The 60,495-nt window shown below is 35.5% G+C and overlaps 2 protein-coding genes across 2 annotated transcripts; one reads left to right on the plus strand and one right to left on the minus strand.

Annotated features, from left to right (window-relative positions):
• Positions 1-8,165: 8,165 nt before the first annotated feature.
• On the plus strand, positions 8,166-14,434 carry LOC121733308. Its single transcript, XM_042123524.1, has 6 exons — positions 8,166-8,569; positions 8,664-8,735; positions 8,817-8,900; positions 9,289-9,372; positions 9,465-10,640; positions 14,340-14,434. The coding sequence occupies exons 1-6, from the start codon at positions 8,479-8,481 to the stop codon at positions 14,432-14,434; spliced, it is 1,602 nt and encodes a 533-aa protein (XP_041979458.1). The 5' UTR covers positions 8,166-8,478.
• Positions 14,435-17,299: 2,865 nt separating this feature from the next.
• LOC121733309 (coiled-coil domain-containing protein 8-like) lies at positions 17,300-17,887 on the minus strand. Its single transcript, XM_042123525.1, has one exon. The coding sequence runs from the start codon at positions 17,885-17,887 to the stop codon at positions 17,300-17,302; it is 588 nt and encodes a 195-aa protein (XP_041979459.1).
• Between the last annotated feature and the right edge of the window lie 42,608 nt (positions 17,888-60,495).

Raw genomic sequence — 60,495 nt, forward strand, 5'->3', positions numbered from 1 at the left:
TTTGACCCCAACATCGGCGGTGCGTCTGTCCCCTTTTGTCCTTTGTTTTACGTATATCTGCGTCCCTTTCACTCGAGTCGCGACCCCCGCGGCTAGCCACTTGAATAGATTAGGTGTTTTCGTATGAGTTCGGGTTCAATATTCAATGATAGCTAGTTTGTTGGCATTTCGAATTTGTGTTAAATTATAGGCAATAGAACAGCAATTTTACTGTCCAGTCAAAATAACTGCTAAACTTGAATATTCAATTTCCTTATGCTAAAATATTACGAATTTCCATAATAGCACTACTGTTACTTCCGTTTGCACTCACTTTAAATTATACTACGACTACAATTTAGTTATAAAAAAATAATAATGTTACAGTCATAAAACTATGAGCAATCTGACTACTGAGTAGAGCAATTACTTTAATTAATCTTTAACAGGCTGTTAACAGTACAAACTCTAATAACTTTTCTACGCCACGGTACAGTGGTCGTCAGGTACAGGCGCGCACAGCGGGCGTATCGGCCTGACTTTTTCTAGCGCTGACCTGAGGCGATCGAGAGCGCGGAGAGAGCACTACGAGATACGAATTAAGGAGGCGGTATATTCCTTTAGCTTTTAAGAAAACCAACAATATTATAATGTAAATTGTGATACTCTTACTGACGTTGTTGAGTAAAAATAATTACCATTATTGACGTTGGTAAAAATATTTATCATGTTCTTTATATCTAGCGTATATTAAATAAGTCACTATGAAAAATAACACAGGTAAGTAACATATCTAAATCTTGTTGAAGTGACACTCCGTAGCTATTTTTTTTTTTGTAAGCAAATACCGTAATTTGAATAATTAATTTCAATTGAAAGCTTTTAAGAAATAGAGATCATAAACATTTGTATAATTATTATAATTATTATCTTAACCTCAAGCTTACCGCCGCAGAACGCGATAGAGACAACTCGACAAAAATTCTAATAAAAGAACGGAAAGTCAACAATTATTCTTTGTCCCCTGATTTCTTCTCCAAAACTTAACTGATTTAAGTACTTTTTTCATTAGAAATTTAAGCAAGGCTTGAGCTGTGTCCCTATGTTTTTTTTTTTAATCTAGCCAAATTTGTTGTTTGGATGATTGAACACACAGGAATATCTGGCCATTTTTTGGTTTTTTGAACGTTCATATCTTTATATTCAATTATGAAAAGAAAGAAAACATAGCGGCATACTTATAGTGGCCAAAGATATTCAGGAAAAAATATAACTCTACCAGCTTTATCCAGGGAGGAAACACAGAAATCCACGGAGGAGGACGACAGCGTTTGTATGGAAAAACGGCCCTAGTGTATGCTCTTAATGCTGTGAAGACTAAAGTGTCTTACTTGCGTGTAGCTATACTTTTTTTCAACCTACTCCAATCGAACTCTTTTAGTGGCTGAATGTAAAGAAAGCGCGATGTCTGGCGTCGGCGCGTGCGCACCGCATGTTTTTGCCGCGATGAATATTTATCGTCGGCTATGGCCATTAGCGGAGGCCGGCTATATACAGTCAGCGTCAAAACTAGTTAACACAATCCCTGGAATGCTTTCGACTCCTAATGCGACCAAAGGTCGGCGAATGATGGTCGAATTAAAAAGAAATTGGAGCTACGCTGCACGGAACGTAGAGGTGGCAAACATAGAAAATGGATGCGCTATTATTAAAAACTATTAGCTACTGCTATATTTAATCGCGCGTTTCATTTTTGATACTTCTGATTACAAAAAAAATATGTCAAATACAATCAAAATTATACATTTGGATCTGTGTTAAAGCCATGGCCCAACGTGAAGAAAAGTCTTCATGTTGATGGGTAACAAAGATAATGCCAGCCTAGAATATGCACAGTCGATCTCTATCGCCAGTATTTATACATCATCCGACAACATGGAGTCTATACACAAAAGCAGCTTTCATTAAACAGTTATAAGTTATAACCAACCAGATAACGCCCGCAACACTTTTGCGCCAAAATTTGTTCATCTCGTGGGAACCGGACATTTTTTTGAATAAAAAGTATCCTAGTATGTCCTTCCTGGGACTCAAAGTATCTCCATACCGAATATCAGCAAAATTAGTTTAGAGATTTGGGCGTGAAGAGGTAGCAGACAGACAGACACACTTTCGCATTTATAATATTAGTATTAGATATAGATCATAGCCCATATAAAGTTTTTGCTATCTGTACCCGGCGGCCGGCGGCAACGATCGCTTGAAATTGATTTAACTGGTCATCATATGTGGTGATTGTGATGATTAACATCTCACATGTTGTGACGGCTCACACATTCGTACACGATCACTACACTAATCATAATATTATTAACACATTACGTTGTAATATTAAGACATACTGATATTATAAATGCGAAAGTGTGTATGTCTGTCTCAATCTGCTAAACCGATTTTGCTGAAATTTGGTATGGAGATACTTTAAGTGCCGGGAAAGAATATAGCACTAACACTTTTTAACCCAGAAAATGTACGGTTCCCGCGCTATAAACGAATTTTGGCGCAATGGAATGGGGATTGTCCATTTTTTTTAATTTTGCTCATTACAAAAACTAATAAGGTCAGTGATCGTTTTTTTGTATATAAACGAAAAAAATACCCATTAGTTACTTATATTTTTGAACAAATATGTTTAACCTTTGTTTGACCTTTATTGGCGTTAAATTAGCAATAAATTCGACCAACATTACGTTTCGAACTTTTGGTAAGCTTCTCGTATCAGCTTTCACATAATAAGATTGAAAGGAAATTTAGAACATACTCAGAGGTCAATTGTCCGCTGATGATGACGTCAGAGCGAAACTTTAAAAATTTATTGAGAAAAAACTAGCCAATGAATTTCAAAATTATTTAATTTATATTCTTAAAATACATAGGGTATTTTAAGAATATAAATTCAATAATTTAACGAAAAAAAATATAAAAAGTACATGTGATTTTTTTTGGACAATGCCCATTGCAGGCAGCATCTGATTAAGTGATTACATAATATCTATTATTATATATTTCATTTTTTTCTTTAGTTTTTCCTTTTTTTGCACAAAGTTGCCGCCAAGATTTAAACAATATTAAAATTTAAAGTTGTAGAGCGTGAGGACTATGTTTCTTCATATTTCATTTTGATTTTTTTAATTTTCAGTTTTTTTTTTGCGTCAGCAAGGACGTTAAAAAAACGTCCTTACGTCCAAACGCCCAAACTTCCAAACGTTACGTTCTTTCCCAGTACCGTACCTACTTAAAGATAATCAAAATCCATTCAAGAGTTTAGATGTAGACGGAAAGACTTTGTATTAGTATGGAAGCATGAATTCTTGTTAATAAATCTTAGTTCGTACTGCTTAGATAAAACATCAGTTTTCTAATCAACGATTCTAACTAATTGATAGTAATTAACAATTCTCTTGTAATTGCAGTAATAACAAGAACGATTGCACTATCTTTTATATCGCATATTTAATAAGCCAACCGATTAGACAATAATAAATAATCATAAGATTCTAATAGTAGCTCTTGACAAGTTGTTAAAATAAGGCTAGTTGTACACGTAAAATGCGTCCCCGCGCGTTTAGAACTTTTTAGGAGCGCGCGGTTCACTCACATTCTAGGGTTCTGTTACAACTAAAAGGGTACATCTTATAATTTACCTTTCTCCGCTAACCGTTCATTCTGGATAACTTCGGTAATTGTTATGTACCTCATATAAATCGTCAAAATTTCATAGAGGTAAGGATTACTATTAGATTTTATTAGATCGACATTCCTTATGGTGCGTTCGGCGTAAAGGAGGCTAGACAGAACGATATTTGACCTCGACACTTTTTTATTAGTAAATGCATGGTAGGGCCAGAGGGCGGTGATAGTATTCCTGTGCGTCAACTAGATGGTATTTTTGAGAATAAACAACGAAGAGTTGTTAGTATTCCTAGGCGTCAATTGATGTCCTTTTTTATAATTTTTTTGAGTGTATAATATGCATACAGGTTTTTTGAACATAATGAATAACTTCGTTCCATTCGGGTGTCCCTTGACACCTCTCAAGTAGCCAGTAAATTGTTTTCCTTTTTCATTATACTTAAAAATACAGATTTGGTTAACGCACTCGGTCTGGATACTGTACGATTCATATAAAAACGACATTGTGGTTTGCTTTACCACGCAATATGCAAAGCAGATAATATTATACCGTGCGTAAAATAAACTTCAAAAACCGATTTAATAGAGCGACATAGAAAAGAAGAATAAAATTAAGACGATACATTTTAAATTGAATCCAAAATTATTTCATGTGTAATTCTACTTCCTAGTAACTAACAATCTAGGTAAAATACGAAAATTCACGTTTTGATTCGCGCCTCTGTCACTGAGCGTGCTATCCACCTGTGTGACAACAGCCTAATAGTTAAAATATTAGATTAATAACCCCACAACATAAGGAAGTATGGAATTAAAAATAAAATATACTTCTCATAAGCTTTAAGCTAATAAAACGTTATGGTTACAAACTACTACTTTCAGCCTGCTTTATTGGGTTTGATGCGCTTGTTATATTTATAATTATTATAACATTAAATGTATTGCAATAACATTAAAATAATTATTATTATAATGCAACGCAATTGCATACGGCAGATGTAGAGGCAGAATACATGACTTAGATTAGAGCATTTTAGAGGACGTATCTCTAATCGAAATATATTATGATGTATTTACATATTCTATCTAAGGTTAGGTGGACCTTTAGAACTGGATACCTCCTAAGCTAAAGTATCAGCTGTGACTGAAATTCTATAGTTGTGGGTCATTCTTACCTCTATATGGGTCGTATACAGAAAAACTTTCATCTTTTAAAAAAATATGAAAGTCTGGCTGTCGCTGGTTCTTGGGTTATTATAAAGTTTCAAGTTTCCCATACAATAATTAAATAAAAATCGGCCAAGTGCGAGTTGGACTCGCCCATGAAGGGTTCCGCAGCAACTGCAATAAGGTTTATTTTTATGAAATTAAAAGGTTATTGATTCATTTTTATATTTCAGTTGATTTAATGAAAGTTAAATAATATTAAGGTTTACCATATTTATGACGTTTAAAAAAAACTACTTGCTAGATCTCGTTCAAACCAATTTTCGTTGGTAGTTTTTATAATAATGAACATCATATATTTTTTTAGAACTATCATGAGTATGAGTGAGTATCATGATACTTTAGAAGTTAGAGGAGGGGGGGGGGGGGGGGGGGGGGGGACACATGATTTTTAAAGACCTAATGAAAACTTTTTTTTATTGTTTTAGTTGTACCTATGGGGACCCCTAAAATTTTTAATATTTTTTCCATTTTTCCTAATGCAGTTCATAGACTACATCTACTTACGAAGTTTCAATAGTATAGCTCTTATAGTTTCGGAGAAAAGTGGCTGTGACATACGGACGGACAGACAGACAGACAGACAGAATGACAGACAGAAGGACAGACATGACGAATCTATAAGGCTTCCGTTTTTGCCATTTGGCTACGGAACCCTAAAAAGCAAGTATTTCAGCTCTGCTACTTTCATACTGATCTCTGGAGTCTGGAGTCTCGTAGCCCGTTACAGTTCGCGCTAAAACCGATAGATTTCCCTCGGAGCACGTTCGAACTTTCTTGAGCAGTATCAATTATTAGCCTCTCACTATCACGACCAGGAGTAATTATTATATTATTATACATAATCAAAGGTTATTAATTCATTTTTTTCTAACTTTCTCCCTAATGACATAGCAGTTTCTCTAGAGTAGTCTAGAGCTATGCTAATATTGTTTTAAGCATTATAGGAAAATGCCGTATTAGAGTCTAAAGGAAACGATGTTCATTTCCTAAAGGAAATAGAGATTATGGAAATTTTATGACAAACACCACGCACGAAAACAAGTATTATTATAATGTACTTCTATAATGTTAAAAATATTTCCATATTATTATAAACTCATTGAACTGGAAAGCGTTGAATGAATCTATAGATCTATACATCTATACATACATATAAATAAAATTGAAGTGTCTGTTTGTAATATTGAAAGAACCGTTTTTTACTAAATGCATATGAATGTATATAGGGTGCAGACACCAAAACAACTTTTTTTAAATTTTTTGTCTGTATGTCTGTCTATCTGTCTGTTTGTTCCGGCTAATCTCTGAAATGGCTGGAGCGATTTTGACGGGACTTTTTAGGCACATAGCTGATGTAGTAAGGAATAACTTAGGCTACTTTTTAACCGACTTCCGAAAAGGAGGAGGATATATTTCACTTTTTTATAAAGGAACCTTAAAAAGGGGATTTTTTTTCTCTTTTTTATTATCTTTGTTATCACATTTTGCTGACGCGGACGAAGTCGCGGGCAACAGCTAGTATAATAATAAGTATAAAAATATTATGTGTGCTTGCTCTTAATAATAATTATTATTACTTTAATATTATTACTTTTAAAAACATTGGTTGGTTTCAGTCCAGCCAATTAACTCTATCCAAGCATAATTTCGCATTCCTCTGTATACACGGAATAAATAACAAATGAAATCACTTCTGTATGTGAATTGTGAAGGGACACAACAAAAACTTTTTACACCTCACCAGGCATCACATTATTAATGCTATTTTGCATTTAATTGTCTATCCGTCCGTGATTTGAATAAGCGCGTTTTTACCTTCCTGGTCTTTACTGTTAGGATTAATACAGTTTTAAAGACCGTTCTTCACGTTAGGGGAATAATGCATATACAGAGTGTAACAAAACTAAGTGATAATACTTACGTTTTGTTACACCCTGTATACTCGTAGCTATGATTGCCACCATGTTTGCGCAGCAGTGTCTGTATCATAATACTAGAATATGATGCCCGAACTCCGGTGCGCCAAAACTTGTTTATCGCGCGAGAACCGTTTTGGGTGTGACGAGGTGACAGACAGACACACTTTCGCATTTATAATATTAGTATGGATACATTACAAATTACATCTATTGACGTACGACATGGGTATTCTCGACGAATATACTCAAGAGTCTATCTAAAACGCGTCGCCTGCTTTTGCCCATCATTGGCCAATGTGGATGCCGCATTTTTCTAAAATATTCTATAAGCTGAATTGACATAATTATTGTCCACCCAATTTTATGATACTCCATATTGCACCAATTGCAAACTTAAAAAACTGACATAGATTTTAAGTTTCTGGCAAGTAACACGATGAAATCATATTATGATGGTTTTAAAATACAGGGTTTTACTCTATAATAAATTAAGAAATTTAAAAAAACCCCCGCCAAACAACTTTAAAAAGTAATGAAATAATATTTACTGCCTTTAAGTTCAAATAATTCCTAACTTGTGTAAAGTAATATTTTAGTCCATAATTGTTGTCACGGTGTGTCGGGGGACCGCCAAGTAAACACCGACCTACAACCGCCAAGTCGCTGATTATCTCCATTCGGTTCGCTGTGAACTGATCCTTAAACTATAAATTATAATGTTATGTAAAATCTCAAATCAAACATCTACATTAGCGGTCCCCCGACACACCTTGACAACAATTATGGACTAAAATATTACTTTACACAAGTTAGGAATTATTTGAACTTAAAGGCAGTAAATATTATTTCATTACTTTTTAAAGTTGTTTGGCGGGGGTGTTTTTAAATTTCTTAATTTAATTTTATTTCATACTTTTTAAACTTGTGTTGGTTATAGTGCAGAATAATTCCTATCAACGTAATTGAAGGGGTGAGTGGACAAAGGTGTTATCTGACAAAATTTAAAAAATATACTTTTTCGAATGAACATAGGTTTTATGTGATGATAAACCGAATGATGAACTAAAAAAGCGCAAATTTTCATTCTTTTCAGAAATACAGATCTTGACAAAGGTGATATCTGACAAACACGTAACATTACCGAACTGCAAATGTGGTATGAGCTGATACATTTTCGAAAGATCAATAACATAAATACATTTTGAATAATATAAGGTCATATCTACCAATGTGCCTATTGCATATTCGCACGCATAACACGATTTTAAGTTTAAAAAATAAACAAAGGTGTTATATGTTCTTTATTATCTTTGTTCATACTAAATTAAATAATATTTTTTTAAAAATCCTTATACCAATGGTGATTTTGTCTTTAAATTCCATTGTTGGAATTTGTCTAATTAAAAAATTTTTTTTATTGTTTATGGTTGAAGCATTTTACAACCTTTGTCACATTTCCGATCACACTTTTTTTGACAATGACATTTCGTTCGATATCCCGCCTTGGTTTGATCCCATCCCGCCAAACGGAACGAATTAACGAATGACAGTTTGATATTGTCAAAAAGTTTCATAACTTCGTGAGACGTGAGATTGTTTTTTATAGTTATAGTTCTGTTATTATTTGATTGTGTAGATAAAGTGTAGATAAACCACTATGTCATTAAATTCACGTTCACGGCAAATATTGAGTTTAGTGTTGAGCAATGAAAATACAAGGAATACAGAAAATGTGAGCTGCGAGACAGGTTTGTACTACTTCAAAAAACTAATTTAGTTTATATAAAAAGGCATTAGTGTTGTATTTTACATATTTCTGTCCTAAAATATTATTGCTTTCAGCTTCCGTCGATCAGAGAATTAGTCATTCAAGTGATTTACCAAATACGTCCAGTACAAACGACGTTGCAAACAGTAAGTATGGAAACTTAATTAATTGTAGTATTCTGTGGCAAAAAGACATATTTTTTCACTACCTTTGTTGCTTACTTTCAGATACTGAAAATATTCAGAATGATTGCTATGTCCCAACGAAGTGCCATTCTCCATCTATTTTAGTTGTCGATCACATTGAGCAAGGTTAGTAAAAATGTAGTGAATTTGACACATAATATGTGTAGTAGTATATTAGTAGTTAGTATATTATACTAATTATTAGCCATTGTCTGTGACTTTGTCGCGCAGGATATACCTATATAAAAATGTATTTGCTATTCTGAAGTATAAGCTACCACTGAAAATTAATGAAACTACAATATTATTGAACTTTCATTAATTTTTAGTAGTTTTGTGTGAAAACATAATAAACATCCACACATTCTATACTTATAGGGGTAGGTATAACTATATTCAGGTATTTGGGATTATATTGTATTAAGTATCTAATTTATTATTACTAAGAAAATTAATTCTAAATGACTTTGTTTAAACTATTTAGTGATTATAAAATTGTTAACTTTTTTTATAGGTAATGAAGACATTTGTAATAACCAGGATACACCACAGGAATATGGTTCCCAAGATAGTGATGATAATAATAATTCACCTATTTGTAAGTATTCGTTCCATTTACCATACTAAAAGTATACTTTATTGGTATGATTTGTTGAGCAGGATTTAATTTGTACATCAATTTCATTTTAGCACCAGAAGAACCCTACAGTCCTGCTAGTACCGATCATGAATATATACCATCATCTTCATCAAACGATATTTCTGCAACTGAAATTCAGGAGGAATCTCCAATGACCAACAATATATTGCAACCGAGGAAGAGAAAAATTTTTCAGTTAAAAGAAAAGTTATCTAAGAAGAGATCAAGAAATGAAGCTGAGTGGAAACAAAATAGGAATAGTATTTTAAGACAGGAAGGCAAAGCTTATGTTACAAGGAAGGGTAAAACAATGGAAAGTAAAAAACCAAGGTTTGGTATATTATGCAAGGAAACATGCAAATATAAGTGTTATGAAAAATTTTGTGATATTGATTGTGCATCTCTCTTTTCCCAATATTATAGTTTAAAAAATAATAATGAAAAGAATATGTATCTTTCAAAATTTATAACAGTTGAAAAAGTCAAAAGAGCATTAACTAACCCAAAAAGGCAGAGATGCACAACTTATACCTATGTTCTACCAAAAGGAAGTACTAATATAAAAGTTTGTAAGACTGCATTTTCTAATATGTTTCAAATCGGTTATAGAAAGTTAGCAGTTATTCAATCAAAAATTAAATTAAATAATGTTGAAGCACTAAGAGATCAGAGAGGAAAAACTCATTCTTACAGGCACAAGGTAGATGTTGATGTAGAAAATTATATAAGCAGTCATATTAGAAGTTTTCCATCTGAAAGTTCTCATTATTCTAGAAATCAAAATATCCACAAACAGTACTTAAATCCATTACTTACAATTAAAACTATGTATTCAATGTACACAAAAAAATGTGAGGATGAAAATAAACCTACCAAATATTATATAAAGGAATGCACATATAGAAAAATATTTAACACCAAATTCAATCTTTCTTTTAGGCAGCCAAGAACAGATGTTTGTTGTAAATGTGATTCAAATACTCAAACTGAAGAACATATTGAGAACTATAAAAGAGCATTTGAGCTACAAAAACTGGAAAGGGAGATGGCGGTGTCTGGACAAAACATGACATATATTAGTTTTGATATGCAGCAGACACAGCCGCTTCCTAAAATTCCAGTATCAAAAGCTTTTTATTTAAGACAAATTTGGTTCTACAATGAAGGTATACATATAGTTGATAAAAATGGACATAGGTCCTATTTCTGCACTTTGACTGAAGACTGTGGAGGAAAGGGCAGTGTAGAAGTTCTTAGTTCGCTTTTTTACTGTTTAAGCAAGTTAGCTAATGTAGATAGTTCCCAAAACTTGTTGCTATGGTCAGATTCTGCCAGTGGCCAAAATAAGAATCAATACTTAATTGTTTTGTATCAGTACATGATTGCACAGAAATTATTTGTATCCATTGAACATAAATTTCCAGAGGTAGGTCATACATTTCTTGATTGTGACAGAGATTTTGGCCGTATAGAAAAATTATTGAGAAAGCATGAGAAAATATTTACTCCTAATCAGTATAGAAATATAATTAAAAGGGCATCTAAGAATAACTCTATCATAGAAGATATGAATCATCATTTTTATGATTTTACCAAATTAAAAAATGATTTGGGCATAGTTATACCCAATACAAATACATTAAAACAAAAAATTAACTTTAAAGGGAATGTAAAATGGATTCGCCATGAAGATTATGGTAGATATTTTTATAAGACCAACTATGACCCCTACACACCATATTTAGAAGTTTCTCTGGTAAAAAATCCTAATATTATCCCGGAAGTTGCCTTGACATGTAATAACCAAAAGGGTAAAATCTCTAAAGAAAAAATAGCTGATATAAAAACACAGCTTGAGTACATTGAAAAAGAGTCTCAATGGTATTATATAAACATTTTGAATAATGATTAATTTTTATTATTGATAGTGTTACTTGCCAACAAGTTGTAACTTCACATTTTTGACCTAGACCTTCTAAGTTGTAACGTTTTATTTATTTAAATAAAGCTTTTTCAAGTAATAATCGTTAAATTCTTTTATTTCTAACATAAGACCTTTTTAAGTTCATATAATTTAAATATGATTTATATTAAATTAAACAAAGGTGTTATGTTCCTAATTTATCAATATTTATAAAACTAAAATAATAAATACCTTTTTATGTATATTATCTAATAAATAATGATATATTCAAGGCAAATAAATACTTTGGTTTTGTTTAAAACTTAAACCATATTAGTTACATCGATTAAATATTTTACAATTTTCAAACACCCATAATCCTATTTGAACTTTTTGTTAATTAACACCTTTGTCCACTCACCCCTTCAATTACAATCTATTGTAATAAAACTCTAGATCACAGTAATTATAATATTATATTTTCGTAACATAACTATTAATTATTATTAAATTATCACCAATTTACAGTATTAGGAGTAATTAACAATATTAACAATAGGTCTAATAAAATGTGAGCACGTTAAATCAAAAGAGTATAATAATTAATTAATGACTTACCAATAGAACCTGCCGAGATCAACGTTGATACCAGAATAGGCCAAATAGGGCTGAAACCTTCTATTTTATACCCAGGTATTCCCGCCAACCCCCGCCAACTGCTATCAACGTCGAACTCTGAGGAAGTCAAATGCAACTTCCTTTAATACATTGTTTTATTTTAACAACACAAAAATCCTAACATACTCTCAATAAATATTAAATAAATATGTATTTTTAATAAAATAACTTCCTAATTTTTACATACCCTTGATTACAATTTATAGAAATTGCAATACAAATTCCAATATTACTTCCTTCCAAATTAACAGTTTTACAAAAATCCAAAAACAACCTTAATAAATAAAGCATAATTATTCATCATTTTGTAATGATATTTCTTGATTTTAGCAGTCTTATTTTAATTTGTTATTGTTTACTTAACATTACATCCTTTTAGTTAATTCAAGTTAAAGAATATTGTTTGTAATTTTCAAATTAAAGCATACATTTCTAAAATAAAATTGACCTAACACTCGGCCATTCTGATGAGGTGTATGTCCTCATACACAAAATTGACCTAACACTCGGTTCATATTGCTAGAATTTTATCTTACAAAATATTATAACTGGTTAAATCTTATTCTTTTACGAGGTCTTCTCGATTACGCTGATCGTCCTTCAACCTCAATTACATACTTTACTTTTAAATCTCAATTTTTAAATCTCATACTCATTACAAGGTCTTCTCGATTACGCTGATCGTCCTTGAACCTCAATTACTATAATTTAAATCTCAATTACAAGGTCTTCTCGATTACGCTGATCGTCCTTGAACCTCAATTACTATAATTTAAATCTCAATTACAAGGTCTTCTCGATTACGCTGATCGTCCTTGAACCTCAATTACTATAATTTAAATCTCAATTACAAGGTCTTCTCGATTACGCTGATCGTCCTTCGACCTCAATCACTATACTCTGAAAACTTATTCTTAAAAATGTTAAATCAAAAATATTACTAAAAATAATTAACTCAATTATCATCAATGCTGTTATTTTCATCAGTACTATTAAAATCATCAACATCATTATGTACATCAAGGGCAGCAATATTAACCCAAGGTAACATGCGACTTGCGGATACGACTGTTTTACGTTTGTTTTTGCTATCAGTTAAGCCTGGAATTGCTGTTATCTCATACCGATCATTTCCTAGCACAGATACCACTCGAAATGGCCCTATATAAGGAGGCACCAGCTTTTTACTTTGACCGTCGTTCTTAAAAGAGGTTTTTGTTATTTTTACCAAGTCACCCTCATTGTACATTCGTGCTGGGCGCTTATGTTTATCATAATACTGTTTTTGTTTGATCTGTTCACTATCTATTCTATCCTTAACTTCATGCCTTATATCGGTAACGGTAGTATTATCTCGAGTTTCAGATCGCACTTCGTTAAGAATAGGTTCTATCTCACTGTTCATACGGGTTCCAAACATTATTTCTGCAGGAGTTCTACCAGTAGTTTTTTGAATACTATTATTAAGGCCCCATTGAATTCTACCCACCTTCTCATCCCAACATTTTTCATCGCAATTTAAGTTTTGAGCTGTAAGAGCGTTAAGAACAGTCCTATTGTAGCGCTCTACCTGGCCATTCGATTGAGGGCTTGCCACAGCATTTAACACGTGTTTGATTTTCCTATCTGTACAAAACTCTTTGAATAATCGCGAAGTAAAACAGGTTCCCCTGTCACTTATTATGCGGTCAGGAGTTCTAAAAACATTAAAAATTTCATCCAAAATTGCAATAGCTGTTTTAGACTTGGTATTTCTCACTGGCTTAATAAAAGCAAATTTAGTAAAGGCGTCTATGATTAATAATATATAAGAGTTTTGTTTTTTCGACTTCACAAAGGGGCCGAGATGGTCAATATGCAAGGTATGAAATGGATCTTCAATTTTAGTGATAGGGTGTAGTAATCCTTCAGAATTTGTAGATTGTTTTTTAGCATAAGCACATTGGAGACAGGCAGCCACATATTTTTTAATAAATTTTGTCATTTTGGGAAACCAATATGTCCCCTTTATTCGTTCCATTGTTTTATCTACTCCAAAATGACCAATATCATCATGGTTTAGCTTGCATATTTGCCATCTCGCTCCCTTTGGTACAGCCCATCTTAAATTATTCTTATCACCATCTATTATTTTGTAAATCCTATTATCTTTAATAATGTAATTATCACTTATGTGTTTCACTTGTTCTGCATCTATTTTAGAAGTTAATATATCCCTAACTCTTTGTAGCTCTGAATCACCGAGCTGTAAAGTTAATAGCCAATCCTCGTTATTTATTAACATGACAGTAGGGTATTGTTCTAGTTCATCCGGAATTACTAAATCCGTTGGGTTACGTGACAGGGCATCAACATGTGACATACGAGTACCAGGTCGATATTCTACAGTGCATTGATATTCCTGTAATAACAACCACCAACGCGCTATTCTTGGAATAAGATCTCGTTTAGAGAAAGTAGTTCGTAGAGCACTACAATCGGTAATTATTTTGAATTCCTTACCAATTAAATAAACCCTAAACTTTCTAAGACAACAGATTAAAGCCAGGGTCTCTAACTCGTAAGAGTGAAAATTCTTTTCCTCAGGAGAGGTTTGGCGACTGTAAAAAGCTACTGGTTTAAATGTGTCATTTTCTTTAAGCCGTTGCATTAATATACCACCTACACCAATTTTGCTAGCATCAGTATGAAGTTGAGTTTCAGCTGATGGGTCATAAATAGCTAAAATGGGTCTAGTAATAAGTCTACGCTTGAGTTCGTTAAAGCAATTGTTTTGTTCATCAGTCCAGACAAAAGTGGCATCCTTTTTTAATAATTGACTCAAGGGATAAGATAACTGTGCGAAATTTTGAATAAACTTGCGGAAGTAACTAACCAATCCGAGAAACTGACGTATACCGTGTTGATTTGCAGGCTGAGGAAAATTTTGAACACTTTCTATTTTTTTATTACCGGGCCGCACTCCTTCAGAGCTAATTTCATACCCTAAATAATCGATTCGGTCACATAAAAATTCGCATTTTTCTAAATTAAGCGTCAATTTTGCGTTTTCTAGTAAATAAAGAACGTGTTTTAATTTATCCAAACAATCCTAATCATTGATGCCATAAATTAGAACGTCATCTATGTAGGCAGTAGCTTTAGTAAATCTAGAAGAGCCTAACACCTTATTCATCATTCGTTGGAAAACTGCTGGTGCATTGGCAAGACCAAAAGGCATGCGGTTGAATTCATATTGCCCATCAGGTGTGACAAATGATGTAAGGTATTTAGAATTTTCTGATATTGGTATTTGGTAATATCCTGAAGCCAAATCAAGAGTAATAAAACAAGAATGTCCGGATAATCGCGCAATTTCATCTTCAATTATAGGCATCGGGTAACGTTCTTTAACGGTTATTGAATTAAGCATTCTATAATCTACACAAAGTCTTTGCTTCCCGTTTTTCTTTTTAACCAAAACAATAGGGCTTGCGTATTCTGACGTTGAGTCTCTAATAATACCGGCCTCTAACATTTCGTCAATCATTTCCCTAACCTTTTCACGTTCTGCATGGGACAGTCTATATGGTCTATACACTACTGGTGTTTTACTATTTAATTCTATATTCATTTCAGTTGCATTTGTGCATCCTAAATCCTGAAGAGACTTTGCAAAACAATGTTTGTACTCGTTTAAAATCTGCAAGAGTTTAAGTTTGTCCGACTCACATATAGAATCTCCTATGTGAAGATCGTGGATGTCTATATTTGTAATATTGTTGGCACAAAATTTGGAAGAAGAAGTAGAAGTAATACAGTTAATCATTTCAACTGGAAAAGCTCGAGCGATAACTGTATTCTGAACAATTTGACATGATGACGATTCTGGTGTAATAACAATGTGCAATTTATTATTGACACAACGGTACAAGCCACCATTAACAATATACTGCTGAACTGGTTTACCTATTATTTTATTATCCAGCAAAATATAACCATCGTAATCACCCTGAACCACAGCCTTAACAGATGAAATTCCAAAAAGTGTAACGGTTTTATTTGCAACTACTTTTATGAGTCTCGCTTCCGAGTCAAAAATATCCGGGAAAGGCATCTCATTTTTAGAACTAAGGAATTCCAGCTTATTACTACACTTTCTTACTAAAATATGGGGCTGCTCTGTAAACGACTGACCTATTAATAATGGTGTGTCTAAAAGTTCATCTGAAACTACCTTACTGTCAACCTTAGCAGAAACGCCATCTACCACAAGATCTACCTTCACACTACCAAGGGCTAACACAATCTCATTTCCAAATCCTTTCATAGGGTAGGAAATGCAATCGTGTTTTAAGCCTAAACGAGTTAATAACGATTGTTTAATAACCGTAACTTCACTGCCAAAATCTATAAAAGCATTGACTTGTAAATTATTAATTTTTACATTCTTATAAAACTTTGCATTGGGAGAAGAAGATGAAATGCACATAGTTTTAGGAGTGGTATTGTTTTCTTTATTATTTGTAAGTTTGAGAACACACTTTTCAGAAGTATGACCTATTCTTGAACATCGCGAACACTTAATTAACGGTTTAGTGCAGCGAATGTAACTATGGCCCTGTTCTTTGCAATTAAAACAAGTAAGAGTTTGAACTTGATTGGTACCCGTACGTGTAAATGATTTTTCATTCCCTACTCTAGGCTTCATAATTGACCGGTCTAAGGGAACTGAGTTATCCTTATTACTCATCAAAAACTGTAGCAACTGATCGGGATGAGAACAACGCAATGCCAAAGCACTAGATTTCATAGTTCTATCACTTATTCCGTGAATAATACAGTCAACCGCACGTTTCCCTGTTATGTCACATTGATTTACAAGTGCTAATTTTTCATAAAAATAATTTTGGATTGATTCGTTAAACCTACTCTTACGTCTAAGCATTTCTTCCAAGGATTGACCATAGTTATATTCATGTGGGAATGCGCTAGTTAATTTGACTTGCCATTCGTCCCAAGTAAATAATATAGTACTAAGGCTTTCGTACCAACGCTTGGCCAATCCTTGTAATTTTTGCATAGCGTAATGGATAGTAGTCTTTTCATCCCAGCCATAGACAGCAGCGCATTCGTTGACCTTTTTTAGCCATATATCTATTCTTTGATTGTTAGATGACGGATCAAATTCTGGTAAAATATTTTTGTAATCATTGCTTCTATTGTTATTAGCTGGTGTCTGTGGCTGCGAGGTAATCGATTGAATTAGCTTCAAAACATCGTCTGTGGACATACGAGAGCTCACTGACCTTCTGTTCAACTCGTTTACGTCTTGTTCCCGGCGCTCTTGACCGCTGCGATGCGTGGATTCGTGGTCGACGCGCTCCCGGCTGCTGGGGCGCGAGTGCTCGTGGTTGTCATACTCGCGGCGTGTTCTGCTTCTGCAGCGAGAGGACTCGCGGCGCGGCCTGTTGCTGCGTCGTGATGACTCGCGGCTGTCACGCTCACGGCGTGGCCTGCTGCTGCGTCGCGAGGACTCGCGGCTGTCACGCTCACGGCGTGGCCTGCTGCTGCGTCGCGAGGACTCGCGGCTGTCACGCTCACGGCGTGGCCTGCTGCTGCGTCGCGAGGACTCGCGGCTGTCACGCTCACGGCGTGGCCTGCTGCTGCGTCGCGAGGACTCGCGGCTGTCACGCTCACGGCGTGGCCTGCTGCTGCGTCGCACGAATCTGCCGCACTCTCGGCGCGGTGTTTGCAGTCTGCGTGGCCGTTTCTTGTCCTGACTACAGCTGCGACTTCTGTGTCTGTCGAGTCGGGACCTCCTCCCTTGTCGTGGCACACGCTGATGACCACGACGTCGGGGATGGTCGCTATCAACACTTGAAGTTGATTGGCTTCTCCTGTGGTCTTCATCGTGTCGTCTCTTTCGCGATTCGTGTTCCATTGCGTCTCAAACACACAAAAAGTGTAATGCTTTATTATATGATATCACTAAAAGAAAAATACGGTTGAAGTTTTCAAATTTTGTAGGCGTGTACGTGTCACTTCTGATATGTAATAAAACTCTAGATCACAGTAATTATAATATTATATTTTCGTAACATAACTATTAATTATTATTAAATTATCACCAATTTACAGTATTAGGAGTAATTAACAATATTAACAATAGGTCTAATAAAATGTGAGCACGTTAAATCAAAAGAGTATAATAATTAATTAATGACTTACCAATAGAACCTGCCGAGATCAACGTTGATACCAGAATAGGCCAAATAGGGCTGAAACCTTCTATTTTATACCCAGGTATTCCCGCCAACCCCCGCCAACTGCTATCAACGTCGAACTCTGAGGAAGTCAAATGCAACTTCCTTTAATACATTGTTTTATTTTAACAACACAAAAATCCTAACATACTCTCAATAAATATTAAATAAATATGTATTTTTAATAAAATAACTTCCTAATTTTTACATACCCTTGATTACAATTTATAGAAATTGCAATACAAATTCCAATATTACTTCCTTCCAAATTAACAGTTTTACAAAAATCCAAAAACAACCTTAATAAATAAAGCATAATTATTCATCATTTTGTAATGATATTTCTTGATTTTAGCAGTCTTATTTTAATTTGTTATTGTTTACTTAACATTACATCCTTTTAGTTAATTCAAGTTAAAGAATATTGTTTGTAATTTTCAAATTAAAGCATACATTTCTAAAATAAAATTGACCTAACACTATCAATGTCCTTTTCGATGAGGCCGTTAATATGAGCCCAAACATGAAACCTCCACTTTGGGCTCATACGAAGCTCGGTTCCTATAGAATCCAGGTGATGCTGCAGCAGCAGCATGTAAATATTTACTGTCTATCTACTTCTTACTGGTTGTCGCAATTAAAATGAGCCCAAACACGAAACCTCTGCTCTAAGTTGGCGAGGAGTTGGATCCTATTGATTACCAGGTGATGCTGCAGCACCAGGTCAACTTTCCATTAATATGTGTATACGTATATTGCATATTCACAAATGCCACGAACTAGAATGAAATATAAAACCCATCAAACGAATACAAGTTGCTAACGGCCTTACATGAACCAGATAAACCAGATTGTCCAGCACTGAGCAGGCTGATGATGATAAATTATAGCTAAGAACACTCTCGATCATATCAGCTTTCAAACAAAAAAAACTAGATCAAAATCGGTCCATTCGTTTGGATGCTACGATGCCACGGACAGATACACACACAGACAAACAGACAGACAGACACGTCAAACTTATAACACCCCTCTTTTTTGTCGGGGGTTAAAAAGTGGACTATAGTAGATATATAGTTTAATAATATGCTTTTACTAAAAGTCACCTTTCAAAACCGAGTCTTAGGCAATTTTTGTACCTGTACATGAATATTATATCACAATAATAAAGGCAATATTAAATTACTTCTACCCGGTAGTCGCATAATGATACAGCGCGCGCATAGAACTGCAATCAATTTCTTTTCACATCATATTAATGTTTGGCTCGTGCCAGTTATTAGTCGGTCGCGTTCAGAAGTGAATACGTTCGTAGACAAACCGTATATTCTTTGCCGGCAATCTTTACCTTATCCTCACAGAAATAGAGATAGAAATCGCGTGTATGTTTCCTCTAATGTTCGTGCTTGGGTAGGCTGTATGTGTGTTCGAGTTTTTGCGGACTATCCGGTGAGGTTAATAATTACGGTCTCGTATGGCGGGGGCTCGGCGTTACGATGGGTGTTTCCGTTCCGTTTTTTTGCGGCGATTTTCTCGTAACCACACAGAAGTCAATATGTTAGTTTCGCTTGACTTAGATTCATCTTTAGAGATCCTTCACGTAGAGATGAGTAGAAAGTGTGATGCAGTGATTTATTGGGTTTTAAAACTTTGCAAACTAACACTTCTTGATGTAAGCGACTTGTTCTGTTGACATCTGAATACAAGCACCACTCACCAGGCCGGTTTTGATAGTACAGTAAAATCTTGAATCTCTAATACTGATGATAGAATTTGATAAAGGTAATATAGTTACTGTATAACTATAATAGTTCTCTTCTATCCTTTACTGCTTTTATGATAATAGATTATTTATAAACACCGAAAGATATGAGAGTATTTAACACCCAGCGCGACCATTTTAGTAAAAATAATTTGTAATGGCGTTTTTTTTCTACTGCAAGTTCGGTAGCAACGAGTACCATCGAAAATATTAATTCACTAGATGACGCCCGCAAGTCCGTTGCGCCAAAATTCGTTTATCGCATGGGAACCGTATATTTTTCCGGGACAAAAAGTATCCTATGTCCTTTCCCGGGACTCAAAGTATCTCCATTTCAGCAAAATCGGTCCAGTGGCTTGGGCGTGAAGAGGTAACAGACAGACAGACAGACACACTTTCGCATTTATAATATTAGTATGGATAGGCAGATGGCAGACCTTCGTTGTTTGATCCGACCAAATCTCGTAGGTCAGTCATCTATGATATAGATTATAGAGAAGCTGGTCTCTGATAGTCTACCATATATATTAGATATTATGTTTACTGGCGAGTCGCAGTGCATTTGTGAAAGTTTTGTTATAATACCATCTAGAAGTCGACTGAACCTATTTCGTCTATCTTACTATGTATTTAAATCGCAACACTGTGGCCGTGGCTAGTGCTGTAAACTGTCTTTATGCACAAGCATTAAATAATAATTTTAGTACATCGATCGTGGGATTACAGATGCACTATATATTCAATTGTTATGCGGCACCCGGGTGCCGCTTAGGAGTTGATAGGTTATAGTAGTTATTACGTATCGACCAGAGCGCTAGGGACATTACATTAAGAGGATACACCAGGGGCTAGAGAAATGAAAAAAAAGCACGTGTAATATCTATAGCTGTCTCCCTTACCTCAAGCCTATACCGCAGAACGCGATAGAGACAACTGCAGAAAATCAACGATTCGTTGTCCCCTGATTCCTTCTCCAAAACTTAACCGATTTAAGTACTTTTTTCATTCAAGATTAAAAAAGGCTTGAGCTGTGTTCCTATGTTTTGCTTTTTTTTTTGTATAATCTAGCCAAATCTGTTTTCTGGACGTTTGAACATAACGGAAAAACTGGCCATTTTTTTGGGTTTTTGAACGTTCATATCTTTAAATAATTAAATTATGAAAAAAAAGAAAACATAGGGACATCGTATTAGTGGTCGTAGATATTCAGGAAAAAAATTATAACTCTACTAGCATTATCCAGGGAGGAAACAGGGGACAACGTTTGTATGGAAAAAAGGGCGGTGTGGACTCCTCTTAACATTAGTGAATACCAAAAAATCCACACGGCAAATACAAGCTCCTCCTCGTTTTAAAGTCACTAAAAATACATATCTTTCCATCAAAACATCAATTACAAACCGAATGAAATTTGAATTAAAAAATTATTAGACCTAGATGTTGCCTGTAGCTCAGCTCGTATAAATATAGAACAGGAACCGTACATTTCCATTTAAAAGTATAGTAGACGTGCTATTTTTCTGTCGCCTGCGTTTGATACAATCCGGCAAAATTACACAGGCCTTCTGCCTTATGGATCAATTTTTCTGATAGTACCATCGAGGAAATTGATTCCTTGGCAGATGACAGACCAACGTCATTTGGTCGGATCGTGTTAATTGAATGTTATTTGTGATCTGTCGCATAAAGTTATTATACCTAGCGGAATAGAGCAACAAGCTCGAGCTGTCAAACGAAACCGAAATTGGTTTCTTGTGTGTAAAAATATGTGCACGTATACACTGATACAAGCATGATTGAACATGATTTCTATGAGATTAAATTGTCAACGTGCGGCACGTGCCGACTGGACGTCAAAAAAAGAGTACTGCTGTCATGTATCACACGTTTCTTTTTACCACGCAGTGTTACTGATAGTGACATCTCTCTTGCTCAGGCCTTTGTTTCTCTATTCCGCTAGGTATATTAACTTTATGATCTGTTGGCTGGGCTTGACGTAACGCGACCAAACTACGTAGGTCCCCCTTCTGCCTAGGAATCAACTTCTTTAATAGAACCTACTTACAAGTGTACTGTGTATCGGAAAAACTAAATAGAGTTATTAACAATTGTTAAATATTTTCCAAATCGTACTCAACATAACCTTTGTGCATCGAAGCGTGCTGCAGAAACCGTAGGATATCATTATTGCCAACCACCTAACAAGAAGGTACGGGAAACTAGGCTTTAGTGCCTTGTAATAAATGTCGCGGTTCCAAAGGAAGTAAGTCACAGTAACCTATGATTTGATAAGTCAGGGGACATTGAGGTAATTATACGGGAGTGTGCCCTATGGTCCGGTGCCATAGTGCTTACAATTACCTATTTCTTTATTGCACACTTGGGTAATTTAAAATTACAAGTTTCGAACAAAATTTTACGGTTCAAAATCCTTGGTAAAACTTTATGGTGAATGCTCGCAACATGGTCTATTTTTAAAAAGCTTATAATATTTTTATTTTTTTATGAAATAAGGGGGCAAACGAGCAAACGGGTCACCTGATGGAAAGCAACTTCCGTCGCCCATGGACACTCGCAGCATCAGAAGAGCTGCAGGTGCGTTGCCGGCAATTTAAGAGGGAATTGGATAATAGGGGAGGGTAGGGATGGGAAGGAAAGGGGAGGATAGGGAAGAGAATTGGGCCTCCGGTAAACTCACTCACTCGGCGAAACGCAGCGCAAGCGCTGTTTCACGCCGGTTTTCTGTGAGAACGTGGTATTTCTCCGCCGGCCCATTCGTGCCGAAGCATGGCTCTCTCACGTATAAGGTGGGAATATAATGCGAAGGTGTATGTCTTTATCTGCTACCCGAATCACTAAACTTAAGGAGGTGCATATAATATAGATATTCATTATAGATGGTACTGAGAAAAAAGTTAGCAAAGAACATTGTCCCCAGATTTAAAATGTCCACAACAAATTTCAACTAAATCGGTTAAGCGGTTTTGAATAATAATAATAATAAAGAGCAAAATTTAGTTACAGCTTGTCAAAAAAAGAGTTATAGACAGCAAAAATAAACCTTATTAAATCTAATAAAAACTGTGTTGGGGTAATATAAATTATAATTTACAAACGTCTGTGGAAATTGGAAGCCATAAAAATACCACTTGTTTGTGATATAAAATTTTTGTTTACAAAGTTTAGTTCAGTGTTTACTCTAAATATAATTGCCAATAGCTTTGTCCACACTGTGCCTTTTTCTGTTCGTCAAGGGCATACGTTATAGCGCAGTCAACAGCGAACGTGAGGCATGCCCGCGACGCATGCCCTCTGACCGTATCCAAAACTTAAAAAATGACGATATTGAGCATTCAATAATTGAATGCGTCATTATTAAGTTAAGTTAAGCGCCAGTATAAAGTTGATGACGAAAATTGAAGATGAAAGTGCACAGTGTGGACATAGCTAATAGGCTTTAAGATCCTATGTATCGTATCCTATTTATTTCCAACGTATCTACATACAGTATACAATATAAAGCAGTGGTAGTAAGACAGTGAGGACTGTATTTACGTTGATTGTCCGTGGTTTATGGTCCCATGGCGCTCGCTCTCCCATGACGCGGGTCGGCGGGAACTTATAGACTAATCTAACACGCCTCGTTTTGTATTGTTAAGACCATGATTAATGTTTGGCCAAAAAGGTGCTGGCGCTACCGGCCTTTGATTTTTGAAGCGACTAAACGAAACTAGTTGGCAGTGTTGTATTTTTTTTTTATTTGTAAAAATTGTAACCTCTCATTCAGACCTGATAGTGAATTCGTAAGATAGAGGTAGAGGAAGTCGCCGGCGCGGCACAGAGGAAATAATTTCCTCCTCTCTTTTTGCCGCTGGCCGAAAATGTCTACTTCTGTAGCTGTTTTAGCTTTACTTTGGCCGTAACTCCTGGAGGTTGTTTAGATTCCTCTTTTTAATTGTATCTTTGAATTATAAGACCTAAAATGTTTAAACTGTAGTTTTACCCGACTACATTACTTTTGAAGAGTATGCGCACGTACCCATAATCCACGATAAATAGGCACGATCGGATTTATCTCGTTGTTTTTTCGTAACAAAGTTGAGTCTATGCCTCTACGTTTTTATTTTATCTTAAAGATCTTCAAATTTGTTTTATGGTCGGTGAATTGACGGGGTACGAGGCATTCATTTTTTGCGATTTTTGAAGGGTCATATTTTTTCATTTATGAAAAAGAATTAAAAAAATCGAACGTAGAGGCATACATTTAACAGATCCCTATATTGTATAAATAAAAAATCATTTGTCTAGACGCATTGTCCAGGGAGTAAATTCGGGAATTCATGTTTGTATGGAAAAACAGTGTTAGAGTTTCCTCTTAAAACAAAATAAAAAGATAAGAAAAGTTAGAAATTTACGAGTAGTCTACTCTCTATACTAGTACTACTCTCCTGGGTCTAAAGTATATGTATGAGTTTAATATGTCTAATGCTATATACCTACGGAAATCTGCGTATACACCATAACAGTAAGTCTCCCTAGGGAAGTCTTAGTGGGTGAGTACGTTAACAAGACAATAATATCGGCAAATACACAATTATCATGTGTCCGCGCTGCGAATACCTCGCCTCGACATTCTCACGACAGGGACTAGCTCCATACACTCACGGCATAAAAAACTGCAGCTCGAGAGCCGGCAGAACTCACCCGCAGAAGTGAAAATAGTAGACAGGCATTTTTGCTACTCGGTACAATGGGAGGCAAACTTATTACTTCTTCTTCATAAAAGGACTCCCTCAGTGGCTATTCTCACTCCATCTTATTAATTTTCACTCAGGTCACGTCGGGTTCTGACCATAAAGATATAATTGTCAACGTGCGGCACGCGTGCCGACTGGACGTCAAAAAAAGAGTGCTGCCGTCATGTATCACACGTCTCTTTTTACCACGCAGTATTACTGATCGGTACATCTCTCTTGCTCAGGCCTTTGTCTCTCTATTCCGCTAGGTATATTAACTTTATGGTTCTGACACGAGTTCAATATTTTTGACACATCCCAAACCAAAAACTTTTTACAGATCCACTTATGTTTTGGCTCTTGAGTCTTGGATGATGGAGGATATCCTTGTAGGATAGGTACAGTATTATATAATATATATTATAAATTATAATATACATCTCCATCACTTAAGCTAGAAACACGAGCTTTTTCAGCATTAAAAGCTTTCATTCCTTAGTAGCTACGAATAATAAAAACTAAGGAATCGTAACTCCAATACTATTACCGTTTTAAATTTGGTTCCTTTTGATCTGTCATGTAACGTCAGCCTAGTACCGCTCAAGGTCACCTAAATATTGCAAATGTATTGAAATGTGTACCTAAGGTACACTTTTTTGACAAGTATTGTGGAGCATGTTTTTTGACGGAGTTACTTTTCCTTAGTTTTTATTATTCGTCGCTTAGTAGTAGCCTTCGTTTCTCAGGAGACTGTGTTAACATATAAGGCGATTTTACGCGAAAACTTTTTAAATATTTGGCAATTGGGAACCTAGCTTGTACTATCAGAGAAGTTGATTCCTATGCAAATCGGGGACCTAAGTAGTTTGGTTGCGTTACGTCAAACCCAGCTGACAGATCACAATTAACATTGAATTGACATATTCGACCAAATAACGTTGGTCTGTCAATTGCATAGGAATCAACTTTCTCGATGGTACAACGCGCATTGTGTGCACAGATAATTAGGCAGTAAAAACGCGCTTTCTAGTTTTTTTTTCTCGGCATTAAAAGGTATCGTCGCCGCGCGACGTCTCTACAATGGAACCCCGCACCGTGTGATATATGAACATGCGTATTACCGGACAAATTGCATTAAACGTCTGCTTGACTCCACCGCCGCCGCACTTAACTTATTCAATTGCTGGCTTTTAACGCTGCATGGTTACATACATTATCATCAACGTATTGGTGATTTTGTCAAAGTGTATTAGAAACATACTATAGAAACAAAAAAAAAACAGCTTATGTTTGTAAGTAGAAAAACGGCAGGTTTCTTAAAAGTTCTGAAAATAGTAATTGTCATTACAACGTCTGAAAACAAGACAACTCTTCGTTCGTCGGAAGATCTTTGTTTAAAGCATAGACATAATATATACATGTCTATGGTTTAAAGCATAGACATAATATATGTCTATGGTTTAAAGTGCCCTGTGAACGATCAAATTGTCTGTCAAATTTTACGTGTTTGTCAAACAATTTGATAGTGTATACAGCTTTGTTTGAAGCGTTTGTCAAACAATCTACAATGAAAACGTGAATTTCATCAAACAAGTTTGTCGAACTTTGACCGTTTACATCATATTTTGTTGTACGAATACGCTTCATGAAGCATATTCAATATTCATACAACAATATAATAATATACAATAATATAATTAAGCATATAATTAATAATTAAGTAGTGTTACGCTACTTTTGCAAAAGAAAATTTTGATGACTATCTTTATTTCCATTTAACTACAGCGCACAAAACCAATTTCACGGTAAAGATACAAATTAATAAGATTAAATCTAATATAAAAGTAATTTTCTGTCACATAATGTTAGTAGAACTAACATCGATAAGAAATATATAAAGTGGCTCTAAGTAATAGATATAGTGCGTAAAATGAATTGGCGGTGATGACTCTAATCTATACTAATATTATAAATGCGAAAGTATCTCTGTCTGTCTGTCTGTCTGTCTCGCTTTCACGCCAAAACTACTGAACCGATTGTAATGAAATTTTGTACACAGACTAAAGCCTGAGAAAGGACATAGGCTATTTTTTAACTGGAAAAGGGGGTTGAAAGGGGGTGAAAATGCGTAAATTTGGTCAAATTAAGTTAGTTCCAAAAACTCAAAATAGATGGCGCCAAGAGTCCCCTAGATCGCGCTATTGCTTGCTCATGCGTATTTCTATAAGAAGTGATACCATGTTAAGCTAATTTTTCGATTCTTTCGATTGTTATACACGTTATATACTTAATATTATAAATGCGAAAGTATCACTGTCTGTCTGTCTCGCTTTCACGCCAAAACTACTGAACCGATTGTAATGAAATTTTGTACACAGATAGCCTAAAGCCTGAGAAAGGACATAGGCTACTTTTTAACTGGAAAAGGGGGTTGAAAGGGGGTGAAAATGCGTAAATTTGGTCAAATTAAGTTAGTTCCAAAAACTCAAAATAGAACCGATTGTAATGAAATTTTGTACACAGATAGTATAAAGCCTGAGAAAAGACATAAGCTACTTTTTAACTGGAAAAGGGGGTTGTAAGGGGGTGAAAATGCGTAAATTTGGTCAAATTAAGTTAGTTCCAAAAACTCAAAATAGATGTCGCCAAGAGTCCCCTAGATCGCGCTATTGCTTGCTCATGCGTATTTCTATAACAGGTGGTACCATGTTGAGTTAAGATTTCGATTTGTCGATTGTTATACATGTTATTATATAACTCACGTACCAACATAGAAATCAGAAACAACAGTCTACCAATAATAAATACTAAATAGTTTAATGGCCTATGGGTATTGGCTATTAGGCAAAGCTAAAGTTGTGTAATGCATTATGCAGCTAAGTTGTGTAAAGCTAAATAAGCTTTATAAGGTATAAAAAAGTTTAATTTAAAAAGAATCATATTATGTGCGCACTACACGGCTGTTTTGGGTATTTTGATTTAAGGGGTACCAGGGTTTTAAAAAGCTTTTGACACCAATTTTATTGACACCGCGCGCTATAAACTGAAGTCCACGCGGACGAAGTCGCGGGCAACAGCTAGTAGCATATAATTCTACTAAGACCAGTACCAAAATATCTTAATACGGTACAGTAAGTATTAAAAATATACACACAAAAAAGGCCCTTAAAAACGCGCGTTTGATGCGAAAATAGCGTGCGCGTAAAAGTAAAAATTTCCTAACAGTTACGAACTGTACACACGTCATTGTAGATAAACGGTGAAAGAAAATTGCGTACGAGTCGCTGACGGATCAATTCTGTGTAAAATTGTGATTTGTAAGGCCGTGCACACATGTGGAGAAAAGCTGATTGTTTACGGATAGAAAATACTTTATTAAATTTACTTAATGGTTGTGTTAGAACTTAGAGTTAAAGTGGACACTTAAATATAACGATTAAAAGTGTTTATAGCTAAGTACTTAAATTATAGCAAAATATAGCCACTTTTTAAAAATAGCAAAATGTACGAATTTCTGAGCATTTCATGAATTTTTATACCAAAAAGTTTTTGGCTACATGATATTGGATAAAATTAACAACTCATTCATATTATTCAACTTAGAGAAAACATACTATAGCTACTTTATGACTTAATTATACTATATTTCGCAAGTTACATTATATTAACGTACAGCACATTAATTATTTTTTACAATATGTAACAACGTTTGTTTTCGTCCGTTACTTTTGAGTTCTGACGCACGTAACTGGACTCTGCTTAGGTTAAAAATAGATTATAAGATACAAATTAAGATTACTTTCTACTTAAACTAGAATAAATTTGACGTACGTGACCTTAAAAAAGGCCAAAATAGTAATTAGCTGTCTTAAGTTCACACTTTATCCCAGACTCTAGGTAGAGCGTTAAATATCTGTCTAGATCTAATTTTGTATATTAAGCTGATGTTAAAGTGTTAAAAAGTTTAATTTATAAATTAATAACAATAGACGTAATGGTTCTAAAATAATTATTTTCCATTTACAACCTGAGGACATAATATTATTATTATTATAACACTTAAGTAGCAGATCTATGAAGTTGCAGATTGCATTGATTTTTGTGCCTGCAAAGTTACATATTATCAAATATTAATAAGAAAACTTTTGAAGCATTACACTGCTATGCATAAATCCTGGCCTTAAACGTTCATTGAAAAAAATATAATTTAAGTCAGTTACACACTGTCGCATACTGTCATTACTCGAGGGCGCAAGTAAAGGAAACGACGCGGGTCGGTGCGTCCGCGATGTGTTTGTCAACCGGTAATCATAAGCCAAACAATGTACTCGAGACATGTATGATGAATGTTTGTCTGTATGTTCGAAATAAAAAGATGACAGAAAATGTGACACTTCCGTTGATAGAGGTGAGAAGAAGAAGTCAAGCATAATAAATGTTATTATTCAAAATTTTGAATTATTTATTAAGTAAAGCTTTTTACTATTTTTAAGCAACATTTAATTCGCCGCTGCTTTCCTTTACGAATAACAAATTCCATTTAGTGGAATTTGTTATTCGTAGAGGAAAGCATGCGTTAAGGACTTATGACAAATAAAGTCGGTCAAGTGCGAGTCGCAATCGCGCACGAAGGGTTCCGTACCATTATAGAGCAAAATTAGGCCAAAAATTGTGTTTTTTGTATGGGAGCCCTCCTTAATTAAAGTACTCATATAACTAAGGACTTTGAGAAAAATTCAAGTACCTACCTGTTGGGATTATTGATATAGAGCAAAAAAGGCCAAAAAAATCACGTTTGTTGTATGGGAGCCCCCCTTAAATATATATTTTTTTGTTTTTAGTATTTGTTGTTATAGCGGCAACAGATATACATAATCTGTGAAAATTTCAACTTTCTAGCTATTACCGTTCCTGAGTTACAGCATGGAGACAGACGAACAGATGGACAGTCTCAGTAATAGGGTCCCGTTTTTACCCTTTGGGTACGGAACCCTAAATACTAGCAGAGGATTTAAAGAGTATATCAGTAGTAGTAGTGACACTAATCACTAAATATGTTATTAATTAAATGAAACTTTAAAAAAAATTGTGATTAAATAAGTGAAATTGGCAATCGCTCTAGAAAGTTGGGAGTGCACTAGACTCATCAATCATAGTTAATACTTAAAATTATACCAAGCAGTTCGGATTATTGAGTGTGTCGAACTACATAGTGCATAAGCTCATGAGAAAGAAGGATGTATGTCGATAAATTGAAACGCGTACTTCCATAGAGTCTGACATAAACGTACATAATAATATTATGCTACCGGTAATAAAAATAATGATGCACAGAATTCATAAAAAAAAATAATTATGAACTTTGTGCCTTGATTCGCCGTTTGAACTTCAGTATAAATTAATTCTAATAATGATATTAAATTATCTAACTAAACAAAAAGCACGTAAAGCCACCGGCACACACTAGCGCGAGAACCGTTGACCCGGCGACACACTCTACTGGCTGTATTCAAAGTAAATTTACCTCTGGATCTACGAAAATGAGCTCTATGTAGTTAACGTAAAGGTTAGAAGTAAACTAAATGTTAAAGGTGAAGGTATCATTAGGAGGCACGCGCCGCGCACGCGACTTAGGGTCACCGCTCACTTGTCGAGAGTCAATTATAGGGGCTACTTGTCGTTCGTTTCCGTAGTAAATTGTAGAACACTTTGATCGCAAAAGAGCTCACGTTTATGTAACCTTTTCTATCTAGCTCCTATTGGCCTTAACAAATCCATAGCCTAAAAACCTAACAGTATAATAAATAATTGTAGTGTCGTGGAGTTTGTCTTCAAACTTCGGCAAAAGGATTGGACAGATTTTGATATAATTTTGTGCGCTGTAGGCCTGAGGATCGGCTAAAATTTAATAAATTATATTTTGCATATCCATAACATTAACGTTTAATATAAACAGCGTTTGCTGAATCAGCTAGTTATTAGTATAATAATAATAATAATGTCACATTAAGGTAATTATATCAGTAAGATAGTTTTGAGAGCAGATTTCTATCTCAAAATACTTAGAAATAAACTCTAACCGTAAACCTAAATAAAATCTAATAGATTATTTACATCATGTTTTCAACATTTATTTTAGTTTAACTTTTAGTTTAGTTGATTGCCAAATTCGGGTTAGCCATAAAATTTTCGTTACCCTAGCTACGCGTTCAACGTAATTTTTCGATAATAATATCCTTATTTATTCCCAACCTGTCTAAAAGTCTTATCAAGTCATGTCAATAATATAAAACAGTTGTATTTATTACTCGTAGTATCAAGTGCAAAATAATATTAACACCAACGCAATTACTTATCAAATCAGTTATTTCGTTGATAACGTTTTAAAAGGTTGTTTTAATATAAATCTGTGGCATTTAAGAAATCTCGACCCCATTCAACCTGTGTTACTGTCTGTAGCAGTAGTAATAAAATAATAATGTTTATTAAATGGAAATCATGCGCATTGATCTTTGCTTTTTGTATGTAGTTAAAGGTTAGAATGCTGTAATAATATTTTTTACTCCTGAGCCCGGCGCGTGCGCATACAGAGTGGCTTTTTCTTTATAATACGCATTATTTATGAAATAATGCTTTATTTAATATTAGATGTATAGAGCTCGTAATTTATGTAAGATATAGTATGGATTCGATGCCTTAGATACATTAACATGAATGAAACGCCTCGTAGAATACCGTTTGAACATCTGTAAGACTTGTTTATTAATTTGAAGACAAACTATTCGTCTCTAACGTATTACAATTTATTTTATTTTATGTCATAAAATTAAAAAAAATATTAATAGACCATAATGTTATATTGTCCACTACTCGTACCGAGTACGTACCGTACTCGTTCGAACGTATGCAATGCTAATATATAATAATAAAATAAAACATGCACGCACACACACACACACACACACACACACACACACACACACACACACACACACACACACAAAGTCGCGTCTTAGTTAACAATTTATAAACGTGCGATTATTGAATTCTATTTGTCTTTTCTCTATGATAATATTATTTTGTATGTACCCTTAAGGATTTTAGTCAACCCCTACAATACAAGTGTTCTTAGTGTAGGGGTTGCGCACTTTAATTTCTAAAACTTGGTGCTATGAAAATATGTTAGAGACAATAAAGTTTTATTTATTTTTTATCTATTTAATGTAGGAGCTTCGAACTTACTGTCAATATTATTTACATGTCCTTCCATCTAATTCCTTTATGCTCTCTTATGCAAATAAAGACGCGTAGTGGCATCACAAAGAAACTTAAAATTGAATTACCTTGCCACCTATAGTTCCTGCACAGTCCCTATATGCCCTATAGTCCCTATAACTAGTATCCAAGGCTAGGAACCGATGGATCATGGTCGTACTGAGCGCCGCGAGCCATGCATTCAATTATCGAGCACCCTTCACACCCGGTAATTGGTGCCCGATTCACCGTGTACGGTCGCCATTATACATCATGTACGTGGACAGGGTTTACATCATCATCATCAGCCTTTCATCGTCCACTGTTGGTAACTTTCATCGTAAACAACTATTCCGATGTTTAATTTCATGCATCCGTTGTTAAACAATTTTTAAGTCATCTGCCCACCGCTACCGAAGTATGTATGTCACAGCCAACTGGTTTAAATAGCCGTTAAATCAAACAGCTAGCCCTTTGGCTGAACAACGCCATTCAGTCACACGGCTACACGTCGTTTCGCCGACTTGTTGACTGCAACGTTCAACACTACAGCTAGATGAAGCTTGGCCAACTGGTTAAATGATAAATTAACTTAGTGTTATTATTACACAAGCGTAAATATAACAAGCAGATCAATTGTATTCTAACTCATTTTGAACACAATTGCAAAAAATTACCTTGGTGATACATTTCATAATCCCGTAATTTCTCCTAGAAAATTAGTTAAAATTTTGATTCACTCGTATGTGCTCACATAATTGATGTCTCTTTAATAATACCTGTAACGTATATTTACGAAAAATATCTTAATACAACCACAAAACACCGGTTAGTTACGCCAAAATGTAAACAAAAAGCACTTAGCGCCGCGGTGGTGAGCGCTGAACTAATTCAATCAAAAGGCGGCTTTTGAATCAGCTGTAGTGTTGAAGGTTTTGAGCGACTTAAATATTCAATTAAAAAGCTAGACGTGTGATTGAATGGCATTGTTCAGTCAAAGGGCTAGCTGCTTGATTGAACGGCTATTAAAACCAGTTGGCTGCGACATGTATACCAAATGATAATATGTATACCAAATAGAGTAAGTACGAGTAAGTATGAAACAGAGATAAAACTGAATATTAGGTCTTGTATAAGCCTTGTAGCTTATGAAGCATTAAGTACCAAATACTCTGATAAAAATTTAGTGACGATATTGTGAAGTCTATAAGAAAAACATAGCATCTACCTCAGATCACCCAAAAATTGTCTGCAAGAAAATGCAGGGTTAAAACCTGTACTTGGTTGTGGGTAAGAAGTATTAAAAAAATTACAAGTGTGAAGAGCGCGTTCACCACTAAAAAGTCACCAATGGTCGTATATCCTCGTTTCAAGGGCACATCTGTAACCATCTCCCCTAGCATTGATATACTTGGCGTCAACATATCGAGCGAAGTCCAGTTCCGATATCATCTAGAGGGTAAGGCCAAATTAGCCTCGAAGAAGCTTGGTGTTCTTAACAGAACGAGACAGTACTTCAATCCGGACCAACGCCTACAACTCTACAAGGCGCAGGTTCGGCCTCATATGGAATATTGTTCTCATCTCTGGGCAGGGGCGCCTAAATCTGCTCCCTCTGGATCGTATCCAACGAAGGGCTGCTCGAATTGTTGACTGCCATAGTGTTTCAAACAGCTTGGACCCCTTGGAATTACGCCGAGATGTTGCTTCACTCTGCATCCTCTATCGGTTGTATCACGGGGAGTGCTCTGAGGAATTGTTCGGAATCATACCACCTGCAACTTTTCGCTATCGTCCCACGTGAAAAACATACCATCCTCATCACCTTGATGAGTGGCAGTCTTCCACAGTGCGTTTTTCGCGTAACTTTCTGCCGCGCACTGTAAAACTCTGGAACGAACTGTCACCAGCAGTATTTCCGGACCTATACGACCTGCAAACCTTCAAGAAAAGAGCGTATCTTAAAAGGCCGGCAACGCACCTGCAGCTCTTCTGATGTTGCGAGTGTCCATGGGCGACGGTAGTTGCTTACCATCAGGTGACCCGTTTGCTCGTTTGCCCTCTCATTTAATAAAAAAAAAAGCACCTAAAAAGAAATAGACAAAATATGTTTTTTTTTTTTTTTTTTTTTTTATTAAATAAGGGGGCAAACGAGCAAACGGGTCACCTGATGGTAAGCAACTACCGTCGCCCATGGACACTCGCAACATCAGAAGAGCTGCAGGTGCGTTGCCGGCCTTTTAAGAGGGTATACGCTCTTTTCTTGAAGGTTTGCAGGTCGTATCGGTCCGGAAATACTGCTGGTGACAGCCCATTCCAGAGTTGTCAATTTTTAATATTTTTTACCGTTCTTAATTCTTCCTCTTCAGTCTTCTTCAAAAGTCCTCGATATTCAGCGCTCATACACACCGTGTGCACTTGACTATTGACCAGCGGTCAACAATTGGAGTTAATTCTCGCGACGGAACCCGCCGCCCGCCAGCAGTATAAATCAGCAGATAGTGTTAGCCAATGATTTATACACACGTCATGCCCTTTGAATAAACAGCGGTAGAAATAGTTATACATTGTAAGGAGATCTTAAAATCCATACTAATATTATAAATGCGAAAGTTTGTCTGTCTGTCTGTCTGTCTGTCTGTTACCTCTTCACGCCTAAGCCGCTGAACCGATTTTGATGAAATTTGTCATGGACATACTTTGAGTCCCGGGAAAAGACATAGGATACTTTTTATCCCGGAAGAATGTACGGTTCCCGCACGTCAAACGAATTTTGGCGCAACGGAGTTGCGGGCGTCATCTAGTCTTATATAGTTACTATAGTTATCGCAAGTGTCGTCAACGGCTGTTTAAAATTAATTGTTAGTTATTTCAAATCATTGTCATTTGGCAAACATACTCGTAATAATATTGCCTGTCCATCTGTTATCAGTTATCACTAAGCTGATTACAAATTAAAGACTGAACAAATTTTGAGTAAATTTTTTTTTATTTTATAATTATTATAGTGGCTCGGCAATAAGCACAAGAAAAACATAAAACATAAAATAAAACTTCAAATTTGGGGTAGTTCATACTTACACAAACGGCAAGCGTAAGGGCGCGTTCAGACGTGCGCGTGTTCTGCACGTGTTCTACTATAGCGTATGGGAAAACACGCGAGCAGGCTGCGCGGGCTCAGCGCGTGCCGCGCGCGTGTTTTCCCATACGCTATAAGGAGATCGCAGACGACAGACTTTTTGTGCGATCGAGTCTGCGGCGCACATACAGTCGACATGGCGCGGCAGATCTTAGTAGAACATGAGCAGAACACGCGCACGTCTGAACGAGGCCTAAAGTGTCTTTTAGTATGTAACATAATATTTTGAGTAAATTTTTTATTTTATATAGAGATACTTTGAACACTGGTTAAGGTCGTGATATTTTCGTAATCGTAATTTAATGACATGAATTACGGTAGAGGTAAGAGGACCTATCTTTTAGGCGTTATTATACATCATTAAATTATGTCAATATCCTACCAGATATGAATATTTCGAATTAGCAAATGCGTCACAAACTCTACACTACAAAATAATGTAGTCACAGATTACATCTCAGGTAGCAAGCACAAGATTAATCGCCTACAAATTATTCGCACAAATTATGTAAGTTGTAATTTTCATAATCACTTGCTATCCAGCGGCCCAGTCGGCTGGACATCCGGACACTTGAATGGAAACAAAGAGCCTGTTTGTGATAAGCGATATTTATTATTTTATAAGCGATCTCAGATATTTCAAACGCGACTTACGACCGGCCGGACGAAATTCATAATGTGACCATAATGTACGATAATGCTGAGTTCTTTATGAAGCTGATTGGTGTGATTGTTCTAGAGATGACTTAAGGGTCGGTTCACATTGCAAAGTGACAAGGCGAGAAACAAGACGAGGCACAACTTGAAGACGCGTTCATAGTGATTTTTTTAATGTCAAACAGCGTTTTAATTTTGCATCGGTAAATCGCGTATCATTTCGGTACAGAATACCGAACGCTATACGCTCTACAACTTTATTAATGCCTTAATATCAACAACTTAGAAATAAGCTTAGAATAAGGTGCAAAGACATTTTTTTCCTTTTCAGGTAATTTGAAAAACAATATCCTCTTTGTAAATCAAATAAGTGAAAAAATGTTTCCTGATGGCAACAAAAATATATAGTTTCATAATAATTATGTAACTCAAATCGCACCTTTTTTAGACTTAGTACAAATTGCAATCTTTACCCGGTTCTATTTATGCAGTAAAATACTAAGATACGTACTCCGTAATTACAAAGGAAACAGATTTTCTTACGTTCTCGGAAAACGACCTGTTCATTAGTTGCAATGGGCCTTACATAGAAAAGGAGTAAACCCCGACCGGACACGGCAGGTGCTACCGAGGGTTCAATCGGGTTCAAGCCCCCTCCTCCCCCCCCCCCCCTCGAGTCCCACCTCGGGACGCAGCATCCGTGCGAACCCGTTCCTCTAATAATATAACGTAGAAATGAAAGATTAATGAGAGCAACCCGCGCACGCCTCTTTCACTCGCGTTCTAGTGTTGGAAATGTATCGATTAATATTGATGTTTTATCGATATTTTTAGTAAAATGTTGGTAATAACTGTTATAATTAATTTGATATATAATTGTTATAATTAATATTAATTTGGTCTTAACTAAATTAAGTGCTATCTTTATAATCACAAAGTATTTAAATATTGAACCTTCCTCAGTTTTACAGAAGCTGCTGAAAAATCTTTTTTGGAGAATGATTCGCGTTCACTTTCGAAACGTAACAAAATGATCTGAAAATATTATCTTCATATTATTTAACAGTAATAACATACACTTTTCATGCACTTGTTCCACTTTTATTAATTTATTTTATTACAATTATGTTTCACACGACCGGTTTCGATAAAAGCATCATCAGGTGTGATGGTTTATCGAAACCGGTCATGTGAAACATAATTGTAATAAAATAAATTAATAAAAGTGGAACAAGTGCATGAAAAGTGTATATTACTTTTTATTTTATTTTTTAATTTAATATTTATTGCACACATACATTTTTAACACGAAAGAAACACAGAAGAAAAACGACACAACAAGTACTGCTTATCTCTAACAGAAATTTCTTCCAGCAGTCCTACGGAGAGAAATGTAATGGGGAAATATTATTACTATGAAACATGAATTCCCACCAAGAAGTTACGGTAAATTCAATTTCATATTCATATTATTTACTTATATAAAAGTTACCGTAATTAATTTGATAAATGGATAATAATAATTAAATCAATTAATATATTATTAGCCTATGAAGGGTCAAGTGGAAACGATGAATTATTGAAAAAAACTAAATAATACTATAAGGTTGGAAAATAGACACTGTAGGTATAATAATATTTATTATCATTTTACATTCATTTATGACTTTCAGAAAATTTGTACATCCTTGACATTTTGAAACCAAAATATTATATTATATTAATTTTTGATTAGACCAGGTTTTTCATAGTAGCATCATCATACATACATTTATAATTATAAAAAAGTATCGACTCAACAATTACAATCCCATCACTATAGCGGACGTGTCTCGAACGGGCGCAATGAAGACCGCCCAGATAAAATATTAGCCGCGTGCCGGCCGGTAGCAGTGTATATCCTAACATCGACGACACTCACATTGTTAGCAATGTCTATACTGCATCAACAATACTTGCTATAAGTAGCAGGGTATAAATCCTCCTTTATTAACGATAGAAATTAAGATACTTTTGACGTGGGAGAGCCATGCTTCGGCACGAATGGGCCGGCTCGACCGGAGAGATACCACGTCCTCACAGAAAACCGGCGTGAAACAGCGCTTCCGCTGTGTTTCGCCGAGTAAGTGAGTTTACCGGAGGCCCAATCCCCTACCCTTTTCCTTTCCCTACCCTCCCCTATTACCCCTTAGAAGGCCGGCAACGCACCTGCAGCTCTTCTGATGCTGCGAGTGTCCATGGGCGACGGAAGTTGCTTTCCATCAGGTGACCCATTTGCTCGTTTGCCCCCTTATTTCATAAAAAAAAATACTTCACTTTAATATAGGACACTTACGCGCTTGACGAATTTTGGTACAAGGAAGTTGCCAGCGTCGTCATGTCCGGGCAATATTATCACGGGACATAGTATCTTAAAATATAATATTTATGTAACACGAGCTTTTGCCCGCTGCTTCGCTCGCGTTAAGAAGTATTATTATATACAAACTTTCATCCCCTATTTGAACCCCTTGGTGTTGGAATTTATCAAAATCCTTTCTTAGCAGATGCCTACGTCATAACATCTACCTGCATGCCAAATTTCAGCCCGATCCGTCCAGTGGTTTGGGCTGTGCGTTGATAGATCACTATGTCAATCAGTCAGTCAGCCTAGAGCTTCCATATTCTACATTGACCACAGACACATTATTAGCAATAACATTACATCAACAAAAACGGTGAAAAAATTTCAAGTGATAGAACCATGCTTCTGCACGAATGGGCCGGCTCGACCGGAGAAATACCACGGGCTCACAGAAAACCTGCGTGAAACAGTGCTTGCGCTGTGTTTCGCCGAGTGAGTGAGTTTACCGGAGGAACAATCCCCTACCCTATTCCCTTCCCTACCCTTCCCTATTCCCTCTTAAGAGGACGGCAACGCACCTGCTCTTCTGATGTTGCGAGTGTCCATGGGCGACGGAAGTTGCTTTCCATCAGGTGACCCATTTGCTCTTTTGCCCCCTTATTTAACAAAAAAAAATTCACTGTTCTATGACACTAGTATTATTACATACAGTTTTTTCAATAGCGATTTTCTCTTAATTGTAGATAACCTATCCTCGTAATAATTAGCAATATCTTCACTTAATAATCACTAATTGGTTTCAGATAAAAAGCAACCCGGAAGTTTCATAAGCGTAATTACGGTGTGCAAATTTTTGCGGCGCAAGCGCATGCTCGCCACGCTCTCGTTGGCCTGACCCGGCATCGCCGAGATCAGCAATTAATAATTGCACCAACGTGCACTACTGTGTATACTAATATTATAGAGACAGTGTCGGTCCGTCAGTTATATGTCCAGGACTAAACGGATGAAACTATTTTGATGAATTTATCATAATATGGAGAAAAACATAGAGATGCTTCGAGTCTTAGAAAAGGACATACAAAATACAGTGCTCCCAAAGTAATAATGGGCATAGAAATTTTCGTAATTTTTCGGCAACGGTCGTATTTCCCGAGCGTCGGAAGACGTCACTGCAAGCGATGTTTTAAACTTAACTTTAAGAAAAACAGCGCTTTGCAGCGACGTAGAGGTGCCTGACGTTGCTTAGACGTTACCATGGTAACGCCGCGATGGCTTCCCGGTGAGTTATAGCACTTATTGATGGACCGGCGACAGCGGACAGCCACCGGCTATATGATATTTACTTTTATTTCCTTTGAACAAGGTGCAAAATGCAAGTGCATTGTTTGGGGCTCTTACGTTTCATAGATTCGGGTGTTTTCGTGATTACGACAATTAGCCAAGATTTCCGTGCGCATTATTAATTTGGGAGGTTTTTTATCCGCGTAATATGTGATGTTTAAGTATTAAAAGAAATAATGAATATAAGATGTATTCCGCTAATTGAAATATGAAAATATTGTTAAAACAGAAGCGTAAGGTTTGAATTTTATGAAAAATAGATTTAAATAAATACTTTCAAAACTACAATATTTTAAATCAAATCAAATCATTTATTTCGGGCATCAGAGACCAATAAAACGAATACCTTAAAACTAACATACATATTTTATATATACTTAAAAAACTAACATTGTCAAAGTACACTTAAATATAAATTCAGGGTCTCAATGAACAAATCGCGCGTTTAACTCTTTTTCACTGCGAAAATTTTTGCACCACTGAATCCCGCCAACGGGACCAAATGGCGGATCTCAATTATTATTTTTCCTACTCTACATTATACAGTATTTCCCGTAGTGCTCGTACACCATCCGGCAATAAAAACGAGATGCACCTGAGCGACCACCGACCAAGCATACAAGAATGTAGCAATACGCACTGCTCTTAACAAGCGCAAAAGGTCTCAATTATACATTCTAATCATATTCTCGCACATCATTATCTTTCGGTCTATATACGCGGTAATTGGAGCCATTTTGCGAGATGGATCGGATACAGTAATTTTCGACGGCCTATTGTGTGTGGACTTAACAAATGTTTTTATGATATTGTGGCCGCCAAGAAAGATCGACCAAACGAGATGGTTTCGGTCAGGCCTAAATAGAATATTGATTTCAGGTGTTGCATACAGCCATACTTTGGAGATTTTACAGTGAGATTGTGGCGCTAGTTAAATTACCATAATTTCATGATTCTCCTATTCTCTAGCTCTATTTACTGTCAGAGATATCAGTTCAAAAGCAGATGAACTGTGATATTCGGTCTGTATTATTTGTTATCTATAGACCGGACACGAAAACATTTCGACCAAATAACGTAGCTTCGCCAACCCATCAAAAATAGTCAGGGATAAAAATAACAAAGAGTTTAGCCACTTTTAGATGAAAACTAGATGGACCATATTTTGATCGTGTGTGTGTAAACTTTCCTTACATTTTTAAAATTACCAGGGCACGCGTTGACGAAACATTATCTAAACAATCACTCATTTGTTTCGCTTTTAAAAGCGATGGGGTCAAAGATATCATTATTACCATCTTTTAGCCATATCTCAGAGACTGTACGGAAGACAGATCTGCCGTTTCTCGACCTTATTCCTCGACAATAAAGTTCAAAAGGGGTGAACCGTATCTGTGTTCCACCGTACATGGGGCTCGCGACCGTAACTACGAACAATACTAAGATAGCTGGCAAATTCTATTGTCTGAAGCCACTCTGATACATTTCGCTATCACGATAAGCTTACGCTTAAAATGCTTGTTTGTCTTCTGCAAAGTGTTCACGATTGTATATAGCATTGTTTTGTATGTACTCATGTATTCATATGAAGAGGAGAAAATCTATATATTAATACGTGAGCCAAAAACTTTGTATCCCTTTTGAGGAAAAATGGGGAAACGTAGATGAATGAAATTTTGCACAGTTATAGTTTGTATGGTGAAGGAGTGCATCGAGCTAATATTATTTTGAAATTAGGCTTTGTCATACATTTTTTTAAAAAATAAAATATTACATACACTACAACACACACACATCGAAAAATGACAGATTTTTGAGTGACAAGCCTATACATACGAATTATACTCTTTTATTTATGGTTAAAGTCTGTTGACAACAAAGTGACAAATTGATAATGGATTATAGTTTTTTTATTGAATCTTAGATACCATTAGACAATGCTTACACAGCCAGTTTGATATCAAGTCAATTTTTTTTCACAAAATATAGGTAGTAGTATTAATGTCGTTGAAGCTAAGGTCGAATTTCGACCATTGGTCGAAATTCGAATTCTGTTAAATAACCCTTAAAACTTTTGACTTTTTCCTTAGCTAAAGCCTATTTTGACTACCAAGTACCAACTATTATATTTAGAACTTTCAAGTTTTTTCTCTGAGATAGACAATCTCTCAATTTCATGTCTATCCACAATAATAGTACGAAAAGGAGAAATTACTTTCTACGTTTTTCCTTATCTCTTTCTTGTCCGAAACGTAAACTTTTAGTGGTATCTTAACTATTTATTAGACAAAAATTACGCATGTTATCGTGGTTTACGCATTTTTAACGACCAAACTGTTTCGTTAATATAAATTTAGTTGTGATAATTAACAAATTATAATACTACTCTACTCAGTTATATACGTAAAACATAATGATGTTTATCACAGGTTTGTTTTATTATCTGGCAATCAAGTTTATGATTTTAATAGACGCTTTTCTTACGGTCTGAATAGTCGGTAGGGTCGATATAGTAATATCTGGTCCGTGATAACGAAGATGATTAACTTTAATTGATGTGCCCCGATTCACAAGAGTGCGTCATGTAATAGAAAAGTGCGAAACTCGCTAGAAATTTAATTTAGAATGACGTTTCTTAATTTTTAGGGTTCCAGTCTACGAATAGTACCATCGAAGAAATTGATTCATAGGCAGTTGACAGACCTACGTCATTTGGTCGGATTATGTCAATTTAATATTAGAGCTCGACAAGGCTCTAAATGAACGTGGCGAAAAAAGGAATAACGCCATTTTTGACATATTTTTGACAGTTCTCCTTTACCAGCAGCGTCCCGTCCACGTTCATTTAAAACCTTGTAGCACTTTAGCTGTGAATTATTGTGATCTGTCGGATGGATTTGATATAACGCGACCAAATTAAGCATATCCGCCATCTGGCTATGAATCAACTTCTCTGATAGTAGGTATAATATATTACTGCAATGCAGTGCCAATGTTTTCAGGCTAAAGGCAGCACCAGCTAATTTTGTTAGACGTTTGACAACGTTCCTCTCAATACACTGATGTCAGATATGACGTATGCAACATGTCGGATATTGGTTGAAGTATTGACTGTACGAGTATGTGCTAGTAGCAGCCTCTAATCCGACCTTTGCGTAATATTTGCTATTGCAAAATATACTAAACGTTGTTATGACAAAAAATGTTACACAAAAATGCTACCACAGTAGCTTAGATGTGCTACATTCGAATGTTGAGTTTACAATAACAATACGGTGGGCTAATGAATAGTTAAGAATTAATTTGATCGAATAAAGTTGATATATTTTTAATGACAGTCATTTATATATTAATACGCAAGCGAAAAAGATTGGATCCCTTATGACGAAAAATGCGTAAACGTAGGTGAATGAAATTTTGCACAGTTATAGTTTATATGGTGAAGGAGTGCATCTACTTATTATTATTTTAAAATTATGCTTTTATCATACATTTTTTTACAAATAAAACATTACACACACTACAATGTGCACACTAGGTACTATGTTTTTGAATGACAAACCTATACAGGGTGTAACAAAAATAAGTGATAATACTTTAGGGTGTGTACGTGTTCCTTCTAGAGAGTTCACTGTGAAAGTAGCAGCGCTGAAAGACAAAAAAATTTTTTCACTTTTGTATGGGGAAACTCGTGACGCTCGGACCCTTGCCCATACAAAAGTGAAAAAATTTTTTGATACTCTTTTGTTTGTGGTTAAAGTCTGTTGTCACATTAAAAATGGATTGTTGTTTTTTTTTTTTATTAAATCTGAAATACTTACTTTAAACGGGCAGTTAAAAGAAGAAGATAATTAAATTTAAGGTCGAATTTCGACCATTGGCCACTGGGCGATCTCTAGTAAGTTTATAAGAACCCGACTGCGTAAGAAAACTTTTTTGTTGGAAAACAGAATTAATTAAAATATGTACAAAAAAAATGATTACTTAAGTAATAACTTATTGTAATTCCGGAGATATGCGAACACAAACATAAAAACATACATACTCTTTATAAATTGGACACATTTGTTCAGACTGGGCAGTTCTGGAAATAATACATACATAGGGGTCGAATTGATAATCTCCTTTTTTGAAGTGGGTCGAAAATCGGACCAACATCAAACTACCAAAATCATATCATAGCTTATACGAAATCCAAAAGTTATACTCCTGATTGTTAGTAGTCAGGAAACACAATCTTAGGTATCTCGAACTACTATGCTACTACTGAAAACAATTTGCCTGCGAAAGTCCCATTAAAATCGGTTTAACTAGCCGGAACTAAAGGTAAAAGTAATAGACAAAATCACTATGCAACATTGGCGGAAACATTAAGCAATAGGCATTAATATTATTAACTTTGGTAGAGAAATATTATTATGAGCAACTTGTAGAATTAACTTTTATTCATGTCTCTTTTCTCTTCTTCTCTCTCTCTCTCATCAAGCAAAATAATTAGAATTTAAATATATCTTATATTTTAAGCACTTATACTAGATGAATTGGCTGGAAAACAACAAGTACCATCAGAAAAATTAATTCATAAAATATAGATGTGGGAACACCATTATTTAGTCGGGTTGTGTTCTTACACTCTAAATAATAATAATAATATTATTCAGTGAATCTTGCGCTCGACATAGCCCGACCGAATTACATAGGTACGCCAGAGGGCCATTAATACATTTTGTTGACAACACATTTCAGCACTTTATAGGTCCAGGACAGGACACCAGATCTTGCTTTCTTGGGACTCAACACTTAAATTAGGAGACTTATTTATGCCTGCTTGTACCAACCGTCTCCTTTAACATGTTCCCTTTTTTTACGTTAGGAAATGCTTGATGCATTTCCGACGGCCTGGGGGGCCACCTGTGGGACTCCTCGAGTGCTGCGGCAAGGAGGAGCACCCTTGGCTACCCACCAAAACCCAACGGTGCCTCCTCTCCGCGTGTCGCTGGACCGCTGGACCCGCTCCTAGCGGTCTCTTAGGGTCATGTATCTCTTAAAACAACAACGTTTTTTGAAGACTCTTAAGTTAATTAAAATTTCTTAAGCCCTAAGGACGTAAATGACACACAAAAATTAGTGAAATATTGAACAGTATGTAGCCATGGCCGCTAAGGAATACTTAGCGTTAGGGGCGATTGATGGAAACGGACATTAAAGATCCTCATCGCTGATGTTGATCGATATTTGCAGTTTAATCTTCACGATTACAGAAGGCGAGGCTCGACCTGTAACCGGAGCTCGGAGCTCGGAGCTCGCAGCGAGCGGGGAGACCATCCATCATTATAAATTCCCGCCACTAACGGCGCGTGCGCACGCGACCTCCACATAGAGTATGCATTAAAGGTAGAGTGGATATTGTGCCTATTTGGTAGTGAACTCTCGGAGATGTATTTAAATTTTAATCTTATTAAATAAACATTGGTGTAACTTAGACAATCCATCATTATAAATTCCCGCCACTAACGGCGCGTGCCCACGCGACCTTCACATAGGATATTTCTTGAAAGTAAAGTGAATAGTTTAAAAACAATTGGAGAATTGTAGGAATTGCAACTTATGATCTAGCTTGGGTAGAGGAATGATGTTCATTGTTCATATACCGTAAAGCATAGTCACACATGACGGGGACGCGAGATAAGATGGGGTCACACAAGATACAAGAAACTAGACTCTTGCGAACAGAAAGCAGTAGGCCATTAGGAAGCCATACTCGATCAACCATCAGCGCGACAGAAACAGGGAGTGGGAGTTCATTCGTTTTTTGTTTACAAACGAAAATCACGTTGATTGTCTTGTCGATAATTTCACGCATTTAAAAAAGTCCTTACTGTAAGCTAATAATTATGACTACCCAATTTATGTATTTTCTCGTATATGGTTGTCAGTGTTGTTTATTTTGTTGTGGTATAGTTGGACAAACATTCAGTTAATATATTTTTTTGAGAAATATTTTTTTCTAAGTCAGCCTTTGGGGTAAGACGGGGCATTGGGTTTGCTGAAATCACCCGAAGGTTTGGTAGGCTGTCAGCTTTGTAGACGTTGGGCTCACAATGGTTGTGCTGGTGTGGATGATGAAAACACCTAAGAAATTCATATTTGTATTTATTGTGATTGGATTAGCCTACCCCCTCTTGCCCCATTTTCATTACCCCATTTTACCCCATGGTAAGGGGCAAGATGGTTTTTCGGAAGCTCCTATTAAATCATTTATTTTAAAAAATGCTATAAGTTCATCTCCCAAATACTATGGCAAATTGTAGTCAGATAAATAAGACATTGTGCCATAAATAAATAAGCATAATAAACATAATGAATATACTGTATTTTTGGTATTTTCCTCAGATACCCCATCATGCCCCCCCCCCCCTTCCCCTAAGTCTAGTGAGTCTGTATTGATACCAGAAACTAAATACAAACTAAAATAATACAGAATGACCTTAAGCTTTCATCTTATAATAACTGAAGATTCAATTTAATATATTATAACAATTGACCCATAAGATAGAACAGAGTGAGTGGAACTTACATATTTGTTATAATTTTTTAATTAAGTAAGTAATACAGAAAAATAAATATATCACTTTCAAATTATGAATATAACCGTTCACTACCAACCTATCCGTCTGTTAGACTTGTATGATCTATGTCATCGTTACACCGCAGATATTACTGCCGGCCGCGCCATCTATACATCACTGTACTTGAGCTTGCGCGCTCAACTTATTTACTACCAATAGAAACTCCTAATTACTGAAAACACATTTTACACTTTATCACAATGGAGTACGGTATCATTTTAAATGAAAATACCAGCGTGCTGGACTCGCCGGAGTATAACTTACTTCATTGTTTTTAATTAATGTTCGCCATGATAAAATTTGTGTTTGCTATTATTTTATAGTATTGAACTTTTAATGACAAATGGTATCGGAGAGTTCTGTTAGCTACTTTTACTTAACGGTATGGATAAAATTTCCTTATCTACCTTTTGGCCTTTGAAACAGGCCCTAAATAGTTGTACTATTTAGGGCCTGTTTCACCACTTTCTGTAGTAGTACCGAATAGGCTATTCACAACTTTTTTACAGATTCTTCATACTTCATCTGTCAAGTTAAGTGGTAGATAGCCTATCCGGCACTTATCAGGAAGTGGTAAAACAGGATCTTAATGAAATTATATAAATTTAATACCTACCAATAAGTATTTATTTCAATGCAAAAAATTTAACAGCGATCTTTCAATGATAGGTCTACATAATTTTGTGATAATATATATATACAGACATTTAAATATATTTTTCCTTAATATTAATTTTGATAGCATTTTGCCAATTCGAAAATATTGGAATAGTTTACTAGAAGTTGATGATTACATTTTTATAAATTACTATCTAAACTTATTCTATTTTCAAATTTTGGCTTTCTTTACTGATTAGGTACCTCCTCTTTGCAATAAATCCAGCTTTTAAGTACAAATTTAAGTACAAAATGAAAATCTTTGCCAAACCGTCAGCCCGACATTTTCCATTTTCAAATACCTGTCACCGCGGTCCATAGACAAACCGCTAACTTTTTAATCAGCCGGTGTTCAGATAACAATTAAGAGACACGCAACTCTCGAGGCCGTATTTTGCACGATACGACTATCGGTCGGAAGCGGGGTCGGAGGCAGATTTATACATTCATTAACTGGCCGACTTTATCGCCGGCGTGTGTTGATTAAGATGTTTGTAATGTCACCTCAATCAGCCCGTTGTTTAAGGCCTAACGAAGCGGTCTATTTTAGTACAACTTTAAAATCTAAAGACCCAGTTGGAAAAAGATTGCAGGTTTATTTAGATACTATTGCAGATAACTAATAGATTTTGCTGGCAAACTCATTCAAGCTGAGATTCATTTATCGCACCTGTCGCAGCCTGAAATTTTGACATAGGTACTACGACGATTGCGAATATAAGAGGCGGGTGGGATAAGTCCCTTGTGTCTCCCTTCCTCAAACCGCACTTAACTAGTTCCAGGGACCAGCTGGACTCAAACAACCTTAATAGTAAATCCAATGATATCCAAGAGACGGCAAAAGAAGCAAAGGTGGACAAACGAAAAGATGGGAAGATGATTTGAAAAAGATGGCTGGTACAGAATGGATCAGAGTTGCAAAGGACAGAGAAAAATGGAAATATTTGGAGGAGGCCTATGTCGAAAGACAAGTTGTTGCAAAAAAAATCACCCGAACGCCGTTAAATTTAGAATAATATAGGTAAGTACGTATAATAAACGTTTAGTTAAAATTAAATTAAGTTATAGTGAAATAATGTTTTATAAGTTTATAAGCAATAAAGGCTAATTTTATTTTATTTGAATAGTAAATTTCAATGAATAGGTTCACATAAGCGCGAAAAGGTAACACAGACAGACAAATGAACGCTAAATTGAAGAATACAAAAAGATAACTTCTAAAGAATTGAGCTTGAAATCAATCTTCTCATAAAATTTGCAAGAGCAAGAAATTGGATTTTGGAATAATCTCGAAAGCAAACAGTGTTCTAATTATGATAGAATTCAATTTTCATATCTCGCTCACCTTTACTCTAATGCTCTACCTTAGACCGAATTATCATTAATTTACACAACAATGAAATTAACTTTACAAGTCGTGATAGCTATTATTACAATGGGCACCTCTAACACGCCATAAATCTACCTGACAGGAACTTACTAGAGTACAGAATAAGTAAATAACGTAGACTAGTAAATATTAGATGCGGCACAAACTTTCGATTTTTGTTGATAATTATTTTAGAATATATTGATTGGCCTTTTCTTCCAGGATTGTTACTTTGTTTTGTGATAATTCTGTGTCTTTTAAATTAAAAAAAATATATTTTGTATTTAAAAGCCAGGTCTCAACTAAATAAGTACTTTGAACGGCGGATGATTCATGATGTTACATTTTCGCTTTAGACTAAAAATCACAATAATAAGACTTGCATCCCCTATTTTTGGACCATGTGTCTTATAATAAATAAGACACATTTTTGTCAACACTTTGTTAATGAATGCATTTTTAAATGAGTTATTCTAAACTAAACTTTCTTACTCATTGTCCATTGAATTGACAAACTTGCTGGTCTGCCTGTGGTGTCGAGTATTCCAATTTCAAATGACTTATTTAGAAATACATCGCATCGCTTATCATTTTATACCTGATCCAATAGGACGTAAATCTTAACTTTAATAGCCGCTAGAAGACTTAACATTAGCAGTTAGTAAAAATGATTAGGAATTGCAATTGAAAACAAAACAGAAAGAAGATACAACTTTTGCAGATACGTCTATTGCAGATAGGAGACAAAGGCACGCGTCTGCGCCTGCGCAATTAGAGATCACAATGAGCGGCGAACAATAGCGGTGATGGCAGATACGTTATCAGATCACCTAACCTTTGCTCAACCCCAGTGACAAATGTATAACGGGACTGCAAAACACTTTTTAAGAAGGTAGAGTTTCAATAAAGCTGCATTTTTGTGGCGTTCATTGCTGTAAAAGGACGTACTTATCATCTTTTACTAACTCAAATTTTCAAATTATTATGGTAAAGAGGTAACCTAACTAAACATGGAAACAATACTTTTCCAAAGCTGAAATCGAACCCTCATCCTCGAGCGAGCCAAGACTCAAGAACCACGCTCCAGAAATCATACAGATCATAAAAGGAACTTACCTTTTATTTTGTTCTGGCACCTCAGCTGCTCGATGATGGTAGTGAGTCGTCCCTCCCTGCTGCCGGCTCTCCCATCATCATATTTCTCCTCCTTACACTCCACAATTAGTTTATCAGAATGATTAGATTCAGAGTCTGAGAGTTTTTCGTTTTCCATATTTCAGTCACTGCACTGCATCCGAAACTCACTGTTATATTCTTCTTTTTTTAGTTTATTTATCTATTTAATTCACTAAACTCCACTTAATAGTTTTTTGATTAGATTTTAATGCTGTAATTATTTAAAAAATGACTGAAACCGTTAGTTTGTACTTCACATGTTTTTTTTTAAAGTACCCCCAAAAACGCATGTGTGTTACAATATTGTTTTCGTTCTTTCATTTTTAATTTTTATATTTTAGTAATATTTATAGTACGGTAATTATTACAACAACTTTATAATTTTGTACAATATCATTTAACTAATTAGCTGTAACGATATTCTATTTATAGTAATTATTTTTTAATTTTTGCGATAAGTGTGTTTTGTGAAGTGAGATAATAAAAGTGTTAATTTTTAATTGAACTCTACCTATATTTATTATGATCTAAATAAATAGAACCAAAGTTTTACCACAATACTATTATTTTTAAATGTCACGCATTAATAGAAAAAAAAAATTGTATTATCAGAGAAGTTTATTCACAGGCATAATATTATGGTGGACCTACGTAATTTAGTCGCGTTACGCCAAACCCAGCTGATAGATCAAGACTACGTACGTTGAATTTACATATTACCTGACCAACTTGAAACTTGGAAAAGTGAAATTGTAGAAGAATTAAGATATAGCGGAGTGCTACGTTAATTACATTTTTTTTTTCATATAGCTTTGGACTTTAACTTGAAATATCATGTAAATGATACGAACGCGACGCGACGAACACTTATCGTACGAGTGGCAAATCAGATTATTATTAATCAATAGATAATACGACTTCTCATGACCATGAAGGGACACTTCCTTTATAACAATAAATATGTCATAAGGATATAGCACTGATTTTGAACCTTTAACAAAGTTGTATTTCAAAATTGATAATAGTTTAGATCAGTGTTTTTCAATCGTATATTATACGTAATCGTAATCGTCGCAAATAGATAAATATACCAAACTAGAAAAAAAAAATCATTACATTGCCTTTTAATAAAATTATTTCTTTGGCTTTCTATGACACGAGGGGGTCGCCAGTATATTTCAATCTGTAAAGGGGTCGCGAAATCAAAAAGATTGAAAAACACTGTTTTAGATGTACCATCGAAGAAATCGATTCATTGGCAGATGATGGATCTTCGTTATTTGGTCGAGTAATGTCAATTTAATGTTAGTCGAAATCTGTTGGCTGAATTTGACATAACGCAAACAATTTACGTAGGTCCACAATCTACCTATTAAAGAACAACGAACCTTATTGGCATACTTGTCGTATTTTGGTGTACACCTATGAAACATACGCCAATCGATAGAGAAAATATTACAAACAATAAATACTCTTTGACAAAATGTCGTAAATGATATAGATACTTTATAAGTTGTTTCAGTTTGAAAATGTAAAATAAATAACATTTTAGATATTAAAGACCTGAAATATTTAAAAAGTATATCATTTACGACATTTTGTCAAAGAGTAAGTATTTTTTGTTTATAATTATTTTCTCTGTCGATTGACGTTGTATGTTTCATAGGTGTACACGAAAATATGCCACTTTAAGTACTTGAAACTAATTAGGTATGCCATGCTCCGTACAAAAAGGTTCGAACTCTTTTTATCAACTTCTATGATAGTACCTCTTCACGTTGGCCATGATTACCACCTGATACTATGATAAATATTTATACGCAATTGACACTGATCAAGATCATGAAAAACTAAAGATGAGTATGCTCTATTTACACGTTCGTAATCGCTTGTACCCATCATAAACTAAATTAAAGAGGTCTTAAAAATATTTCAGAAGTCTAGCTATAGCGGTTCTTGACATATAAGTCTCAGTAACAGGGTCCCGTTTTTACCCTTTGGGTGCGGAAACCTAAAAACTAGCATAATACCAAAGAAAACAAATTTTCTGTTACATAAAATCGTGAAAACAATTTTTTAAAATATTCCTACACGGTTTCATAAAATTTATGACAAAAGAAAAGAACTAAGTAACGTTCCTACCGTACGGCGTAGTTTAACATTCGTTATAACCTTCAAGGAACTCCTTTTTAAATATTTAAATGAAGTAATCTTGATACTTTATCTTGTGATTCGGCGTCTAGTACGGGGAAGTAGACATAAGACAGACTATAGTACGTTGACACTTATCAATGGATCCTTGTTGGACAAATAAAAAACATTTTTTATCATTCTCTACTTGCGCCTGTCTATATTCTATATTATTACGTTTTAAATTATTTTAATCTCAATGTAAACAAATCATTGGCGGCTGTAATGCACGTTCATTTGGTCGAGTTTCAGTTTTCTTTATATTTCAATGAAAACGAACTAAAACGAATTATTTAATCGTCAATTAAAAATAACATGTCAATTGCATTCACTCTCTTTCTTCGTATTTGTAAAAGAGAAGGCAAGTTATTTAGAAAAACGTTTAGTAAATAATCGGCAAAAAGGTGCTTGGTTCTATTATTTAAGTAAATTTATACATCTAGATCTTTCTATATACTTTTGGAATTAATCATTTTAGTAACATATCTTATGCAATGAACGATGTTTCTAGAAATGTAGAGGCATAGAAGTGATAGACATTATATATTTAAGAATGATTAAGCTGTTCAATTTTCTTTTTCATTCGTCATAACTCACTGCAAGTGACACGTCTAAATATAATATAATAGTGCTGAATGAATTCAAAGAAAATGAAGAATTCATTCAAATGAACCTTCACACCAGTTAGCCGTCTGATATCAACTGATTAGCGAAGTAACATGTTTGATTTGGGAAACCCCCGCTTAAAAATATTGTTTGCTAAACAAGTAATTACTTTTCAAAATACCTGTCATTATACTAAACAAAACTCTACATTAAAAACGAAGGCAAAATAATACAAACTAGACAGGAAACAACAAATGAGTCACTTATACCAAATATTAACACTTTCTCACTGGTACATTACAATTATAATATTTTTTCAAAAAGCGTAAAGGTAACACAGGTATGTTTATCGCGACGTGCCACTGATAACTAAGTGTCAGGTCAAATGAACAAATGGGGCACATGCTGATAACAGCCGATAGCAGGCTCTTAACCTTATGTCACACGACTGAACAATCGGAAAACCGCGCGATTGACATGTTGTGGAATAAAGAGGGAGATAGAAAAGTGTGTACTTATATAATATATTCCAGCTAAATAAGGTGAATAACTCGCCGCTTATGATTTTTATATATTTTACTTTGCATTATAATTTAATATTAGAGAGCTATCATTAATAAGAAAGTCATGATAAATACTTTATTTATTAAATAGAAAATTTTATTTATTTTTACTACATACTTGTTAAGTTTATTACGTTAACATCAGAAAACTTAATTAAATAAAAAAAATAAAAAAGCAATTATATACATTGCATTGTTGCAAAATAACATTGGCCCTATATTCTCTCTATAGAGGAAGATGGAGCCTATACGATTTTGCAAAAAGAATTTTGCATTAGTGCGCGTGTGCAAAGGACATAATTTCCATTATTTTCTAGTACGATACGTTATTAAGGGCCTATTTCTCTACTTCCTGATAAGTGCCGGATAGGCTATCCACCACTTAACTTGACACATAATATAGAGTATGGAGAATCTGTCAAAAAAGTGGATAGCCTATCCGGCACTTTGTCAGGAAGTGGTGAAAAAGGCCCTTAATGCTTTTTTAGGGTTCCGTACCCAAAGGGTAAAAACGGTACTAAGACTTCATTGTCTGTCCGTCTGTCTGTCACCAGGCTCTATCTCGAGAGTATGTCTGTTGCCGCTATAACAACAAACACTAAAATCAAAATAAAATTAATATTTAAGGGGGGCTCCCATACAACAGACGTGATATTTTTGCTATTTTTTGCTCGATATCAATAATGGCGACATATAGGCACTTGAAATTTTCACAAATATCTTAATTATATGTGTACTTTAATAATTCATAATAATATTTAAATTAAATAAAAATTTAAAGGGGGCTCCCATACAGAAAACACAAATTTTGGCCTATTTTTGCTCTATAACGGTATCGGTACGGAACCTATCGTGCGCGAGTCCGACTCTCACTTGGCCGATTTTTATTATTTACACTGAAACCAACTAACAATGACAGACAGACAGATTTTCTCTCCTTTCGACTTGGCCGTAGTCGGGTTAAAACATGACGATATCAACGTTCAAATTGCGCATATTATATTCGTTTCACCTTTAAGGCGAACGCAGATCTAGCCACACCGCAACGCAGTCGCCAAGAATGGAAATAATTAGAAAACAATAGAATCTGCAGCTTATTTAAGAAGTTCTGGATCACACATCTGGATCACACATCTCTATTTTCAAAATAAAGTAGCCTCTATGTGTTATTTATACAGAGAAAACAAATCTCTATATCTATGTATTCTCGTTTTTCATTTCCAAATTCTTTAGTAGCGTTGTGCTCTTTTTTGAAGAAAATCTTAAAACTGGTCAAGACACGTGACCTAAACAAACATTCGTAAGATGGAATCATATTAGACTACATGCGCGGCGTAGGAGAGAAAGTACAATTCCCCTTTCTTTGCTGCTTAATCTTCTTCACTTCCAAAATGTTTGTCGACAAATTGTTATTTTTTTAATTTTATTTCGCAAGGACTGCGTTATTTCCAGCCAGTTCTGCGTTCACCTCTACATACTCGTAGAACGCACAAATCCGTCCACAGGTATCGCGGGTCAGCTGATAAGCTATCAGCGATAGCGAACTGTGACTGTACAGTGTACACGATACGCCGCGATAAACGTGGAAATCTCGCTGACACGTAAACGCCCTTTAACACGGTATAATGTTATTTGTATTCGCTGGTACTATGGAATAAGGGTATTGATTTATTGAAGTTTTGAACCTATTCGGTGCTAGACAAGAAGCTACTCTTTTTTCTTTAGTTTTTTTTTCAAATCCAAATTCAAATTTGAAAATCTGAATTTAGTTTTTTTTATACAAGGTGCAACAAAACTAAGTTACAATTCTTTAGGGTGTGTATGTGATCCTTATAATATAGAGTTTACTGTGAAAGTAGTATCAGCGCTGAAAGAGCAACATTTTTTTGTTAATTAATTAATTTTTCCATACAAAGATGAATAAAAACTTGAGAGGTGTCAATACCGGGATGAAATAAAGTTATAAAAAAGAGAGAGAGAGAGACAGAGAGAGAAACACGCGCTACCGCACGGCTTACAAGTTACAACTTACAACTATAGCAAAAACCACAGACATAGATCAAGATAGATACCGCATGTCCCGCGAAGTACCATCGAGGAAATTGATTCCTAGGCAGTTGACAGACCAACGTCATTTGGTCGGATCATGTCAATGCAATGTTAATTCTGATCTGTCGCCTGTGTTTGACGTAACGCGACCAAACTACGTAGGTCCCCCATCTGCCTACGAATCGACTTCTCTGATAGTACATACACATGCGGTATCTATCTTGATCTATGCCTGTGGTAAAAGTGTCGTGTCTTTGCAACTTTTCGTATGATATTTTCCGTCTAGCCCCCTTTCGCAACGCGCAATAAAGAACTTCGTTCCAAAAAAGTTACTCTTTCAGCGCTGCTACTTTCACAGCGAACTCTATATAGGAGAGACCCACTCACATCCTAAAGTATTATCACTTAGTTTTGTTACAACCTGTATATAAAATTAGGGGGCTAACGAGCACACGGATAAGCGATGGACAGCAACTTCCGTCGCCCATGGACACTCGCAACATCAAAAAGATGCAGGTGGGTTGCCGGCCTTTAAAGAGGGAACACGCTTTCTTCTTTTAGTATTTGTTGTTATTTCGCTATGGAATTTATTTAATAATGATTGGTTACTTTGAAATCGTACATTTTTACCTAATAAAAAGTAACACATGGCCATCCCTGTGGTTTACACTATACGTATGTATGTATTGAAATGTAATATGAATTTCATTTCTTTATCACGTCTCACGACTATAATATTGAGTACAGTTTTGTCTATTTGTGGTGGGGTTACGGCGAGCGGCGCTGGCAGCCGCGCGGTGTCGTCACGGGCTAATTCGGGCGCGCGAGGTCATGACCCGCCGCCCTACCCGCACGCCCTGACCGCCCGCCCTGAGCACACCTAAAGCCAAAACTAATAATATTCATCTATACTAATTATATAGAGGAAAAGTTTCTTTGTTTGCATCGCATGGGCTCCGAAAGTAAAGAGCCGATTTTTACCAAATTTGGTATAATATTTTGTTCATAATATATACCATGGGATACTTTTTATCGCAGCAAAAGGTACGGTCCCCGCAAACTTTGCTTTTGATGCTGGAGGAGTAGACACTTCTAATCAATAAAATACAACCAAAAGGCAACGAGGTATTTATATTTTTTGAGTGAACATATTAGGTATATTATACTAGAAAACGTAACAAAAATGAAGCTGTCGAATGTTTATGCTAGGCTCTAGAGTCTATCCCTAGAGACTGGGAGCGTGGCGTCTCCTGTAATCCGGCTACTCGGAGGTCGGGTGCGGAGGATGGTTTGAGGTCGGGAGCCCTGGGGCTGAGTGGTCCATGTTGACCGGACGTCCACACTAAGCCCGGTATCAATATAGACCCCCCGGGGGAGCTCGGGGGGTGCAGGTTAACTAAGGAGAGGCGGACCGGGCCAGGGGGGAAACCCAGCAGCCAGGCTCTAGAGTCTAGAGAGCTTAATTAACACTAGCTATTTGACCGGGCTTTGCTCGGTATATTTCGGTAAAACACGAATAAAATGACATTTTCTAACGTGTGACCGGTTCAAATTGGCAGAACGTCGCGGGGGCCGGGTCACGACCTCGACCACTGAAATACACGCGTGGAACATCGCCAAATACACCACACGCAGACAGTTCCCAATACTGTTTAAACAATAATGGGTTTACCTAATTTACCCGACTACGACGAAACCAAAGAGGTCATGTTTTGGCACCGTATGTTCGCGCAGTTATTGCTATAGTGCTTGGCAATCGTTTTTTTTTTTTTTTTTTATGAAATAAGGGGGCAAACGAGCAAACGGGTCACCTGATGGAAAGCAACTTCCGTCGCCCATGGACACTCGCAGCATCAGAAGAGCTGCATGTGCGTTGCCGGCCTTTTAAGAGGCAATAGGGTAATAGGGGAGGGTAGGGAAGGGAAGGGAATAGGGGAGGGTAGGAAAGGGAATAGGGTAGGGGATTGGGCCTCCGGTAAACTCACTCACTCGGTGAAACACAGCGCAAGCGCTGTTTCACGCCGGTTTTCTGTGAGAACGTGGTATTTATCCGGTCGAGCCGGCCCATTCGTGCCGAAGCATGGCTCTCCCACGTAGCTTTCATGAGTGAGATGTATTTTCCATACATCTCACTCATGAAAGCTGTATTTATGAGTATTGTATCTATTTGTTTGTTCCGCAGTGGCTCGTAAACCCGATTATGATAAATAAGATGTAACGTAAGCAAAAAAAAATATTGCTTCAATAAGTATTTTTATTTTTCAAAAGTTATTTTTATTCCATAGATTTTCTTCGGGTCAAGTCAAACAGTTTTGTCGAAAACCGTCTATCGTAGTGCCTCGCAGTTTAGTATAGCATAGTTGATGCAAAAAAAACATAATCCATACGATTGTTAGTCTTACATACGCCTGAATCGTTTAGTGTTGTCGTTGAGATGTTTACGTAGAATTAGTGTAAAATACTGAAGAAAATTCTAAAATGGTATGATTTTAATTGATTTTGATAACATATTTTATTGAAATAATCATACTATCATAATCATTCCATAATATTATGTATTCTTTCGTTTATTGCTTCATTACTTAATACGAGTATTATAAAGAAAGTGTGTGAGTTTGTATGTTTGTAACTTCTTCACGTCTAAACGACTGGAGCGATTATAATAAATTTTAGTATGGACTTAGCCACAGAAATGGATCTAGTCAAGATCCATTTCTGTGGACTTAGCTGATATCCAGATCCTGGATTAACACATAGGCTACTTTTCCCGGCGGGCAAATATCACAATTTATTTTTTCCTAATAAAGCGTGGGTTACACCGCGGCGGGGCACCGCTAATTCATATTAATTATTGTTATGGTAAACCGGTGGAACCGGTGGTAGGCATCTGTGTAGCCCCGACGTTCAGAGAATATTTGAAAAAATTTATTCTGAATAAAAAATTTTGAGTTTGAGTTTGAGTTTATGATGTAATGAAAATAAGATTATAATAATACTACAATGACGTGTTTTATATTTAGATTAGAATTAGACATAGCTTAAAGCTCTCAACACCATCGTCTTTTTTTAAATGATACCAGAAAGCTACTGTGGTTATTGTTATATTTAATTTTTGTTTACATTTTTGAGTGTATTTATTATTAAATAAGGACTTTAATTCATCAAGCCCCATACGGTCACCGGTGACCGAGACACAACAGAAATTCAATTGTGTCTGGTTTTTCCACGATTGACGGGTTAATTATGACTCAAAAAAGGACAAGGCAAATTAAATCAATAATTATTGTTTCAGATAATATTTTGTATGTTGTTATTGGTAATCGAAAATAGAGCGAACGAATATCCACCTGTAATGTACGAAATCGTACCCTACGGTTACAATACATTCTTCCAAACTACAACATTAACTCCAGGATCAAGAGAATCTTCTGAAGAAGAAAGTGGTTCTGATGAATATGTGACATGTACTTGTGATACTTGCGGTGATATTTCCTGCGAAGAATACTGTAAGACTTGCCCTCAGAACGACCAAAAGCAAGGAACTAACAGTAACATACAATATAAGGATTATTTACCTGACTATTACAGAAGAGTAGCTTTAATAACAGAAGAAACAACCGAAACAACTTTTAGAGCAATCCATTTTGCACCTAACATGATACAAAATAGAGATGAAAATAAAGAATCAACACAAAATTTTGTTTATAGAAATGTTAAACCTAGCAACCAAAACGAAATTCAGAAAGATTTCGATAATTCCTTAGTAAAACTTACGTTTAATAAGGCGCAAGATGATGTTATAAACATAGAGTTTCTTCTCAATGATAGAGATAAAGTTATAAATGAAGATAAATACGTGGATACTCCAATCAGAAGAACCAAATTCGATAATGAATTAGCTAATACACATTATAGAAACATGAAAATATTACATACTTATAATTAATGAATTATTATTATTAACAGCTATAATATTTTGTTATTAATTTATCCAAATATAAAAGTAAGTTTACTTATAGATAGTTTACTTTCAGTTATAGTAATTTGTAATATCATAAAAAATTTAAAGCTCTCCTGTCATAGAGTAGGTCAGAAACAATGATATTATATGAAAAAGTCAGAAACGTATGTGCTTAAAGATTTTCAACGAATTCAAATATAGGTATGATAACCACTTCAGTTTTGCGGAATTGTTTCATGTTTTGTTTCTGTTTATATTTTAATATTTGCATAACTCACTGCATATTTTACTAAAAACGCTGACTTAAATATTATGCAGTAATTCGTACGACAAACCTAATATTTACATTAAGCAAAACCCATTCAGTAAACTGGAATATTTGGTATATTTATTGACCTTTTCACCTCACAAGCACAACACTATATCACAATACACTTTACTTCACTTTTTTAATTTCACGTAATATAATCATACAATGGTAGGACATTTTCAGCGTCGTATGACCTTTCAGAAGTCGGCGCGACTGCGCTCGCGTCGCGCGGGGTCAACTCGGATATATTTTTAGAGTTGAAAGTTCGATGTGTCAGTTCACAGCTCCTTATAGCCGCATGCTTCCGTCAGACTGTAGAGATAGTTATTATTTTGGATTTGGACTCTTACGACTTAATTGTGATGTGGTAAGAGAAGAAAGGGACAAAAAACATCATGAAAGCAGTGAATTGATTGTATAATCATATTACTACTTTTTTGTAACAAGATATTAAAATTAAATACTTACATTCTCTCAAGTCAGTACAAAATGTATAAAAATATACGTCATACTGTTATGATATTTTGTAGATTATTGAGCTTTTCTTTTTGGGCCGAAACACATAAACGTATTTCGGTTCAGCGTCGCCAGAATCGGCGATTGTTTTTAATAAGTTTTTATCGTTGCTGCGGTGCCGCTATTAATTGTATGTGTGTTGCTGTTATTTGCTTTGACCCTTAAAGTATTTAACATATTGTGTCGAACATCTCCTGAATTAATTCTTAAAGCAAACCACGAACCGCAAACATAACAAAAAACCACATTTTAATTGGTTTAATTAAACTTAAACGAAGTGATCAATTGATTATAATAGGGTTATTATGATGTGCTGTTAGTTCCGGCTCCTACAGGGCTGCTAAGGGCCTGAGGTCAGATATTATCTAAGATTTACTCTCATAATAACAGGCGCGGTAATAGGCAGGCGGGGCTGTTTCAACTAGTCGAAGTGCAAAATAATCGTTACATCTAAATTGGTTGACATCTGACTTCGATTATTGCGCAGGTGTTGTGGACTTTGTGGCATATCGTGACACTTTCTGTGTATTATGTGTCACACTGAAACATGGCGCGATCAGGCGAGGCATAAATGGTCACTGTTAAGCATTAGTGTCCTAAGTTCCTAACCCACAATTTTTGTTGCAAAATTTTTAGTGCAGTCTTGTTCTAAATCATCTACAGAACATAACTGCATTCATAACTCAATACGTAATTTTTTGTGGGTAAGTAGGTACATGAATGCTTAACAGCGTCCAATTTAATATGCTATCAGCAGTACCGTAAATAGGGCGGTGCCACCGGTGCCCAGACGCTGGGCGTAGACTCTCGCGCAAAAATGGCCAAACCAGGCAGGAGAAGGTATTATTTTTTCGGTTTGCTCCCGATAATAGTTCCCTCTGCGTACCCCAGAGTACGATTCCAACAGTAAAATAGATCTATACATTGCTTTGGGTAATATAATATTTAAAAAAGCAAAGGCGCAGTTGTAGAAGCTCGCACAGGGCGCAAAAA

The sequence above is a fragment of the Aricia agestis genome, chromosome 13 (genome assembly GCF_905147365.1).
Source record: "Aricia agestis chromosome 13, ilAriAges1.1, whole genome shotgun sequence".
NCBI classification, from domain to species: domain Eukaryota; kingdom Metazoa; phylum Arthropoda; class Insecta; order Lepidoptera; family Lycaenidae; genus Aricia; species Aricia agestis.

Coding starts and splice junctions, on each gene's coding strand:
- LOC121733309 (XM_042123525.1), bottom strand. CDS start 17,887: ATGAAGACCACAGGAGAAGCCAATCAACTTCAAGTGTTGATAGCGACC.
- LOC121733308 (XM_042123524.1), top strand. CDS start 8,479: ATGTCATTAAATTCACGTTCACGGCAAATATTGAGTTTAGTGTTGAGC. Junction 8,901..9,288: donor TGTCGATCACATTGAGCAAG/GTTAGTAAAAAT, acceptor CTTTTTTTATAG/GTAATGAAGACATTTGTAAT. Junction 10,641..14,339: donor CTGCACTTTGACTGAAGACT/GTGGAGGAAAGG, acceptor GTTACGTGACAG/GGCATCAACATGTGACATAC.